Below are 72,089 nucleotides of genomic sequence, written 5' to 3'. Positions count from 1 at the left end.
AAAGAGTTAGATTTTTCAGAATGCCCATCTAGTTTTTGTATATTTAAAATTTCATATTTCATATTTCCAAAAGGTTTGTTAAAGATGTTAGCTATATTCTCACTTGTATTATAATAGACTAAGTCAATATCCTTTAATTGTATCTTTTCCCTTACAAAATATGGTACTATGGTTGTCACTCTTTATGCTTGTTGGACCTCGTTGTTTTTCTCCAACATCTTCAACAATCCTCCTTAACCAAACAACTTCAAAAGTTTCATTATTTAAAGCTTTGTATTTAGATTATGTGGATGAAACATAAATAGTTAGTTGTTTCTTGCAGATGCATGATATGATTCTTGATCTTATATTGAATTCATATCCAGAGGTTCACTTTTGATCATCAAGATTTCTAGCCCAATCTGAATCAAAATAACCTGCAACTCAATATCAAATCCATCAGTGTACATATTACCAAAATTAAGTGTTCCTTTAAGATATTAGAGGAAATTTTTTTCTAATTTTAAGTGGATTTCAATAGGCTTGGCATGAAATGACTACAGATGTTGAGATAATATGCTATATCTCGCTTTGTAATGGTTAGGTAGTTCAAACATCCCATGAGTTAACAATACAAAGTTCCATACCCCTCTTTAGTTCAATGGTCACTATAATGTTTAGCATTATGTTCTGAAGGGGTAGATATTGCCTTCCACTCGGTCATATTGAACCTTTTAAAGATTTCCCTTGTAACTTTGCTTTGTGTGATCAATGTCTTACCAAATTCCCTCCAAACTTCAAAACCTTAATAGTAATGAAATTCAATAATATCCTTAATCTCAAATACCCATGACAACTAATTTTTTATTTCTTTTACCAACTTAGATGCACTTCCTGTCATGATAAGATCATCAACATATACAAATATCATAGAAATATTCCATTCTTCTTCTTTCTTGATGTATAGGTTAAGATCACTTTTGCTTTTCGCAAAACCTTTCTTGTAAAAGAAAGAACCAATTTTCATGTACCAAGAGATTGATTCTTGTTTCAAACTATATATATATTTCTTCGACATGAAAACAAGATTTTCTTATCCCTTCTTTACAAACCCTTCAAGCTAAATCAAATAAACTTGTTATTTTAACTCACCATTCCAAAAAGCGGACTTGACATCAAACTTATTCATTTTCCAAATAATTTTTTTCGCTAATGAAATTGTGATTCTAATTTTGTTCAACTTAGCTATAGATATAAATGTGTCTTCATAATCAATTCCCTCTTTTTTTGAATACCCTTTTGCAACCAATCTAGTTGCATACTTATCAACATTACCATCAACATTAAACTTGGATTTGGATAGCCATTTTCATCCTATGGGATATTTATTTTTAGGAAATCTTGTTAATTACCATGTGCCATCCTTCATTATAGAGTTATATTCTTCATCCATTGCATCTCTCCAATATTTACATTCTTTAACTTCTTCATAACTTGAAGGTTCTACAACATTCATTGCATGAGACATCGATGCATAATCTTTATACCTTGTAGGTGCCTAAATTTGATGTGATAACCATCTCAGAGTTTTCTTTCTTTCATTTTTTTTTCTTGCTCTTGGAGTGTCAAGATTACTTGATACTTCTTTTTCTTGAACCTGTACTTATTTCTATGCTTTTTTTTCTTGTTTAACTCTTGTATCTATTTTGAAATAATCATCAACATCATACCATACCCTAATAGTATTCATTTTATCACCTTCATCTTCATTGTCAAGAGACACCATATCCCTACCTGCAAGAAATATTTTTTAACTAGGATCAAACAACTTGTATGTTTTTTTTTGTCATCATAATAACCAATAAATGTGCACTTAATTAAATGTGCATCAAGTTTTCTTCTTTCATTGTTTGGAATATGAGCAAATGACTTGCATCCAAATACTCTTAAATGGCTAACTTTTTTTTATACCCATAAAATGATTGAAAAGTTGTTTTAAGTTCTAAAGTTTTGGTTGGAATCCTATTTTTCAATAAAAATGAATTAATGTCTTCAACCCAAAAATCATTAGAGACATTCTTATCTTGAAGCATACTACGTGCACATTCCACTACTGTTATGTTTTTCCTCTCACTAACTTCATTTTGTTGAAGTGTATGTCATACTATATAATTGTTATAGAATCCCATTGCTTTTACAATACATATTAAATGACCTTGATTTGTATTCTCCCCTGTGATCAGATATGAGAATTTTGATGCATTTACTAGTTTGTTTGCCACCCTATTTTTAAATTCTTTAAAAACATCACTTTTCTTTTTTATGAAATAGACCCATGTATACCTAGATTTATCATCAACAAAAATAATAAAATGCCATCCTCCACAAGGAGATCTAGTTTCTATAGGTCCACATACATCAATATAAAATAATTCAGGTATTTCCCTTTATCATTTCTCTTTATGTACATGGAATTCGTCTCTATGTTGCTCACTAAGTCCACATGCTTCACATTCAGCATGAATATTCTTCATAAGAGGAAAGCTCAACCATTTTTTTCTTTTGATGTAACATTAAATTATTGTGATTCAAATTCCTACACCTTTGATGCCATATCTCTTCCATTAACATTATTCTAGATGAATGCTTAATGACCTGTCCTAGTCACATCCAGCTTAGACAATGCTCCAACTCCATTACCTGTGGTAGTAACCTTGTAGTGATTTGGATGTCTTTAATAACACACTATGATTTAAGAAATTCCACTTTCAAATATTTATCACAAATATTAGAAACAAAATTTAAATTTCTTTTTATATGAGGAACATATATCACATTATGGATGTGTCTCTCTTGTCCAATGGGAAAATTCACACTTATTACTCCATAACGTTGAATTCTCAATGATTTGTTATCCCCTAGATAAAGATATGCTCCATCAATGTTCTCCTAATATTCATCAAACCAATCCTTATTATAAGACATGTGGAGTGTTGCACGAGAATCGATGAACAAATCATTCACATTATTAATCTCTCTAGGAAATGTAACATAAAAACAAAATCGTCTAAGATTTTTAAATCCATCTTTGGTTGAGGTGTCTTTATCCACAATAATTTCATTATGCTTTTTGTTTCTTTGTTTATTCTCATTATATTTTATTTTATAGTAGGCTTTGGAGTGATGATAATGTTTTCCACAATAATCACAATGGTCATTTCTCTTATCCTGGGTTAAAAATTTAGATTGTGTCATACCTTTATGTTTTTTTGAAACTCACCTCTTGTATTTTTTCCCATGGCATACCTCTAACTATTTCTTTACCCTTGGACACAATGCCAAATCTGAATTATTAGAGCCAAAATTAAATGTCTTCATCCCCCGGTCCTCTTGGGGAAGAATACTTTTTAATTCATCAAGCATAGTGGGCTTTTCTCTAGCTAAAATACTTGAAATAAAAGTTGATAACCTTGCACTAAGCCTTTTAATGTCATGGCGAACAAGTCGGTATTGGACACCTTTTAACCAATATCTCCTAAATTATCACTTAGATATTCGACATGGGAAACACAATTTCTTATATTTTCATTTTCTTCCATTTTTATAGACAAAAGATTAGTCTTCAAAAGACAAGACCATGTTGATATTTTTTGTTTCATATAAACCCTTCAGCACATCCCACTTTTCTTTTGATGTCTCACAATCTCTTACTTGAGAAATTATATTGTACTTTACTAACATACACAACAAAAAATTTGCTTTCATTCCCACAATCTAGAACAGAGACACAATAGTGAGTTTGGGCCCATCCCCACTTACAATTGACGATAAATGATTACCTTCTAATATTGTTAATAGATCAAATTTCCAATTAACATAATTCATAGCAATCAAACTTAATGGATTCATTCAAATAAAAATCAACCAAATAATTTGAAAATTGTCAAAATAATATATGTACTATAAAACAAGCCTAAAATCTTCTTTAAAAAACCTCATTTCCCCAATCACACAAACTCCTTTTCCACATTAAAAAAACACCTCTCACTTTTAAACAATAATCAACACAACTCACACTTTTAAGAAATGAAATTAGGACTTTTACCCAAACACATCACCAAGCTTTCTCCAAGATTCAAAATAGAGTTTTTAACTTTTCCAAAACCCGTGTAACAAGGGTTCAAGGCTTCTGAAAGTCACACACAGATGATTTATGGAGGATTCACGACGACAATTTCTCATGGTGGCCACACATACACAGGTCTCCACTAGCTAGCTTCTTCACATACTACCCGTTGGATTTAACAGAAATTTCTTTCACCCATGGATGGATATTGACGGACCTTGATACAGTTATCCAGGCTAACTTGAGGCAAGAGATATTAACAAATTTTCATCCGTGCGAGACGGTTTTCTATATGGCCTCCACAAACAAAACTTACATCCATCCCTTCTTTGAAAGTGGCCCTCTCCATGCAGACACACACAAGCAACATTCTTCTTCTTTCTTTGATAACAACAGTCTCGACAACAATATTAGCGCTAATCTTTGTTCTAATAACATAAAAGAAAAATGTAGAAATGAGAGCAGAAAATAGAATAAACCAGTATTAGAATAAGTGATCACAGTATTATTTAAATACTTATTAAACATTATTTATATAGAGATTTTTTGATATTCTAAATCTTAAAAACATAAATATAGTATATTAAAAATAGACGATAAAACACACAACAAAAAAACCAACCGATAACACTAAGTAGAAAATCAAACACTCCATTTCTAAATTACTCTGTCATAACATTAATTTAACAACTCATTTCTCAGAATCCTTCTCCATTACTCCAAGATGCACCCAAAGATAAATAAGATCATGAATTTTGTCTCACTCTAATACCCATGTAGAATTCTGAATAAAACGATTCTCATATCATAAAATACGAATCCTGTTTCACTCTAATACCCATGTACTATCGAGTCCTATAAAGGGAGTCCTCTGAGGTTCGCTAACTAAACAGCGGGCAAAACTAGATGCTACACCTTTTCCTCATTAAGCTTGTGTTTTAAAGATTCGGGCTATATCTCTATATACTCAATTATGCTAAATTACATTGTGATTAAGAACTTCTGAGCGTGTTGCTCTTCATAATACCGTCGACTTAATAGTTATAATCTTAAAAAAGACGAAAAAAATAATATTTTATGGTTTTGAAGGGAGTTCTAAAATAGCATTGAGAAATGCATTTTGCTTATATAAAGTTCACATGTTTTTTTTTTTAATATTTTTTTTTAATGTCTTTTTAATGAACATGTGATATTTTGTATAATCATTGTTATTATAAATACTTTCTTGAACATGTGATATTTTGTATAATCATTGTTATTATAAATATTGTTGAATATAGAGTATAAGTAAATATAATGAAAAAATTACATATATAAAGGTTACATGAGAATAATAATATACTCCAAGATCATAACATACTCTGAAGATCATAATGGTATATTACATCTTCATTTTCATCAACACAATACATAAAGGTTTTATGATTAATATTAAGTTATTTATAATAATATTTATAATATGATTATTTGATTCAATCATATCTATAACTATCTCCAAATATTTAATCTGGTTTACACATTAATGATTTCATCGTATCATACTCCTGAATTATTCTTTCAAATTTGAAATCGTTGAATAATTTAATCTTCATACAAAATGTTTCGAAATTAATACAGGAAAATATATGCAAACTCGAATATTCCCCATTTACCAATAGAAAAAACCACAAGTTGTTTTATTATAAGCGTACTTACTGAAATATGTGAACAAAACACTCTCGGAACCCTATCTCTTTCGGCAATGATGTTGGTAAAATATGATTTTGATATCAAACACACTGCATGAAATATGTGAACAAAAGTCTTTCCAAACCGACCTCTTTCGCCAACCAGCTGTAAATTATCCCCTATAATATTTTTCGTGTCTGTCATGCTTCCAAATGCTTTTAGGTCCGAGGACATTCGAGCCTCGTTTTGAAGTGGGGTACATGTTGAAAGGAAGATCAGCGGCCACATTTAAAGCACCCAAGGGTTTTACAGCTCATCACAAGATTCATAATCATGAAGTGCTTGCATAGTGGCTACAAGTTTTGTAGCTCCATATTTTCAAACAAACAACTGCAAGTTGACTCTTATCATCTCAATTCAGTGAAATTTGAGAATCATAAGGGGTACTAATACATCCATAACTTCGGCATATATTGCCCATGGCTTCATAAATTTTAACAGGGGTAGATAATATTAAGCAGGTTTAGCGATAGAAATCATCAAGAAAATATCACTTTCCAGACCTGAAAAAGATTCATATGTTTTAGTAAATGATAGAATAGTAAGCAGGTTTCAAGGTATAAACTATAAACCATCCTCCACCAAATATCACTTTCTAAATCTGAAAATTTCACAAGTTTAGCAGCTATACATGACATTAAGCAGGTTTCAACCATATAAACCATCCAGAAAATATCACTTTCAAAATCTCATAAAGCTGATTTACAATCATAGATCTCATAAACACTATAATTTAATTCATCACAATACAAAGACAATTCATATAAGTAATAGCAACCTGGTTCCTTTTCCTTCTTATGTACTGCTATTCTGCGAGGCCCATACTATAATCCATGGAAATCCATTAACAGTTCCCCTTTCTATATGGTTATGACATTGGGACTGAGGATACTTTTTACCCATGTGTCTGGACAGTTGATACTGTACACTAGATTATTTTATGTATTACCATAGATACCTCCTGTCCTTGCCCCTGCCCTTCTTCAGGAGGTGGACTGGGACGAAGTTGTACATCATGGAAGGTGAACTAGGGTAATGCAAGAGTGAATAAAGATAGAGAGGGATAAAGTTGTACCCGTGGTTGAAGAGGATTGATATCACTATTTTCCAAATTTCTTTCTCTTGGCACTACTGGATTATAACCTAACAGTATATTATCTGAAACCCTGAAATCATGGATTGTACAGCCTATTTTTACATTTACATTTCCAAACCTCTGGGTAGTAATCCTGCGCAGTGCCAGTGCGTGGATGGATGGGAATTTTTACCCTCACACAGGGAATGCATCTTCTGCATTTCCACCTGCAATCAGGTGGTGAAGATCCAATCAACGCCCTTCTGCTTGATGTCTCTGGAATTGCTTGAGTTTTTGTGGGTTTTCTCACGAAATCACTGTCCCCACTGCTGACAAAGGCATACATCATCACGACCATCAATATTAAAAACTGCAGAACCCTACGTCTGATATGAAAGCAACCCCATAATCGCATGATACCCTTAGTCTCTCTCTGATTCTCCTGGCTGCAACCCTGCATTAGATGGAGAGATTAAATGTCTAAAATTAATTTAAAAGGGAAAGCAAAAGCACACACCTGCCACAACTACTAGAGATCTGGCAGACTGGTGTGGTTTGGTGTTGGCCTCAAAAGTCTTTTTCCTGAGTATCTGTCGTTCTTTGGTTTTTCATGGGCTGTCGGTGGCTTGAATCTGAAATTCTGGTGGTGGTGTTCAGCTTTCAGATGCTTTGCTATTCTTATAGAGTGACAACTCCACCAGTGCATTGGCACAAAGGGCCGTGGATGGAGATTGTGTGAACGGGCGGTCCTTGGTGGTAGGTCCTGAAAGTGAAGGAACATCCATTGTGTCAGGCACGGATTCCTTATAGTCGGTAGGTTGCCGAAGATCCCGGTTTGGTCATTTCATTTATCTGCTATAATTCACTTCTATATACTGAAAAATCCAGGGCCATAACAAGTTGGATTACTTATGAGTTGTCTTTCAAATCAATAATGCTTATTTTAATTCTGGATTTATCTATGTTCACATCAGCGGCCAGCTGTCATTATTTTGGTTTTGGATTTAAGTTTCAAATCATAACGTTTAATTTTAATTTAGGATTATGTCCGTTTGGCCGGTCGATTAGGAGAAAATCTGGAATTAGGTAAGTTTGGTGGACTGATTGAGAGGGATGGTGATGGGTTTAAAAAGTTTTAATTAATTATGTTTTTTCTTAATTTTAAATTTTTTTTTTAATATATATGTAATATTTTTTTGTTAACCTTATATTTAAATGATTGGTGATTAAATATACATGATAATCTTTTCTCGCTGCAAAAGTCAACATGGGATGGACTTAAAGTGAAGGTCATTTAATATAAATGCGTTGTTTTCGTTACGCAAAGTTGAGGTGATAATTAAACATGTCTATATAATTTAATGTGTGGGTCATGTCGATGTGGTTTGCTTGTTATTTTTTTAAAATGGGCTTATTATATTTATTAAGTATAAAGTTGGGACTGATTTTTGTTGGCTTTTTATTTAAACTTTTATTTTTTTTTAATGTTTTAGTTAATTTAATAAAGATTTATTGAAATTATAAGTTTGAATTATATCGTTTTTTGTTTTTTGGTTGAGTAGTTTGGTTTTTTTAAGTATTAAATTTATATTTAAAAAGCTATTGATATAATGAAAGATCACAATTTTGTTCAAAATTGTAATGTCAAGTTGTGGATTGTCATTTATAAAGTGAAGTTTATAGGAGAGAGTGTTGGGATGTATTCATTTAAAATCCGCATGGCTAACCATCGTTATTGTCGTCATATATATGTGGATTAAAAAAGGTTATAAGAGAAAATTGGAAAGGAAAAAACAAAACTCAGAGAGAATTAGCAAACTTTGCTAAAACATAAACAACGTAACATTCATTTTAGTTTTGGAATTTGATGTGGGAGAACATAGAATTATGAATTTGAATAAGGTAAATACATGCTTAATTAAGTAGGCTTCAAATTTCTAAATTAATATTAAGAAAAAACATGCAATATAATTTATAACATTAACCATACTTCATAAAAATTTTTAATCAATATACTAAAACACTTAGAAGTGAAATATAAAATAAAGACATATTACTTACCATTCATGAATAATAATTTGTTTTTTTTAAATATTTTAAATTAAAAATTTTGTACTCAATTATTTTGTTATTTATTATTTAATTATAATTCAGTACAATTACTTATTTATTTTTTGAAAATAAAAAATTAATAAATCAAATTTTAAACTTCTATTTTTTATTATATAAATAAATTTTATATAACATATTTATTATATATTTATTTATTTAATTTATTTCACATTAAATTATAATTATAATTTATAAAATAATAAAACTAAAATTCAGTACATTATATTTAATATAATTTTATAAACTCTATTAATTATTATTACTATTATGCATTTTATTTATTTATTTCTTATTTTTTAATTATTTTATTATTATTTAAACAATATATTACTTAGTCCTTTAACAAATTGTTTTAAAATTGTAATATATTCTATAATAATTTTATAAACTTTACCATTTTAAAAAAATATTTAAATAAATAAAAAATTAATTTTATTTAATAATATATTATTATTGTTTTACTTACTTAACTTATAATTATTTTTATTATTATTTAAAAAATATATTACTTTCTCCCCTTTTGCAATCAAATAATATGAAGGACCAAATTCATTTTACTAACCACTATGAATTTCCTATAATATAATATTGATTACTCCCAAGGAAAAGTGCATTATAGAACAACGTAATCAGCCCCTAACGTACATAACATCAAATACTTGTTCACCAACAATTTTAAAAATGGCTAAACAAGATCAATTACTCCTCTACATTATAAACCATCGTTTTGAGGATAAAATTATTTTGGGTACCTTTTATATTGATTTTTGGTACTTTTATTTTTCACTTTACCGTTAGAAATAATATATAATGGAGAAATAATTTCACAATTTTGGAATATACCATAATAATACTTTAATGATAAAAGATAAATGAAGTTGAGTTATTATAAAAAAAAAAAAAAATTAATTTTTGAAAATTGTATTTTTTTTATTTTAGAATTTATTGAGAGTAGAAATATCTATTATATGGATATGTTCATTTATATGTAATTAAATTTTATATTTTTAAATAAAATTTTCTTTTATATTATTGTTGTTATTGTTTCCAAAATTTTAGGAAAGATCATTGTTTTTTACCGTCACTAAATGTCATTGTTCTCTAGAGTTACCATGACTTTACCATGTGATGTACAACATCATATTCATTCTTTTTCTTGCAAATCTTTGGAAGGCTAAGGTACCTCCTTCAGGCTTGTCCATGTTCTCACATTCATGTAGTTATGTAGCCTAATTAATCACAATTTAGTCTCAATTGTCTCACATTTTGATATTACCTCGCTCTTTAGCCCTTAATCATGATTCATCATCTCCAAAAACATAAAATTAGCTTGTGACAACACCCACTACCCTCATAGCTATGAAAGTGGTTCATTCCACAGTTCTATCCTACATGCTTACTATTCATGAGTGTGCTAACATCATGTGTTACCACTGTATAACATGTATGCCTAAATAATAGAGCTTACAACAAATGTATGGAATTCAAACTATCTAACGCTAGCTTTACAACTTAAGAAAAAAAAAACCTCCACTTCATGTTAATCACAAATCCTTAGTCCTTAAGAATAATAGATCCACATGTTCTCATACAAATTGTTAGGAATACATTGTTAGAGAGAAAAATGTGCACAATAAGACATAAATCATAAGCTACAATTTTTCTTTGAAAACCCAAATATGAATTGTATTAGATCTATTACATAGCCAAAATAAACTTTATAATAAAGGATAGCAAACCTATATATAGACTTCATTATAATAACATATCATGTAACAATAATATAACTTATGAATACCATGTACTTAAAAACTATATACTAAACAACTTTAAAACTAATTCTATTAAATCAATATTATTTTATTTTTATTGAAATTTACAAATAAATATCTTATTTTATCAAATTAAATCTTAAAAATATTAAATATGATAAATAATTACTAATATAGTCTTAAAAAATCCTTAATGGTGAAATGAAAATAAGCTTTAAAGCTTATTTAATTGAAGTGAAATTCAAAAAAATATATATAAAATAAATTCTTAAAAGAAAAAATTTACTTACTAACATTTAAATATTTAAAAAAGTATATATATATATATATATATAAAACTCTAATAGTGCATGCCAAATTCTATTTGTTTCCCAATAACTTATATGCATTTCATCTCATGATCATGGGTCGACCAATGTACTTGTGATTACCTTAAAGTCAACCGTTTCCCTACTATCATGTATATGTATGGAGCCGAGATAACTGGGGTTATTAATTGTGAAGGTTAGATAAGTATACGTACCATCAAAGGTCTTGTCAAAGTATTCAAAGTACACAAATACCTCAAAGGGTAGACTATCAAAATATCAATATTCTTAATTTCCTCCTCATGTGCCATGTGGGGGTTCACCTATCAGCGATCTTCTCAAGATATACAAAGTACAAATACCTTCAAGGAAAGACGAATATGCTTTTAATGACGTTCTCATCTTCGCTGTAAAATTTTACCTAGGAGCCTTATTGGGTGCCCTATAACTATTTACCTTACCTAGGAGACTTATTGGGTGTTGTCATTATTCAATATTCGGTAATGGCTCATGTTGGTGCCCTCGTAGATTGGGAAATAACTTAAGTTTGATTTTTTTTTTTATGATACCATATGTTATATTTGATTTACACAAATTTGCATTATTGGGTAATAAGTTACGTAAATTTTCCATAGTCAAAGTAACTTGGTATCATGTGTGATAGTAGGATATGCTTACCTGTCATCTTTGTCTGGTTATTCTTTTTATGACGATAAAATAGCGATATTAATTTTTTAGGTATAAGTTTTAAATTACTTTTCCATGGTTAGAATACGGTTTAAAAGTATTTTCGCATGGTTAAGAATTTACATTGATATTTATATGATCAAGAATTTATATTTCTTAAATATAAAAGGAAAAAGGGTTAATTATGCAAAGCTTAGAAGCATTTTATTATAATATAAATCTTATTACATGAATTATGAATAGATTATCACAAATGAGGTTATTTTTTTATGCCATAATATAACTATATGCTAAAGCTTTGAATTAAATCATGAAAAAAAATCAAAACAATAACTTTATCAATAAAAACTAAACTAACCATGTTTAAATCTGTGAACTCTATTGCAATAAGAATGAATTTAAAACAAGGGAAGCTGCGAGGCAGCAAGTCCCTGCATCAAGTTAAAATAAGCATTTCTTATGCCTTGCATTTGCTGTTTTTAGAGGGGCCGAGGAAACACAGCTCCTGTTTTACCTTGACAACTTATTGCTTGCATCTGCCTGCTGCTCTTGCTTACTTACGGTAGGGATCGAACAACTCAAGTACACAGTCATGCGCCATACTCACAGTCTTTACTAGAACCTCTGCTTAGTCTAGAAGCTCTAGTCATAGAATCACTTCTAGTCATAGAACCTCTAGTCTTTGCAGCTAGTTAGTGCCAGTTGTCATTGCCGATAGCTAAAAGTCATAGCAAGTCGATCACAGCCAGGAGTAGCCTTAAGGGCATAGCCAAGTAGGTCCTATTTGATGTGGCATCAATGATACACTGATTCTTTAGATTCAAGGAGCGCTGTTATTTCTAATCAGGGCAGTCTGCAGTGCCTCTCCTTTGTCAGCTTGATATGCTTGTTTTGTAACCATCGGCATCCCAGCAGAGATGATAAAAGCATAAAAATGAGAGTTTCAGCACCATTGCAGATCCAAATGCATAGCATCAAGTTAAAATAAGCATTTCTTATGATAGACTGTAACATGTGAAGAATACAAGACAAGCACGACATTATGCCTATGAAGCAGACTGAAACTGGAATACTGGTTAGATTCTTTAGATTCAAGGAACGCTGTTATTTGCAATCAGGGCAGTTTGCAGTGCTTCTCCTTTGTCAGCTTGATATGCTAGTTTTGTAATCATCGGCATGCCAGCAGAGACGATAAAAGCATAAAAATGAGAGTTTCAGCACCATGGCAGATCCAAATGCATATTTGAAGCATCTGTCGTAGACCTGTAACAGACAAGGAAGCGGGGAATTAAGACAACGCCTAAAGTAATGCAAAACTTAACATAATAAAATTAAGGGAAGCCAAATTCCTTGTGCTTCGTTGCAGCTTTGTCTATCTAAATGTGATAAAGTGCATCATCCATAGTTACCTGCACTGCACCCTGATCAAGTACTGTTGCAGAATGTCAAATGACAGTACAGTATTGTTATTTTTGTTGGAGATATGTCATTATAGTTGGATTGGATTCATCTTCTTCAAGAAATGTGTAGGCAAAAGTTCTTTATTCCCGGGCTGACTAACTTTCAGAGGATCGCTTCCTCTGGCTACGGTTGGAAGAATATCATAAAACAAAAAAGCATGGAGGTCCAACACTAAAGTTGAAAAAAAAATTCCAAAGATACGCTACCCACAGGGAAAAAATGGCAGGGGAACCAAACAGAAAGAGTTCATCACGCATCTGCCACCTTTTTATGACTTTACTTCATCTCAAGGGACCTGGAAGACAATACACATGGATACTTCACCAAAAGGCAAATCTTTGTTACTATTTTAATGGAAAGTTTGGAAGTTGGTTTAATCAAACCAAAATCTTAGAATGCAGTAAGAAGCACACTAGCTTACAATTAATTAATACCATTGCCATCAAACGAAACTAAGTCAGTAACCATGGAATCTATTGCAAACACTATTACCATCTTTTTAAGCTTCATTATGGCACAAACAGCTCAATAATATAAACATGGAGAACATACCCATGAAGAATTCAGACCAATACATGTTCTCGATAGCATCCTTGAATTGCTGCACTTTCTCACTGTCAAGTTCAATGCTACAAATTTCGCTTTTATTAACATTTGCTGCCAAAGAATCAAATTGTTTAAGACTGGCACAATTGGAGCTCACTTGTGATATAGCTTTAACTTCATATTACTGTATTAAAGAACAACAATTATATATATTCCCCTTGTTGCACTCCACATTAGGTAATAGAACGTGTCAATTGTTCAATAATTATCATTATCTCATTGCATAAACAACATAGCCTTCCCCTTAAAGCCTGGATCAAGTTAAATACAGATTACAAAACTCAAAAGTTGGCGTATGCATCTGCAAGTGATCGGTAAACTGAATCTTTCACTAGAGGAAGAAGTTGCGCCTTGACGCAAGCATTGAGCAGCCTTAAAGATTTGCCTGGGAACTCTGTTTTTAAGTATTTGCCAGCTACAGTTAGGAAGAAGCATGCTGCTAAACTCCTGTACACAGTCGAAAAAGGGGCACTCATTCCTATTCTCAACCTTGATCACAGCATTTGCACTCCCCTTTATGTTCAGTACTGCTGTCTCCTGATGCAACTTGTGTTGAGCTGTTTGTATCAAGAACACAAGAATTAATTGGCCAACGCTTTCATGGCATACCTTTATGTTCAGTACTGCTGTTTCCTGATGCAAGTTGTGTTGAGCTGTTTGTATAAAAAACACAAGAATTAATTGGCCAAAGCTTTCGTGGCCCATCAAAGTTCAGGAAATCCATGACTAAGGAGGCAGAGCAAAAGAACTACAACAATATGTGAGCTGTTTGTATCAAGAAGACAAGAATTAATTGGCCAATGCTTTCATGGCATACCTTTATGTTCAGTACTGTTGTCTCCTGATGCAACTTGTGTTGAGCTGTTTGTATCAAAAACACAAGAATTAATTGGCCAAAGCTTTCGTGGCCCATCAAAGTTCAGGAAATCCATGACTAAGGAGGCAGAGCAAAAGAACTAGAACAATATGTAACATATTTTTGAGCTACAATGCGGACCTCAAGGTGTTGCGTCAACTCATTGCTGAGAAAGTGCCACTCCTGAGATGACATTAAAGTATTGAATATACACAGTTCATTACCTCAAGGTGTTGGTATACTATACAAGTTGCACATTAGTATAGATTCAATGTCATGAGAAGTTTAGGATACATGACTAAAACAGTTACACATAAATTGTATAAACATGAAGATGTCATTGCAGCGTTGATATGACATTAAAGTATTGAATATACACCGTTCATTACCTCAAGGTGTTGGTATACTATACAAGTTGCACATTAGTATAGATTCAATGTCATGAGAAGTTTAGGATACATGACTAAAACAGTTACACATAAATTGCATAAACATGAAAATGTCATTGCAGCAAAAAGACAATAATGAAGGTTCAAGAAGCTTCAATCAGTTAGTTCCTTACCTGGATCGCTTTTGCTCACATATTATTATCAGCACATAAAAATTTATCTATACCCAGGAGCAGGCCCAGTTACGGATCCATTACCTACATAAAATTCAAATCAATTCCAACAATAAATACTCTAAGGGATAATGGAGAACTCGCACTTGCACCAAAAATACTAAATTACCTGAACATGTGAGCACTCTATAAATTTTACGAAATCATCAAGCCTTATAACATCGTCATAAACATAACTCCAAACCTATTGCAAATATTGTAATTTCGATAGGAATATCCACAAGAAGATGCAAATATTGTGGAAACATGTTCTTCAAATCAAAAGACAAAGAATTAAATAAAAGCTGGCCTCACAAAAAATGATGACACTTTAGCCCTAGGATATGGAAATGTGAGAATGAAAAAACTGACATTTTCAAACCTAAAAAGCAGATTTGAACCCTGAGACATGAACTTTAGAAAATGCTTGTTGAACCTCGGCTCCGATAATAATGCTTTAGTGAAGATGATGCCCAGTAAATTGAATTCAGTCTTTCCATTCAAATGAAAAGACATTTGGACACTTATAAACAAATACATCCCGCTGTTGTAGTTGAATCCCAGAGGCTTGCTCATATGCAATGCAAGAACATTACTATGATATTTGGAAGCCTAAAAAGACAATAATGAAGGTTCAAGAAGCTTCAATCAGTTAGTTTTCGAACTTAATTAACATGAATTTATGGAATTTGATGCTAAACTTATAGTGACAGTGTCATGTCACATCACGAAATACAGATTCTAGAAAGCAGTCACCGACCTTCACAAGGTTAAATTTGTTGTTTATTTTCATGAAAAAATCTGAACAATCGCTTGCTGATGTACAAAAGTACGGATATGGCTATGTACAGCCAAGCCTGCATGATATTTGCTGAGTTATCCTTTAATAAATATAATTTGTTGGTAAATCGTTATTTTGATTGAGAAAGTGAAGAGAATCTGTGAACCTATGTACCGTTTTCTTGTACCATTGGTATTTGAGATACATTAAGATGGATTGAATGATAAGCAGAGTGCAAACCTTGAATAAACAAATGGCGAGCATACCAGAAAGCATTGAAGCCGACTAGCTTACGCAAAGGCCACGGAAGTTTGATTACGTTTCTCCTGAAACTGAGTGGCCAGCATGAAGGAGAAGGCCATCAGGGGCACGATAATAAATTCAGTTAAGCCCAATGTGTTGATTAGGGACAGTCTCAGAACTCTACTGTGAGCATCATTATAAAAACTAAAGATAATAAACCAGAAATTCGTAGTGAGGCAAGCGTAAGGCATGCTGACATTATATATTATGACAGGAAATCATTTTCATGACTTAAGCACCGATTGAAAAGAATTTGAGGTCTTGGTGTGGACGACAGAATATAGAGAGCACATCCACTCACATGTCGGGACTCTGCGTTTGAGGTGTATGTGCTCTCCATGATCCTGTCATCAAATTAAGCCTTTAGCTTGGTAAGTATTCCATATCTGAAGTTCCTTACCTGGATCGCTTTTGCTCACATATTATTATCAACACATAAAAATTTATCTATACCCAAGAGCAGGCCCAGTTACGGATCTATAACCTACATAGGAACAAGTTGGGGTAGCTAGAGCATTAGCAACAAGAGTTTGACCGGTTTAAGCACCACCAGTAGTACTTTTTGACCGAGCAGCAGTAGAGCTTCCAGTTCCTGATCGAGACCTAGTTCCTGTTCGCATTTGGGCGGATCCAGTGGAGGCAAAGGCAAAGATAGCAGCATCTAATCTAAACAAATTAGAGAGCCGGTTGAAGCATGCGTTGAATCCGCTGGAAAGGATTCTGCTAGGCCAGGGCAGAGACAACATAAGTAGACGCAGGGGTGACAGAAGCTATTGCAATTTCTCTAAAGCCACAAGCAGGCACACAACTGTTTGCCAGATTGAAGCGAGCAGAACAACCGCATTTACCAAGTGACGGAGAAGGTGAAACAAACGGAGGCTAGCAAAGGGAGATCAGGTTTAAAACACGGAAGACCACCGCCAGAACTAAGGCAGGCCAGCCGAAAGGGGAAACAAGAAAGGGAGGCCAGCGAAACATGACACCTCCCCATGCATGGACACCTGTAGTGCCTGCATGCACACCTGCCAATATGCTTAGACCTGCTTGGTATATACCAAGGTGTCCATGGATGCTGAGATAACATTTAATGCTGTCCAGTAATGCTAACATTAGTTTAGGTTGCAGGGACTGACAATTTGAAAATATCAAACAAACAAAAATATAACCTAATGTTTTCGCTTCGGTTTTTTGGAAAGAGGCCAAATAAGATGAAAAATCAGCGTCCCTCTCAAAACTTTGTTTAACTTTGTTTGAGCGGGAATAAAACTTTGGTTATTGCTGATGACCGGGGAATAAAAGCAAGTCAACTAATGCTATATCCTTCGGGACTGATTACTATAGTCCATGCCTGGAGGGCAGGGACTAAAAAGATGAGCTCACAATCTTTAAATTTATGAACTTTGTGAACTTTATTGCAATAAGAATGAATTCAATTTTAAAAAAACGCTTATTTATTTATTTATGATTGTTGGACCCATTTCATAAAACAATTAAAAGATCAATTTCCAACACCTTACCTATATCGTGATTGAGATTATCCCCTAAAGTTAAATTTGTAGTCAAACTCGTATCTACGGAAATAAGACATGAAGTTAAAAACCTCCATGTAAGTTTCCTCATCTTAACCTTTAAACTAAAATTCCTAATTAAATAGTCAAGGAGAAGATAAACCTAAAATGATATAAATAAGTAATACAATTATATTAAAATTAAATTATTTTTCATTTTAATACATTTAAATCTATTACACAATACTCCCTTTCTCTTTACGTTTTTCAAATATTTTCACAATGTTTGAGTTGTTTGAACTTTCAAGGTCCTTATAAGGTATTTACAAATGGCGTTTGTAGTTGCTTTTAAATAGTTTTAAAACATAATACTGTTCCGTAATGACCCAGACAATTGATATTACAATTATGTATATAGATAGATATAGGTTGTTGAATTTTTATATATATATAAAGGTTGTTGAATTTAAAAGGAAAATATTTAAATTATTATTTTATAAATGTAATTTAGTGATTAATGAAATTTAGTAATTATATAGAAGATAATAGAAAATAAAATTGAATAGAACAAAAGATAAGAAAAATATACATTAATTAAAATAAGAAATAAAATAGGAGAGAAATTGAGCAATTGAAAATGAAAGGTCATGATTTTTGTTTTCTCATTACTCCAACTTTATTGCACATAGTGTTGGCATTAATAATAATAAGTGTCACTGGTGTCCAATACGATATCCAAAGCAACAATAGTGAGAGTTATCCAAGAAAGAAATTGTATCATTAGTAGATCAAAGGAAGCAGTATGGCAGTGAGATCTCTTGCACGCCCTCATTAGGTAAAGTCAAAAGAAGTATGAAGCTTATTGAGTTTTTCAAAAGGTTATGATGTCATGATTAATCTATGGATAACATGATTGGATAGTCCTCATCGAGACCTTTCCAACAATATATCACACTCTAAAAGACTCCTCGTGGATGAGAAGTTACGATCATTTGAAGAACAACATTAGTTAAGGATCTAAACTGAGCAAAAACCCAAAGTCACCAACTTCGTTGGAGGTTCAACTTGTTGAGGGAAGATCCACCAATGGCAAGTCAATAGATAGTTTTGGGTATGTAAACTCATGCATTGTTTAATGGGGTTAAACATCATGCATCTTTCAGTAAACTACCTATCATCACAAACAAAGTTGGATGACATTTAAACAATCGTGTTGAACCAATAAAGATATGACATGTGAATTAATCAGATTACATAAGAGACAGTCCTATGATGACACATGGAATAATCTGATTAGTTAGAAGTTGTGACTTAAGAGTCCATCATGTCATGATATGTGACATAGTTTGATTTATCATAGGTGATGATGTAAGAGTTAGTCTCATCAAGACATGTGGCATAGTCAAATTGGTTAGAAGTGATGATGTTAGTAGGTGCCATGGTGACTCTAGGGTCTTCCATGCTACAGTTACATATGGAAATTTCTAATTAGTAAAATTTCCTAAAATGGGTGACACATGGAAACCCTCATGGGCTACCATGTGGCATGATGACATCATGCTGACATCACCATAGGGATGACCATGGACCCCGAAGATAGAGTCACATGGCATGGTCACTTTATTAAAGAAAAGAGATTTGGCGTGAGTTTGAAAGTCACATGGTTATGGTCACATTTCTGCTCGGTCAATCCCCTAATTATATGGGGTATATTATGCTACAAAAGAAGCTTATGTTAAACAATGATTGGTCTAAGCTCATCCCTTAATGCTTTGGATCACATAAAGCACACACACACACACATGTATCCATGTCGAGACTCCAACAAATACACAATTCATTAAATGATAGATCTATGGTGGACCCAAGGTTGAGGTCTTTAGTGGAGGCATGGTTGATTTGTTATGTGACTAGTGGATGGTTTGAGTGTTCGACAATTTGTTCCTCATGCATATATATAGTATTCGGTCATTAATTCCTATAAAGGGTTGTAACCTATTTTTTTTGTTTTACGTGATGATATTTTGAATATGTAGTAATATCTCTCCCATAGGTTACAACCCAATTACCAGGTTACTTGGTTATATGTTATGGTTTGCGCAATGAAGGTTGGGGGTTCCAATCTGGTTAGACATGATTAATTTATTTTGAATAGGGGTTATTAGTGTGCCACATTTAACCATTATGTTGAATAGTTAGTCATTTTGTATAGCCTGTAAAATGTAACTTTTTAGAATGCACATTGATTAAGACATTTTGTAGAATGATTACTTTTTGTATAGCTTTTATATAGTTCTATATGGGTTTGGAGATTTATGGGCTCATTTTAAGGCCAAATTGGACTCGAAAAGAAGCATGATGATCTAGGTTCAATGGTGTAGAACCCTAACGTCATGAAAATTATTGATGATGTATTTTTGATGTTCATAATCAATGTTGTGTGTTTTAAGAGCTTATTAGTTAGTTGTGGTTGATGTTGGATATATGGTGAGAACAAGTTTTGAGATGGATTTTATGTGACCAGATTGACGAACAGGTTGGAGCAGAGGATGGACATGGTATGATAGGTTGATGATGGCATTATAACAATAACAATATACTAATTTTTGAGATTTATATTAAATGAAAAGTAGGTGGATCTATTTTGAAATATTACGAAATTTAGTTGACAAGAAGTTGAAGAAGGAGGTGGGTGTCTCTATTGAGTTTGGTGCCTCAATCAGGTTAAATCCTATAGCAAGTTGAAGTTGGCTCATCTTTGAGGTTGGTACCTCAATCAAGTTGTAGCCTATATTGAATAGCTACTTGCACATTTTTGAGATTGGTTTCTGAATTAGGTTATACCCACGACAAGTAGTTTCTTGCATATCTTGGGGTGGGTGCCTCCAAGAAGGTTAATGCCTACAAATATATGTAATGAATTGAAGAAGAAGAAGTTAAATTTGTAGTTTTATCTTTTGTGGGTTCTCGCATAAAATTTTGTGTCCTCTTATGTTAATTTGATGATCACATATTGATGAATGGTTGTTTTATTGTTATGATAATAGTTTTTATGATACACTACTGCATGATTAACTATTTATGAAAAGTGTTAAAATGATAATTTTTTTTGTTACACTAATTCACCCCCCTCTCTCCAAGTTTGATATTTGGTCCAACAAGTGGAATCATAGTAGGTTAACTTTCAAAACAATTAAATACTACAAGGTCCATTTTAGGAAAATGGCCACAGTCATAGCATTAGGAAATCCTCTTATGTTTGATGGACTTAAATATGCTTTTTAGAAGATAATAATGGAGCCATCTCATTTTTTTTATAGCTAATATTTGGGAAATTGTGGAAACCGAGTATAAAAGTCTTGATACTCCTCTAAAAGCTACAATTAGTAAGGCACTTTATACATTCAATGCACAAGATAAGAATGTTATTTTAAGTGGTTTATCGAATTCAAAATTTGTCAAAGTAATGTACTTGAAGTTAGCTCATGATGTATGGAACAACCTTAAAAATTATTATGAAGGGTACATGAAGGTGAAAGAATACAATATACAACCTTTGATGACCCAATTCGAAAGTTTGAAGATGGAAGATGACAAGCATATTGCTTTTTATTTTATTCTAGTAATTAATATTGTCAACTCTATTACAGGTCTCAGTGAGCAAGTCAAGGATGGTGAAGTTGTTTGAAAATTATTGAGACCACCTCCATCATTATTCAATGCCAAGGTATTAGCCCTTAAAGAACTGACAGATGTAGATAAAATTAATATGCAAATACTTCCCAACACACTCTAAACATATGGGATAAGGATAAAGGAGGATAAATCAAGAATCAAAGAAGAAATGTTCCAAGTATCCAAAGAAGTTAAAAGGCATGAAAATCAAGTAGACTCCAATATTTATGAAGAAGTATCCAAGTTTGTGCGAAAGTTGAAAAGAGGAACCAGAAAGTTTAAAGGTGACATTCCTTTCAAATGTTTTTAAGGTGGAATAATAGATCATTATGCTTCAAAATGTCCTTATAAAAAAATGAGTGATAGTGATGATGAATCAAAATTCAAGTCTAAGAATAAAAATAAGAATCAAGATGAAAAGAAGAAGAATTTCTACTCAAAAGAAAAATGTGGCTACGAAAGAAATAAAAGTGTGACACATGAAGAAAGAGATGAGATATTATTCTTCACATAAAGAGACAAACCATAAATAGATTATGAAGCGGAACATAGAAGTGAATTAAAGGAAATAAAACCCCTTAGAATGAGGGATGCTTAACTAATGCAACAACATCAAGACAAAGATATGAATGTGGAGAGCATTCTTTTCTCGCAAGGCTGAGCTAGAGGATGTTAGAATGATAAAGATGTTTTCTCAAAACAAATGAATTAGAATGACAACTTTGTTATAGGATAGAATAAGAGGATGTTATTTTGAAAGAACAATTGGAGAAACTAAAACACAAAATAAAGATTCTCCATAGGCACAAGGCTTCTCCATAGAATAACTTCAGAATATTATATCATTATATTCATCTAGGTATCGACATAAGTTATTTGGCTATTTTTTCATGCACAAAATTTTACCATAAAGCATGCGATTGTAGATTCTATGATATTATAATAGCCCCAGGTTGATTTTACATGTAAATAAATTAAACCAAGGTTATGGGACATGTATTCCAAGATGAAGGGAGGGGAAAATACATTCTTTTGGGATAATTTGTGGTTTATTATTGGCTACGCAAGTTGGCATTGGTATTGGCAAAATTTAAAAGGCAATAAATGGAAATTAATTAAAGAATGAAAGGAAAAATAAGAGAAAAGGAATATGACAAGACAATAATATGCATTGTTATAGCTCCAAATCTCACTCTTGATATTTTTGATGCTGCATTTATGGCCTAGGGTAACCTCTCCTTCTAGACTTGGTCCAAATACTTAAAAAACAGTGTTTTACTCAATGTACATGACATTGCCCTGAGCTAAATGCATGTGTATGTGGGTCTGTATATACCCAACCCACGTATATTTCTTAAAACACTTAAAAAAATTAAATCTCCTTAATTTCAGGTGGAGATCATGGGTTTTACCTGTTGATTACCTATTACTTCCCATGGACCAACTGTTCCCAATGAATTCCCAACTAAAAAACTACTTTGGGAGAAGTATAAAAAGGCTTCAATGGGAAGGCCTAAAGGAGGAGAGAATAGAGAGAAAATTACTCTGTTGAGATTATCCCTGATTAGGTCCGAAGATCCTTGTGGTTCCAGCACTTCCCCCACTACAGGAAACCCTTGTTTCCTTGAGTTATGATGTCATTTCACTAGTTGAGATATCCTTGTGTTAGTCATGGAAGGAGCCTTTTGAAGACTTGGGATTGGACGGATATGGAGGATGGTTCTGCTTGGAGCCAACAAGAGGAAGATGGTTCTTCTTTATGCATATAGTGTTATTGTTAAGGTTTACACATGAATAATTGTTTCAATTATATAACTAACAATCTTTCAATATGTTATGAAGTTGATTTCTATATGATACTTGGTCCATATATTGCTATGCTTTTTTGAATTGGTTGTTTTGCAGGTTCAAGGATCGAGAGGAACTCCAACAGGGTTTGAACCCTGGCTGGATCTACCTGAATAAAGGACCCCCAGGTGCACCTCTCTTCGCATAGTTTGCTTATTTAAGTATCATGGCTATGTGGAATGATTGTTTTGTACTATAGATAACCCCTGCTCTGCTAGGATGTTGACCCAAAACCCTAGGGGATTTAATCCCTCAACAAAATTGGCGACTACACTAGGGACAACAATATTCTTGTTCCTAGTTTAGGTTATTTTAAGCCAATTAGGGCTCAGCAACTGGTGTTCTTGCTGTAACTGGTTTATCTTTTCCTATGGGAACTCAAACTTTAAGTCTGAGCAATTTCTTCAGACCTATTTTCTTTTTTTTCTTGCGAACTATTATATACACTGTTTTGTCAGGTTACAATGGCCTATGCACGCAAGTTTCCCCATATGAACCCGTGTATATGCAGGTTTCTTTGGGCTGAATCGTGTATACACTCAACTGTGTATTGACACAGTCGCGTATACCCTAATTTTCCAAAAAAAAATTAAGTCTTTCTGTCTTAGAGGATTTGTTTGCTAGTTTAAGTGTTTCCTTAGCAGTCAAGTTTTGGTATCAGTCTTTGGTTTTGTAGCAAGTTTACGGTTTCGAATTCTCTCCTGTTGTGGAAAGTTTTGGTCTTGTTTCATTTTGTTGCAAGTGTCACCATTTGTGTTTGAGCACACAAGATTTATTTATGGGAATATTGGCTATTCTGGTCTTCCAGAGCAGAAAGATTGGTTTCAATCTTTGTGACAAACTTTATCTTTGTGATCTTCTTGCTTCATTTCAAAACTGCATCTTGTGGCCATTACCTTTTCTCACTTTTTGAAAGTTGTTGATTAACAATTTTGAAAGTTGTTTTTCTTGGTATTTTGATCATTGTCTCTAAGCTCTTTTTGTTGTGTTTTGGTCATTAAGAACATCTTGAAACACCTATTTTGTTGAATTTTCGCCCATTTTGATTTGATAACTTGCAAAGTGTTTTTGTTTCCTATTATTCAGTCTCAGAGTTTTCAATAATATTTGGAGCACTTTTGAAAAGTTGTTTCTTTCTTTTGTGAAAAAGAAAACTCCTTTAAAAACTTGGTTTTTGCTTTCTTTTACTTGTTTTGATTTGGTTTCTTTTTTGTGAGTGAAAGCGCATTTTGTTTGTCTTGAGATTTGCTTTTAGTGTTTGGATGAAAATGAGCATTAGGAACTTATATTCTATTTAAACATCTTAAGTGGCTAATTAGAAGCGATAAACAATTTACTTTAATTCTTTGCTTTAGAGTAGTCTTAAGTTTTTTGCATCAACATATACTCATTGCATTAGAATAGTTTGTGCATATTTTAGGTCATCAATAGTTTTTGTTAGTTGTTGTAAGTGTGAAGCTTGTTGAAAGAAAAGAAGAGAGAAATTTATTGTTTTCTTAGAAGTTCCTTAGAATCTAGTAGAAATTTCTTTCATTGAAGAATGAAACAAGTGCATTTTCATATAGTTTGGTTTATATTAATTTCCTTTGCATCGATAAACACCACAAGCTTCACTTCCATTTATCCCTTGACTTAAGAACAACCCATTTAAAAACAAGCACTAACTACAATATACTAGAACTTTTTTATATTGTCAATTTAGACACACCAACAAGTTTTAGGATATTTAGGGCCTTGGATTAGGCGAGTCGAGAGAAAACTCTCCAACACCACTTTAAACTATCAAACATAGAAGTCTGAATAGCGAGTGAAAATCCAATAGCATTAGGGAGACCAGGAAAGCTCTGGATCTGGGAGTTAAGCACGAGGGTTTTTGAAGATAAGGAAGAGAGATACCCCCTCTCCTACTTGTCAGATCTTACCTCAAGATTGTTCCACCTGGCTTTTCACATGAGTTGGTAACCTTAGTTGCTTCTCCTATGGATCTACACAGGTGGCTGCGGAGGGGAACCTCGTGGCACCTAAAGTCGACATTGTATCACTCTCAGCAGTACTTCTGGAGGGCACCCTTGCGAAGCTTGGGGGCTTGCACTGGCACAGGCTGTTGTTTGGAGGTCAGTGTAACTTCCTCTGATACCTTCGCTGGTAGGCCTGGGCCGTCATTATCCCAGACTATCTTCGGAAGGCCCCTACTTCACTTTCTTGTATTTTGGTGTCCAGTCCTCATCACCCGGAGCAGAAATACTTGAAAGTTGTTTGACTGGCTGATATCTTTTAGGGACATTTTTTAGTGTGTGCTCTATGCTCTCAGTTGGCCTAGCTTTCATTTTTTCTTGAGTCTTTAATTAGATCTTATAAAAAATTTAAAGTGGCTGACCAGTTCCTTAGACTGTCTCGAAGACTTTGTGGTTTCTCACCACCAAGCTCAAAGCTTTCTCCTAGAAGGTGAAGAGGTAACACTGCTAGTTGTTTTCACCCCGTGGTAGCCGACGCATCGAAGATTGATCCTCCACTATGGGACATTAGTGTTCAGAATAGGCATAGTGCTTCTGCAGAACTAGAAAGGAACACCCCAGTTCTTTCTCGAGTTCTCTTTCAATCGGAAGATAACATAGAGGTAGAAGAACTCTCAAAGTTGTTAGCGGTTCTGAATTATCCCCTACCTTATGATCATCCAGACGTATTGTTATACATTGGGACTCCGACACATAGACTGTCAAGTCCAAGTTATTACACGCACATCTCTTCAATGACCACTACTAGGAGCATGGCATCTACCACGAGTGCTACAACCATGCAGACTCCAACATCAGTACAAGGGGGAGGTACTATCTCCATCCCCTTTGCAGCTTTATTTTGGTCAATTACTAGCACATCTTTAGTTGGGTCTACCTCCATTCCATCTACGAGTGGAAATTCCTAAGCCTATGCATCTAGTTATGGAGTTTTCTCGTTTAGCACCCATTCAAAGGGTATTCTGTTAGTTCTGTTCAGTGCCTCCACATCCATGATGAGTGGATTGGCCTCACTTCAGGGTTTTCCTTTTGGAAGTGGCAATATACCACATTCTAACCTGACAATAGGATCTATGCCTTTTTCTTCTACAGGTCAAGGCAGTAATCCCTTTCAAGGTTGGACCAACCCTGCGGTTAGTGGCATAGGAACTAGGAATTTGTTTTTTGACCAAAAGGGAATATGCCATTCACCACAACTCGTTCATTTTGAGGTATTCCTCCCTTAGCTACTTCTTGGAATCCTTGTCAAGGGTTATCGACTCCTAATAATGCTTTAAGAGGGAACTACACTAGTTTTGGAGGTGTTGCGGTTGGAGTTGGTCAAACTCTGAGTTTTGCTGGATCACAAGGGTCACCTTTTGGTTCAGCGAGTTCTGTTGGATACTTCGAGCAGCCTGCTGCCTCGCAAAATCCAGGCCAATCTTTTCAGAACTTTGGGGACTCCACCCAATCTAGGTGGAATCCCTAAGGTCTTCCGAGGCTTCCCTTTCTGGCAACGTTGAATTTGCTAGATCTCACGAAATTGACAAATGATCCAATTAGATACAATTTGGCCTGGCCCTCAGTCCCAACCAAACTCCCATCAAACATTCCAAAGTTCAAGGGAAAGGGCAGTGAAGACCCGAGCGACCATGTAACCACATTCCATTTGTGGTGCTCACCGAACTCCCTCATCAATGACTTTATTAGGTTGAGAATTTTTCAACGCACCTTGACTAGCAATGCAACCAAGTGGTATATAGAGTTGCTAGGGGAAAACTTTACATCTTTCGCTGATTTGGCTAACAATTTTCTAAACCACTCCAGTTGCCCATCTGTTATGATGTAGGAACTGAACTTCTGGCCAATTTTCGTTAGGATACTGCAACTCATATCTCTGATCATATTCAGGAATGGAGACAAAGAAATAGGCTCATTAGAGCTGAAATTACTCCCGAATACCGTCTGGAATGGTTCTTGAAATAATTACAACCTGAGATCTTTAAGGATGTCTCTCTATCCGGAGTGTATTCTGAAGAGTAAGCCATTTTTTGGGCCCAACAGTTAGAATTGATTTACTCTCAGTCTGGGATTCTTCATAAAATATTGCCTGATGCTCCTAGGACTAAGGTTGATATAGCCAAATTGAAACCAGGTCCCCATGCGGATGGTATTTTTAGATCCATAGACACTAATGTGGTGAACCTATTGAGCCAATTGTAGCAGTTATCTTCAAAAAATGCTCCTACCAATCAGGTCACATTGTCTAGCACTCCACCTTCTCAACCTTCTTTCATAAACGTCATTTAGGATTCTAACCCCAAACGAAATCAAAATCCCGATATGAAGAACAAGGGATGAGGTAAAAAGAAGAATCAAAATGGGAAGGGTAATGCAAACAATCTTGCCAATGGCGTTGGTGAAGGTGGAAAGCAATCCAAAAAGAAAGTTAAGTTTCCCTGCAAGTTATGCAATGGAGACATTTGACTCATCTCTACCCCAAAATTCAAGATGCTCAGTGCTTGTTAGTGCAACAAGGGCCTTCTAGCTCTCAAGCTGTATTAACCAACCCTTTTCCCCAAGGGCAGTAGTTGCTTGCTGGTGCAAATTCAAATCTCGGTACCTATGCAGGGGGAACTAGGAAGGGGATAAATCATCAAATGTTTTCATGATGGGTTCTGATGTTAATGTGACCACTCAGTCACATGATTATGGTGAAACTGAAACATCCAAGGACAAATATGCTCTAGGAACTACCAACCTACTTCATATTGAGCGACCCTTTGTCAAGACTATACCTCGGATACCGAAAGGTTCCACTAAATGCACGACTACCAACCGTAATGCTAGGGCTGGCTAGAATTACTCCATTGTTGAGGATCTGGCTTAGAGCCCATTCACTATGTCCACTTTAGAGGTTCTCTAGTCATGTGTAGCTCAACGAAGTGCTTTTCTTTCGACAATAGGGACGGTTGATCCAAATAATGCATTAGTGCTCACTTTTGACATGCTCAATGTCAAAAAGTGACTCCCTCGTCACATGGCATTTCAAATTAAGTCTACTTATCGAAAAACTAATATCTTTCAAATAGTTGTAGATAAGGGGGCTTCCACATATGTGATGTCTATATCATGTTGGAAGGCCATTGGATCTCCTTTGGCTATTCCTTCACCTACCCTCCTAGGAGCATTTGATGGGCATTCTCATAGGCCGCATGGGATTATCATGGCCTTTCCTATATGTGTTGGACAAAAGGTCATTAATATCGAAGTACAAGTCATTAATGCTAACCTAGATTACAATCTCCTCTTAGGAAGGAACTGGATCTATGAAATGGATGTCATTGTTTTGACTCGGTTTCGTGTCATTTGCTTTCCTCATGAGGGGAAAATTTTTAACGTTGATCAATTGGATTATTCTCCAGTTGATCCTTGAGCAACTTCAGATTCTATTGTTCCCTTAGTGGATAACCCCCTTCTGCCTATTGAGAATCTAGGAGTTGGGATGTATTCTTCATTGATGGTTACATTTGATTTTCCCTCCCCTATAGCTAGAATCAATGTCATTTCATCATCCAAGGAATCTTCACGGGAAGGGTTCTTCTGAACACATTATTTTTCAGACCCTTGGAATTTCCTTCACCTATGACCACATTAGATGAAGGACAAGTTGGTGGAATGGCATTTCCTATGTCTACAACAGATCTTAGACAACAATTTATCTTCAACTCTGCAGACAACCATTCTACTCCTTTCTCTGAGGAGGAGTTAGATGGTGATGTGGCTCCAGCTTGGACCCTTGATTCTACATCCGCTATGGACTGCTTAGATACAGTTTTACTATCTAAGGAGGCAATCATAGAAGTAATGATGGGTATAGATCGACCTTAGGAAGACTTACACCATCGTTCATATTTTCTTCCTCCATTGCAGGAAGTCGAATCTAGGTTCTCCAAGCTATTTACTAGTCATGTTTGTATGGTATCAAATCCTTTGGCTCCAGCACACATTTGTGCCGAAGGTAATATGTCAGTGATTTCAAAAACGATACCTATAAACATCTCTAGGAACCCTAATGTGATCGAGAATCTCTTCGTCGGTGCCGAATGCTCCCCTAAAGAAATTCAAATTTACACCAATCTGCTTAAAGAGTTTCAAGATGTATTCGCTTGGTATTATGAAGAAATGCCTAGTATTGATCCATCCATAGTTCAACATGAGATCAAGAAGTATGAAAAATCCAAGCCAATTCATCAAAATATTTGGCTGGTCAATCATAGGAAAGCAACAACTATTAAAGCTGAAATAGAGAAGCTACTCAAGGCGGGTTTTATATACCCTATTCCTCTTACGGATTGGGTTTCTAATCCAGTTGCTGTTGATATAAAGAAGGAAAAATCCGAGTATGCATTGATTTTAGGGACCTAAACAAATCTTGTCCCAAAGATAATTACCCCATGCCATTTATTGATCAGATAATTGATGAATGTGTGGGTAATGAGATTTTCTACTTCATGGACAAATTTTCCGGTTATAATCAGATCTCTATCCATCCTGAAGATCAGCATAAGACAACTTTCATATGTCCCTGGGGCACCTTTGCATATAGAAAGATGCCTTTCGGTCTTAAAAATGCTGGAGCTACCTTCCAGTGGACCATGTGATATGCTTTCCATGACATCAAGCATATCATCAAAGCATACTTGGACGATTTAACTTCTCGTTCTCGAAATAGAATCGATCATCCTAGTCACCTTCGATTGGTTTTTGAACAATGTCGTTTTTACAATATCTGGTTGAATCCCAATAAGTGTGTTTTCACAGTTACATCTGGTCAATTATTAGGGTTCATTGTGTCAACTGAAGGGATTCGAGTTGATCCCTTCAAGGTAGAGGAAATAATTCAGTTGCCTCCCCTATCCTCTATTCGACAACTTCAAAGTCTTCAGGGGAAGGCTAATTTCTTAAGAAGGTTTATACCGAATTATCCCAAGATCACTAAAGGGTTTATGCTTTTGTTGCAGAAAGGAGATCCATTTGTATGGGACAACTTTGCACAGCGGTCATTTGATGCCTTGAAAAAGGCATTAGTCTTTGCCCTGCTTTTGAGTCCATGAGATTATGGTAGGGATTTCTTTGTATATCTTACGGCTGTAGAATCAACCATTGGTATGGTTCTCATTTAGGAAGATGATGCTCTAATAGAGCATGTGGTTTATTACTTGAGCCGAGGCCTGCTAGCTCCTGAGCTTCGCTATTCTTCAGTTGAGAAGTTGGCCTTGGCAGTTGTCCATGTTGTCTAGCAGCTCCGCCATTATATCTTGCTATGAAAAACTTTTGTCTTAGTGGTAGTCAATCCATTCCAATTTTTCCTCAGTAGGTGAGTGATTGGGGGCAAATGTAATCGACGGATTGTTATTTTACAAGAATTCAATCTCGATTTCTTGTCTGCCAAGTCGAAGAAATCTTTGGTTTTTGCGGAGTTAATTTCTGAGCTACCTCTTCGAGAGGATACTATTTATGAGGAAAGTTTTCCTGACGAACATTTATTCCTCATCTCTTCACAAGACGCCTAGTATGGAGATATCATTGTCTATCTCCAGACTTCGAAGTTTCGCCTCTACTTTCTCTAAGGATGAACGTAAAAAATTATGTCACCTGGATAAGAACTATGTGATCATTGGTGATACATTATATCGCCGAGGGGTTGATTCGATCCTTAGGCGTTGTTTAATGTTAGAGGAAGCAGAGTCTATGCTTAATGATTTCCACAGTGGAGCTTGTGGCGGTCATCTTTCAGGGCTTGCTACAGCCCAACGCATCCTCTGTGCTAGCTACTTTTGGCCTTCACTCTTCAAATATTGTGTTGAAGCAGTCAAACATTGCCACCCCTATCAAGTTTATACTCACAAGATGTGTGCACATCTAGCTCCTCTTTTTCCTGTTGTCACTGTCAGTCCTTTTACTAAGTGGGGTATTGATTTTACAACTTCTAATCTGCCTTCAGCAGCAAATCACAAGTACATTATCGTGGTCGTAGACTACTTCATGAAGTGGGCCGAAGCCGTGCCCACTTATAAAAATGATAGTGAAACAACAGTATTGTTCCTTTTCAATCAAATTATCTCAACGTTTAGTATCCCAAGAGAGATTGTCACTAACCATGGCATCCATTTCTAGAACCAACTAATGTTTGAATTGCCTCTTAAATTGGGTTTCCAACAGGAGTGTTTGTCTCCGTATTATCCTCAGGCCAATGGACAGGTCGAGGTTGTGAACAAAACCCTTAAGAAGATCCTGCAAAGGACGATTGATAAAAACCAGTCCAATTGGCATCCTATGTTGTATCCAGCTCTTTGGGCATATTGAACCTCGGTAAAGACTACCACAAGTTTTACACATTTTCAGTTAGTTTACGGGCTAGAATCTATCTTTCCTATTGAATTTGAAATTCCATCTCTTAAGCTAGTTGTTGAGCTCCTTCCAGAGACCTCTAGTCTCGAAGAGTGACTCCTTCATTTGGAACATCTCAATGAGCATCGTCAAGATGTCGCCACAATCAATGAGGCTCATAAGAAAAGGGTTAAAACTCAGTACGATAAAGCTGTCCGCCCTTGAGTCTTTTCTTAAGGTGACCTTGTCTTGGTCTATGACCAAGATAAGGACGCCTTGGGGGCAGGCAAGTTCAAGCCTATGTGGTACGGTCCCTTTATAATTAAACGAGTTTTAGAAAAATGAACATATGAGCTAATTGATTTTGAAGGGAACAAGTTGGTAGGGCCTCGAGATGGGCTCTACCTTAAGAAGTACTTTTCTTAAGTAGCAACTAGGAAATGGCTTCTTTGTATATTTTGTACCTTTTGTACATATCTCATCAGGAGTTTTTGATATCAACACTTTTTGATCTGCTGTGGTAGGTGTTGATGGATGACTTGGTCTATTTGGGATTCGACGATGGTGCTAGTCAGCACACTCAGAACCTCTCTTCTGCAGCATGGGTGATTTACTATCCAACTGGTCAGTTGATGGTGTCAAGGGGAGTATGCATTAGTCCTGCATCAAATAATATGGCTAAGCATACTGCCATTATTAATCTACTATTTGAAGCTATTTCTTATGGAATTGATTCATTAGTAGTGTATCTTGATTCACAGCTAATAGTGTCTCCATTAAATAACATTTATCGGTTTAGGGATCCATCTTTATATCACTAATATTTAAGAGTGAGGTTGTTGTAGAGATCATTTGTTTATATTAATTATTTGCACATTCTGAGATCTCATAATTGGTTAGTAGATTCTATTGCTAATCAAGCTTTAGATTGGCACATCATTCATTCATTAACATAAAATCAAACATCAAAAAGTCGAAATTGTATATATATATATATATATATATATATATAGATATAGCATAAAACATCCCGAGTGTACATAAGTGTGTCCAAAATAATATATGAAAATTGGGACTCAAATGCCCATAATCATGTCCAGACTATTTATGACCTAGCTCAAGATGAGCGGCCATGTATGTGACTACAGCTTTAGCTACACGCCTAAGAGTCCAAACCCAGTCTTGTGGCATTCCAACCACGTGACGTTGCATGTCTGTAGGGAGATCCTCTACTGCTTCCATCGGTACTCAGTGAGTTAAGCTCACCAAGTTCGACTGAACTGTGTATAGGAGCCACTCTGTATCAGTAGCTGCCTCTGCGGAACCTCAGTTGATACATCCATGTCGTGGGAAACCATCTGGTTGTACTGGTCCAATATCTAGAGTATGATCATTACATTAGTCATTTGTATCCCATCAAAAATATTTTTCAAGTTTATTTTCATATTTGAAAAATCAGAAAAATCATAAAATCAAAAACATTTATTACCTATCTCGCCCCATGCCACGACTAGTGGTAATGTAAGATCAAGATCTCCCCAGTCAAAGCCGGCATAGGGGTAATCATCGAGCGCGATGATTTGCTGCTCCCACTAGGAGAAGAAATCATCGTCAAAAGTTGTACATGGTACGTCCCTACCTCCCAGTCGTTTCATTAAATCAGCCCACCTGTACATCTGTGGATCTCACGGGCTACTGATTGGAACTGGTACTCTAGGATGTAGCGTTGGGACCCTCTCGAAAAAGAAGGAGCACAGAATGGTCCCATACCCAATGTTTTTGGTCTGGCCCTTTTTGATAGATGATAGCTGGCTCTTCAAGTTGGTGAGAAGAGGAGTACACCAATCAAATACTATGGCGAGACAGTCTACCAGCAAGCTCATGTTGAGTCGTGAACCTTGGTGTAAGGAAACTGATCTATTCACTCTAGCTATAGTGAACAGGATGATCCTCAATGACAAACTCTCTACTTGTTTGACCGGAATTTGGCTTCCAATCTTTTCTGGATGACCCGGGCAATATATATGCACATAGTCCTCGATAGAGAGGCTACCTCATGATCAGCCCATAGAATGTACTACCTCTCCCCTCCAGGAAGGGCTTGTGATGAAATAGATATCCTCAATCTCTATCCTTAGTGGCATTTGATCAAACATGAATGAGGCATTCTTGATGCTCCATTAGTGAATAAGCATTTTGAGAAAGCAAGTATTTGTCTTCATATTTGGCATTTTGAAATTTTTTAGCAAACCACATCCTCTTAAGGGATCCAATGCCTGTGGATCATTCATAACCTCATCATCAACTGTGTCATGCTCCCTTTCCCTTCGAGTAATTTTCAAAAAGTTATGAATTAATGCAAGTTAAGGTTGGGAGTTACCTGGTGATTTTGGGAAGATTTGAATGGTCGGATTCGGCAAAAGGAAAGCTTGTTTCTTTTTCTCCACTCCTTGTGCTCTCAACTCAAATAGTAACAATTGTGAGTCAAAAAATCCTTAATTTTATTTTTTCTCTCTCATGTATCTTTTAAGTTGGGAGCTTGGAATTTCGAGAATGGATTGTTTTTCAGGACATTTTGGACTCCTTTTCAACAGTTTCACGTCAGTTCCATGACTACTGACCTTCATGGTAGGTATCATTTTCTCACTCACATATAGGTTAGGGAAGCCATTCTTTCGTTGCATTTTGCATAACTAGCCTCCATTTACTGATATACTTGCCATAGGGTCGATCCCATAATGTCATCATTAGTAAACCAACTTCGCTCGCCAATTTTTTAAACTTTGAGACGATGATAGAGCCATACTTTTCATGGGCATCGTAGTTAGCACCTCACTGACATTTGTTGCCCATGCTACTTCAATTTGAGTAGGCTTGAGAGTCCTCGGTAGTCCCGCCATGACTTATGCGATGAAGACTCATTCCTCTTTGCTTCTTCACTTCGTTATGGCCTTATACCCTAGAGGCTCCTTCATGTTGAGTTGTACCACTACTTTGCATATTGATTATTTGCACCTTTTGGCCTTTAGCCCGCTTCACTAGAATTATCTTTAAGCCAAATTTTGACCATGACGTCTGCAAAATCAAACTTGCATCCCCTTGACTTCGACAACTTGACACACAATAACCCGTGGAAGGAACATACCTTTGAGTGTCTTTGACCACTTTTCGCCTTCCTGCATTGAGCATAGGATTGTTCTATAGCATTCTTTTATTATTTTTCCATCTTAAAGAAAAAGACAAAAAAATTATATATTCCAAAAAAAGAGGAGGAATGGGAAAATATTTCCATATATTGTTGGAAACTAGAGTCATTCGTGCTGCCCTTAAACAAAGCACTCAAAAGAAAGTCTCTCCTCCATTTGGGCGGGATTTATTTTGACTTAGGTACATCTTAACCTTGTTATTGATTCAGTTCTCCTCCGATTGGTTATCTCTTCCAATCATATGGATAGTTCATTCATGCCCCCTACATGACGAACTTATACAGTCATCATATGCTGCCACATAGTCATCATTAATTCATGCTTTTGTTCAAGGGAAGTTAGCCCGAGTCAGCCTATCTGAAGTGTCTCTTGACTCATTTTTCAGTCAGCCACCCCTAGTTGTTAGTGCCTTGGCTATCATCACATCAGTTATATTGGTCCCTCACTCATGCTGGTTTGAGAAAGTCTCCATTGACTTCTTGCTGGTGGGTTTTGTCCTTATCAATGACTTCATCTTACTCTATGGACAGGCCTAGAGCCACACCCTAGCCCTATTTTCATTATTGATAGGTCACCTTGTGCTCAGCATCGATCAGTATCATAGGTCTTTGACTAAGTGGTTTCCATTGTGTTCGACATCAACTTACATTATCACACATTGGGATTCGTGCAATACCTTGGCTTCCATTTGACCCTATTGGTAGATACCTCACCTCTGTATCAACTTTCATTATTGGTTGGTTCAAATGGTTTCTGTCGTGCGCTAGCCACATCTTGTGTATGCCTGAAACGTGCTTTGGTCAGGTTACTACATCTTTTTTCATCTGATTCCTTCCACATTATTGGCCTACGGGTCACACTCACGCTAGATTGATGAAGGATGCCTTAATGCCTTCCTTCTAGCAGATCTTTCCCCATCAACTACTTCTCATTGCTATGGGGCAAAGATCTAGAGTTCATTTGGCAGTACCTTGGGGTTTGTAGTCATTAGTGGCAGATCCTTCACTATCAACAGTGGGAAAGCATCATTATCTCCTGATCAATAGATTCTTCCAAGTGTTTAACTTCAGATCATTTATTCACACTTGTTAGATTGCATTGTGGCACCTTGACTCTCATTATCAATCATTATCAGTGAGTAGCCTCGCGTTTGTTAATGGTATACCTGAATGACCAGTAATCAAACGATTTCTCACATGGTTGACTTCAGCTCATTCATTCCCATTGTGTAGAAATGTACCATGGTGGTCGGTGAAGACCTCCGGTTGCATCAACATTCATTGGTTCACTTGACAATTTCTCCTGTTGCTGCTAGTTGATACCATTCCACTTTATATGTTTCAGTCATTCATGGCGACATTTTATATGCTGGTAGCTGAGTTTGCAGTGTAGTACCATCTTATTCCATCATGTTCATTTGGTACTATTGAGATCGGTCTTTGATATCAATGATCAGCTTCATCCTTCGGCATCATTGACATTCTTATATGTGATATTTAGACATGTACTTGTTCGATCATGATCAAATGATCCATTATGTATTTCTAGTCTTCTATACTTGTATACTTAGTGGATCCACTTGTACTTGATATGCAGACATGCTTTACTTTCTCTGAGCATGGGTATGCCCACCTTAGACAATGTTTTTTTTATCTCCTTTTGTGACTTGGTAGGATTAAATCTAGTGAAGTCCTTCTTAGTTTTTGATAGGTTTCCTTTCCATGTAGTTAATACATTTTGGCCATCATGTACCCCTTTGTTTCCGGGAAAACTAGTGTCTTTTCGATCGACTGGCCCTCTAGGATTGGAAACTATCCTAAAAAAAAACAATCAAATCAATTTGGGATTTCTTCTATGTATGATAGATAAGAGAGAGGCAAAGGAACCAACCTGGATCTTCCGCCTGACTCCTTGCTTGATATCTCTCCCCCTTAACAGAGATTGCAACTCCTCTCCTAATTATCTCACTTAGAGAATACCTGTAGAAACACAGCAACAAAACACTGTCAAAGCATCTTGATCTATTTTATCATAAGCATTGCAGAATCAGAAATACAATGAACATACAATGGCATTCACAAATAATAACATTCATAATTGCACAGTTGTATGGAAGAAAAATCAAAGAACTTTATTTAAATAGAAGGGAGAATTACAACCCAGTTGTCTAATCCAGCATCATCCTCTTAGCATCAAAGCCCTCTTCACCTCATGAAAAGTAATATCACACCAACAATACAATGCTCTCTCTCAACCTCAAATTATCAGCACTTCCTTGCAAATTACAAAATTCCAGCCTCTAGATCTCTCAAATGAGGGATCCATTTATAGATGTGTGCAAGGGTGTGAGTCATCTCTAGGGTTTTGATTAGTGTCATTCCACTTGTTTTTTTTCGTTCCACTTGGTGATTTCTTGTGTTATGAAACCAGCTCACAAAAAGAAAGAAAAGATAGTTGAACGCCTTTGAATTCAACCTCTGTGAGGGGGCAACCTCCTTTACATTACACAAATGAACAATTCTTGGATGATTCAAATGACAAAACCTCTTTTCTATATATAAGAGTCTAAGGAGCCACAATATAACCCATCCAACCTAACAATAATAATATAAAGCCACAGAAATAACAATAGAGGGATTCTATGGGGCACAGTAATAACAATATGGGGATAATAGGGGCACAAAAATATCAATAAGGGATACAACTACAATAGTAATGGGGTAACCACTAGTATTATAGGGACCTAACATACCCACCTCCTTCAAAAAAGTTTTGTCCTCAATGCTTGAGTAGTTTTGGATGCTTCTGTATAAAATTCTCATCCTCCCATGTGGAATATTCAACCGATAAGTTCTTCCACTTGATGAGATACTCCAAAATTTACCGATTTCATAGCTGTCGAGTTCTTGTTTCTGTGACTGCTTCCAGTTCCAATATAATTTTTCCTTCCTCGTCAAGTTCTGGCAATATTGTTTCAACTAGGAGCTTGTTGCCTATAACCTTCTTTAAACATGAATCATGGAAAACTAGGTGCACTTGAGAAGCTGCAGGAAGCTCCAATTTGTATGCCATAGTACCAATCTCTTACAACACCTTGTATGGACCATAATACTTTGGTGATAATTTAATATCCTTCTTAGCTTGCTTGAAGGACATTTGTTTATATGGTTGTAGCCGTAGGAATACCCAATCACCTACATCAAAACTTCTTTCACAGCGATGTTGATCTGCATGTTGTTTCATTCTATTTTGTGCCGACACGAGCTTATCCTTTAAGAGTTGGAGGACTTGTTGTTGATGTTTGATGTGATGTTCCACTGCTTGAACCTTAGAATTTTCTCTTAAATATGATGTGATGGATGGTGGCTGATATCCATAAAATGCCATAAGTGGGGTCATTTTTGATGTTGTATGGAACAAAGTGTTATACCACCATTAGCCAAAGGTAACCATTTAACACATTGTGCCTGTTTATCAGATACAAAGCAACAAAGGTATCCTTTCAAACATTTGTTTACTATCTCAGTTTGCCCATCAGATTGAGGATGAGAAGATGAGCTATGAGCTAACTGAGTACCAAGACAAGAAAATAATTCTGTCCAAAAATTTGCAGTGAAAATGGGATCTCTATCACTTACAATAATCTATGGACTTCCATGTAGCTTTTGTATTATTTCCATAAATGCAGTAGAAACTGTACTGGATTTAAATGGACGTGATAATGCACAAAAGTGTGCATACTTGGTAAGTCTGTCAACCCCCACCATGATGACACTCTTTCCCTCAGACTTGGGTAAACCTGTGATAAAATCCATTAAAACCTCCTCCCAACATTGGCTTTGAATGGATAAAGGTTGTACTAGACCCAGTGTCTTAATTGTTTCAACTTTATTTTGTTGGCAAACCAAAAATTCCACCACAAACTTTTGAATATCCGATTTAAGGCCATCCCAAAAAAATTCCTTCTTAACCCTGTGGTGAGTTTTTAAAAATCTTGAGTGCCCTCGTAAGGGAGAAGTGTGCAATTCCATAAGAATCTTTTGTTTGAGTTGGGAATTTTTACAGAGGTATAAGTGATCTTTGTACCATAATGAATCATTTTGCTAGCTAAATGTATCAGATGTATTGGAATATTGTTGTAACTTTCAAATAAATGCCCACACTTCTTCATCATGCTTCGCTTCCTCCCTTGCTTCGTTTATCCAATCTAGTTGGACAATAGAAATGGCACACAACAATGCTTTCACATCCTCATCCTTTCTTGAGAGTGCATCTACCACCACATTTTTCTTCCCTTTTTTGTAGATGATTTCAAAGTCATAACCCAACATCTTTGTGACGTACTTTTGTTTCTCTTTAGAGGATAATCTTTGTTCTAAAAGGTATTTAAGGCTATCATGATCCGTTTTTACCTTGAAGTTTCTCCCCATTAGGTAGGGTTGCCATTTCTTAAGTGCACGTAGTATTGCCAACATTTCCTTCTCATAAATAACTTTGTGTGAAAACTTTCCCTTTCTTAGATGACTTTCAAAAGCAATGGGTCTTTCATCTTGCATTAAAATAGCACCAATTCCACTTCCTGAAGCATCAAATTCCATAATAAAGGTTTTTGTGAAGTTCAGTGTAGCTAAGACTGGTGCTTGGCACATTGATTCTTTAAGATGTTCGAAGGCCTTTGTTGCTTCTAGAGTCCATGAAAATGCATCTTTCTTCAATAATGTTGTTAGAGGTGCTGCTATTCTCCAATAATTCTTAACAAACTTGCGATAATAACCTGTCAATCCAAGAAATCCTCGCAGATGCTTTATGGATGTGGGAATTTTCCATTCCTTAACGTCTTTAATTTTTCTAGGGTCTACCTTAACTCCTTCATGAGCTACAATATGACCCAAATATTCCACCTCTTATACTCCAAAGAAACATTTGGATCTTTTTGGATATAATTGTTTCTCCTCCAATAGTTGTAGCACCCTGTCAACGTGTTCAACATGATCCTTCCAAGACTTGTTGTAGATTAGTATATCATCAAAAAATACTAACACAAATTTTCTAAGGAAGGGTTTGAAAATGGAATCCATCAAACCTTGAAATGTAGAAAGTGCATTGGTAGGGCCAAAATGCATGACCAAAAATTCATAATGATCCTCATGAGTTCTAAATTCTATTTTCAGAATGTCTTCAGTCTTCATTCTGATTTGATGATATCCTCAACGAAGATCTAGCTTGGTGAAGTAAATTGATCCATGCAATTCATCTAGTAATTCATCAATGACAGGAATGGGAAACTTATCTTTAATAGTGAGCTTGTTGAGCCCTCTATAATCCGGGCACATGCACCATGATCCATCCTTCTTGTGCACCAATACTACTGGAGCAGAGAAAGAACTTTGACTAGGTTGAATTATTCCAGCCTCTATCATTTTTGCAACCATACTTTCAATTTCACTCTTTTGGGCATAGGGATATTTGTACGACCTGATGTCTGGAGGAACACTTCTTGGAATCATATGAATAGCATGATCATGATCACGAATAGGTGGGAGACCTTTGGGAGTCTCAAATAATTTGGAATGATTGTCCAAGACTTTTTGGAGATTTGGAGAAATAGATGATTTTGATGTGGAAACATCTAGTGAACATAATTGTGCAATTACACCTCTTTGTTCGTTTTTTAGAAGCTTTGTCATATCGTTAGAGCTGATTATCTTTCCTGGTTTCCTTGCAATACCCCTTAATTCAACTTCCTTTCCTTCCGCAAAAAATTTCATGAAAAGTTCTTGAAAATTAAAAGCTATTGTACCCAAGGATTGTTGCCATTAGACTCCTGGTACAACATCAGCACCTCCCATTGGAATGGAAAGCATTGGGCTAGTGAATACATATTCTCCCATGGATAAATTGATATTATGGCACTTTCCAGAGAAATTTATCATTCCTCCATTTGCAACCACCACTTGACACTCTGGTGCTGGATATAGGAAGCAATTTAATTATTTTTCTACCTTACAATGAATAAAATAGTGTGTACTACCTGAATCAATCAACATTATTACCTTTTTCTTCTTGATTTGTCCTTCAATATTGATGGTTTGAGGAGTGGTAATTCCAACTTATGCATTACAATATATGGTCGGATTCATTTCTTCTTTATCTAGGCTTTGTTCCTGGAGTATATCCTCTTATTTTGACCTTTCTTGTTCCTTTTCTTCTTCTTCTTCACAATCTATGTAGAATAATTTCTTCTCAGCACACTTATGACCTTTAGTGTATTTGCTATCACAATTGTAACAAAGTTCTTTTGATCTTTTTTCTTCCAATTGTTGTGGTGTCAACCTTATAGGTTGTGGAAGACTAGGGGCAACAACACTTCCATATTTATAGTTGTGAGTGGTATGCTTCCAAGTTGCCATAATTTTGCTTTCCATTTTTCTTGCTAACCTGAATGCCTTCTCTAATGAATCAGGTTCCCAAAGGCAAACATCATGTTGGATATTATCCTTTAAAGTCCCCATGAACACATCAATCCTATACTCCTCTGGAATATTTTTTACCCTTATGTTCAATTTTTGGAACTCTTCAATGTGCTCCATTATTGAACCCTTTTGTTTGAGACTTATTAGTTGGCTAAAAAAAGTGTTGCTTTTTGTATCCTCATAATGTGCTATCAATTCTTCCATAAAAATTGCCCAAGTGATAATTTGTTTACAAGAGCAAAGCCATTGATACCATACAAATTTATTTGGTTCCAAGTATAAAGTTGAAATACATACCTTTTGTGTGTTTTTCACATTATTGAGATTGAAAAATTTCTCCATCTATAATATCCATGTTGCGGGATCCTTGCCATGAAACTTCCTCATATCGATTTTTGGAATATGGTGGGTCTTCGATCCAACATTAGAGTCTATGAAATCATGACTAAATTTCTTTTGTTCTCATCATGAGTTTCCTTTACTACACTTTCACCATTAGTAAGCATTTCTTGTAGAAACTTTGTCAAATCTGTCTTCAAATCTTTCATTGTTGTCTTCAAATCTTCCATGCCTGTCTTCAAATCGTCCATCTTAGCTTCCACATCATTCATCTTAGTTTCTACGCCTTTCTTTAACCAATCCATCTTAGCTTCAACGCCTTTCTTTAAACCTTCCATCTTAGCTTCTACATCTTTCTTTAAGCTGTCCATCTTAGATTTTGTTGCTTTTTGTGCAAGTGACACTTGTTGCACTTGGTCTTGCAATTTTGATATATCATGTTGCATTTCTTCCTCTTCTTCATGAGTCATAGTAGAGCTTTCAGGTTGCTTACTAGGTGGTTGCATTTTCTTTCCTCGGGGCATCAATTACCGATAATAATGCTTTACTATGCCCTTTGAATTACTTCAAACTAATTTTTCAAACCAAGCATATTAAAAAAAATTCAAAAAAATTACACACCTTTTCTCACTTCGTGGGAGCTTGATATTGAATTTGATGTATCTCTATAATTTCGAATCATTCAGTTCTAAATTTGTGACATGCGGTAGCCCTCTTTGTCCTCTTTCCAATGCCACCAATCTGATCCAAATTGGATTCAACAGGGAAGAGTTATGCCAAATCTCCCACAGTGACTTGATTATAGACTAGTTTAGTAGAACAAACTTGTATGACATGCCACGAGTCACTGTTTCGACCTTTGGCTCTAAAAAATATATACAAGAAACAAGGGTCCATCCTCTTTCTGTACCGTCTAATGAAATTTCAATCCGATGCTTAGAGAGAAAGTTATGATGATTTTTCCCAGGTCACCTGTTTGGAATGTAATTCAAGAGTCTGCAAAAAGACCAACTTCCTCAAATCATATCTTTGCAAATATAGTGCGAAAAGCTCTGAAATTTGGACCCGAGGTTCAGCGTGATTTCATCTCAAATGAGTTTTTTTTAGATTCTAAAATGTTGCAGAAAAAAACGTTATGGTGAAAATGCCACAATGACCTATATGGAGCAGCGAAACCCTAGAATCCAAACCTCTGATACCAAATGTTATGAAACCAGCTCACAGAAAGAAAGAAAAGATAGTTGAACGCCTTAGAATTCAGCCTCGTCGAGGGGAAACCTCCTTTACATTACACAAATGAACAATTCTTGGATGATTCAAATGACAAAACCTTCTTTCTATATATAGGAGTCTAAGGAGTCACAATATAACCAAGCCGACCTAACAATAATATTATAAAGCCACAAAAATAACAATAGAGGGATTCTATGGGGTATAGTAATAACAATATGGGGACAATAGGGGCACAACAATATTAATAAGGGATACAACTAAAATAGTAATGGGGTAATCACTAGTATTATAGGTACCTAACATCTTGGATCTCTTACTCATCCGTGGGCGAATTCAGGGAGGCAAGTGTCATAGAAGAAGTTTCTAGAAGATTCCATGAGCATCCACTTAGCAAACTGTCTCAGAAATTTGTCCATCCTCGCTCATTGCACCCTACATAAGGCCTCATCAATATGCATCGCACCTGCCTTGTGTAGGAGTCAGTATGCATGGCACCTTGACAGTGGAGCAGTCAGTATGGTCCTGTTTTGGCCAGTTTTGGATGGTTTTTCAGGTGGAACTTTTGGGGAATGATGTAATCAGATGACCATGATCCTTTAGGGTATGAAAAAAAACTTTTAGGGGTTAAATTTTCCCTAGTTTATCGACATATAAGATTGGGGTTGCAGTGCCCAAATATGTCTATAACAGTTGCCCCCTAAACCATGAAGTCGTAAATCTTTGATGTCGGTGAAATGCTTTATCATGAGGATCTAAGGTTTTCAAAACTGGAAGGTGGCCTATATAAGACACAATACAATACATCATCATAATATAATTTGAATGATCTAGTTGAGGCAAACATTCCATGCTCAACTTTATAAATTCATTTCATGTACATAGAAAAGATAGTTATCTGGATATGTAGACTGGTGATTCTTCAAATGTAGATTCATCATCCCTGGCTCGCATGACCATCTGTGTAGCTTCTGTGTACATTTGATGTCTTTATAACCCTAAATATATCGTAGCCCGGATGGATGAAACTAGATCCGGGGTCTTCAAAACTCGTTCAATCTTCACCCGACGTACAAGTCAATCCATGTGAAGAAATGTTATGAAGTCGAACATGGAAAGACATCGCCTAATTACTAGCCAATAATTTGAGATGTTAACAGACCCGATAGGAATCTCCGATAATGATGATGACCCTCAAGGATCTACAGTGCAATTCACGTGGTGTGAATATATGGTCCGATGTCAAACACCGCAAAAAATCTTTCAATCTAAGGCCATTGATATGAACCTGTCGCCGAAAGTGAGAAACTTGCCATTGAGGCATGCAAGCTTCAAAGTACTGAAAGGGGTGTTTCTAAGTCAACTTCTTGGATAATGAGCTGATGTCAACAAGAAGTGACCCGTCGTAGGAGGGTCTTAATGTATCCCACATCTACGACACAAAATAAAGCAAATGATCTTATGGAGGTGAAAACGATCTGACAACACAAGGTTCAGGAATGGCGATCATGAAAAATGGAGGGTAAAGGTATCGTAGTGAATGAGGCATTAACTGGAGGGTGATTTCTCAAATGAATGACTTCTCTTGAACATATCGGCGACACTGAGATGGATTGGTAGCATTAACCTCAACAGATGGATGGTGTGGAAGACCAATGGTGAAATGACTGGTGAATGGAATAATCCAACCCGACTCAATCATGGTGATGGAGTGAAAGTGTCATGTTCAAGAGTGACCTACTACCATAAAATTCTTCAAGTTTTCTTCCTTTTTTCCCGAGTCATTGCTGACCAGTACCTCTTTATTTTTGTCAATCTTGAGGAGGATAACATATGCTTGTTCTATAATTTTCCTTTCGGGTTAACTTGTCGCTATGTTTTAGTGAGCCTAGTGACAGTGAAACTTGTTCTTGTCTACGTGGACAAGTTTGTCGGTATTGTTTTAACAAGTTTAATGACAAAGAAAACTCCGTCCTTTTCATGTTTAGAGAGTTTCAAAAGGGACTAAAAGGAAACTCTAGCAGTTATTTTTTGTAGCATAATCCCTTAAGTCCGAAAAAGGATAAAATAATACAAAAGGGATGACTTTTCGATCACTTTAGTGAGCCGAAAAGACAAGTGCTCGAACTTTTTTGTGAGATAATCCCTCAAGTCTGAAAAAAATAAAATATATAGGAGGGATGGCACTTCCAATCACTTTAGCAAGCTGGAAAGGCCAATAGCTCGACAATCTTTTCATATTTAATGAGTCTGAAAAGAGTTTAAAGGACACTCATTTTTTGAGGAATGAGTGGTGTTTAGGGTAGCAACTGGTTCTGGGTAAGCTTGGAACTTCTCAAAACATGGTGATGTGAAGAAGTTGGCTAATAGGACCACTCGTCGCAATTGTTCCTCAAAAGGGTAAACAATCAAGTGGAAGCATATGAGCAGCCGAAACGATGGAGGTGATGGTAGGAACAAAACCAAGGCTCAAAAGGCTGATAACATGGCAATCGCAAAGGTTATTTACTGAATGCGGGTTCATTTTTTAACGAGCTTGAACCATGGGGGAACTATGCTTGGTGGTAGGTTTATTTTTTAACAAGCCTGAACCATGCGATAACATATGCTCAATGGCAGGTTTATTTTTTAACAAGCTTGAACCATGTGATAACGTATGCTCATATTTTTAGTTTTCCTTTTATGAAAGCTAGAAATGACAAAACTAAAAATCTAGAAAAACTAGAAAGCTAAGGAACTACTAAGGTTGGGTAGGATGGTTTTGTCCGCGTAACAGACAAAACACTTCCTTTGCTTCATACACAGTGCAAACAAAGGTGAATGGTGTGTTGGACCAATCACCTAACCTAAGAAGTTAAAAAGCTAAAAACTAAACGCTAAAAAGCTAAAAAGCTAAAAGTCTAGAAAATGAAATTGAAAAAGGCGTTGTGTGCCCCCAGCATGATGAAAAGGAGATTCCCTAGTAACCATATGGGAATCATTGTGGTTAAGGAGGATGGGTTTTGTCAGCGGTTAGACAAAACACTTCCTTGGCTTTGTCCGCCAAATAGACAAAGGTGAATGTTGTGTCAGACCAATCACTTAACTTACAGGGAAACTCATATGGTAGGATGGTTTTGTCCACAAAGTAGACAAAACACTTCCTTGGCTTCGTCCGCAATGTAGACAAAATTGAATGTCTTTTCAGACCAATCACATAACCTACAGGGAAACCTATCTTTTCAGCTGGGTTCGTCTGCCAAAGCAGACAAGGGTGCATGCCCCCTGAGCTTCCTTATATTCACTAGACTACCCGTGGTAATTAGGTGGATGGAATGAAGGTTGGAGAGACACTCTCGACACAAAAGGACTATTTAGGGATGATTATCAACTTGGATCTATGCTTGCACCCAGTAAAGAAACCTGGTCAACAGTTACAATTTTGCCTTCATGCGGGAAACACATCACTCGAAAGAGTGTTGAAACAATAGCTTCCATGTTGTAAACATAGTCATGTCCAAGGACTAGATTGTAATCTAACAGTCTTGGGACTATCATCACGTTTGGGTGAACGGTTTTCCTACCCAAAGTTATTAGTAACTTAGGAAGGATCCCTAACGGTCGACTGGTTCCTTTGTTAAATCCTAATAGATTTCGTGTGATAGGCACAAGCGATGGCAAACCAAGCGCTTTCCAAGAAATTGAGGAAAGGATACTCATGGATGCCCCTTCATCTATGATAGTGCCAAACACGATCATTTTGTAAACTTGTACTATGATCCAGAATGGTACATTAGAAGGAAGGCGGGATCTTGCTAGCCGATTTCAATCAAAGGAAGTGACTAGATTGCTTGGAGGGGGTACCAAATAAATGGTTGAATTAACCCCTTGAGTAACGGGAATTGGGGGATTCTCTTCCTGTTGTGAAGGAACAGGTGGATTGCACCCAAGTTCATCAGACTCTGAAGTGATAAAAATAATATGAACGGTATCGTTCTCACTCTCTTTGGGAAGGATATGATCTTCTGAAGGTAAAACTACGTCGACTACCATCTTGACCTATTGACTTTGGTCTAGTATGGACTCAGAAGATTCACTTTCAATGATAGGTGTTTCGACCGACAGTTGATTTATGTTAGTTATATTTTCAGCTAGTAAAGGACTTGGGGAGAGTTTCCTGTACCCAGTCGGAAGTCAATGCGGTGAATCAGGACGAATATGCAAAAATCTTTTGGCTTCATCCAAAAAAGGACAACAGGGAAGGGTACGGTCCCCTTCATATAACCTACATGGCATTTTGACCTTTCCTTTCTGTCCATAAACTTCACTATTACCATTTGATGATTTGCTGTCAACATGATCACCAGAGGTTGATGATATTTGTTGGTGTTAATGGGGTGACCATTCTCTCAAGATCTAAGGAATGCACAGGCATTCTCGATGAAAATGGTCTCCTCTACAAATTATGCATGGCGATATGGGTTTGGAAAGTTTAGTGAGTGGATTTTCACTAGATGTTGCATGGTTGCCCCCTTACTGAATTGGCTTCTTCTTCTTCTTCTCCTTCCCTTTCTTGTTTTTCTCAGCCACCTGGTTACTAGCATCGCTATTTTCACCAAGCGAAGAGGAAGAAGGGGAGGGAGAAACAAATGAAGAAGAAGGTGAAGGGTCAACTTCAGTATTGACTGGATGCTGATTATATTGCTAAGGAATTGTGGTATTTTGAATGACAAAGGTTGAGAAAAGCTAGACTTTTAGGCCAATTGTGATTCCCGGAAGGGACAATGTGGCCATATACGGAGCACCAATATTTCCCTAAGAAGAAAATGGACTAGGATTGTCCTCAAAAGGGATTCCTTGATTGGTGGACTCCATTATCCCGACCTAAGATCAACGAAGGAACAACGATGTTATTCCAAATCTCATTCTTGATATTTGTGATGTTGCATTTATGGCCTAGGGCAACCTCTCCTTCTAGACCTGGTCCAAATACTTAAAAAACAATGTTTTATTCCCTGTACGTGACATTTCCTTGAGCTAAACATGTGTGTACATGGGTTTGTGTATACCCAACCCGCATATATGTCTTAAAACACTTTAAAAAAATTAAATCTCCTTAATTTTGGGTAGAGATCATAGGTTTTACCTTTTTATTACCTATTAGTGCCTATGGCCCAACTGTTCCCAACGAATTCCCAACTAAAAAACTACTTTGGAGAAGCATAAAAAGGCTTCAATGGGAAGGCCTAAAGGAGGAGAGAATAGAGAGAAAATTATTCTGCTGAGATTATCCTTGATCAGGTCTGAAGATCCTTGTGCTTCCAACACTTACCCGCTACAGGAAACCCTTATTTCCTTGAGTTATGATATCATTTCACTAGTTGAGATATCCTTGTGTGAGTCATGGAAGGAGCCTTTTGAAGACTTGAGATTGGATAGATCTGGAGGACGGTTCCACTTGGAGCCAGCGAGAGGAAGATTCAGGTGATATCATTCTTTTCTTTGCTTTAGTTATCTGCAATAAAGAAACATTTGTCTTGTTCCCAAAATCAATCTTCTTATTCATGTAATGTTATTGTTATGGTTTACACATGAATAATTGTTTCAATTGTATAACTAACCGTCTTTCAATATGTTATGAAGTTGATTTCTATATGATACTTGGTCCATATATTGCTATGCTTCTTTGAATTGGTTGTTTTGTAGGTTCAATGATCGAGAGGAACTCCAAGAGGGTTTAAATCTTGTCTGGATCTACCTGAATGAAGGACCCCCAAGTGCACCTCCCTTCACATAGTTTGCTTATTTAAGTATCATGGCTGTGTGGAATGCTTGTTTTGTACTGTAGATAACCCCCGCTATGCTAGGGTGTTGACCCAAAACCCTAGGGGATTTAATCCCTCAACATGCATGCAAGGGAAAATAAACAAAATTGAAGGAAAAAGAAAAGGAAAAAGAAAAAAAAGAGGGATAGAAGATTATATGCCTCTCTTAGTCACTCGTAGTTAATGTTGATCACTTTTTGGTTACTCTAGATCATTCTAGCATTCACTTGGACATTGAGGCATTATCACTTGAACTTGAAGAGAAGGAGAACATGGAGAACCAGGAAAGAAAGTAAAATAATTTGTAGGTAGTGAAAAATAAGGTTGGAAGAGAAACTACAAGAGGAGAACACTGCAGGTAACAGGCTACATGTGTAATTTCCTTGTTGAGATTTGAATGCATGGTACTTGCATTTGGTTATTTGGTTACTTTATTTTCATTAACATGGTATTTTCCTGGATTGACAACAGTTTCAACCTTTCCTTTCCATTTCCTGGATAGTCATGATGCAGTAGATTCCATGTTTTGGTTAATCTTTGGATAGTTAATATATTTTAGATCTTGGTGAGGTGGTCCCATGAAAATTCCCCCAAGGGTCAAGGGTGGAGAATGGCATTCTGCTAGAACTCTTGATGAATGGGTGGAGATAGGAAAATTCCTCTATGTATGGTTAAGAAATTACAAGGCTTTTGAAAATTGTTTGTTTTTGGTGATTTCTAGACCGGTTTAGGTGAAATCACCGTGGTTGAGGGTTGAGGCGATTTAGCCTCTAGAAGCCCTAGATGGTTTTGTTTTGCTTTAACCCATGTAATCCCACATTCTTGTTTGTTATATCACATGAGGGTGATTAGCTAAAAGAGATATTTGGTTCAGCCCAATCTATGGTCTAGTGGTACATGGACGTCCTTGACTTGGTTGGCTTCATGCATATGTTATTATGTTTTATTTCTTATTGAGGTCAGTAACCACATGTATTGGTTATTTTGTTGATTATATGACTTGTTCGTAATGGTTCCATTCTGGTTTAAATATGGTTATGGGCATGGTCAAATGATTTTCTCTTGTTATGGATCTTGTTCATGATTTGATAATTTAGTGAGTGGTTATATGAATTTATTAGAGAGGGCAGCGAGCCTTCTTAGTTATTCTCCAATGGAACTAATGAGACAATGATCATATATGCATTCATGACCTATATCTATCATGTTTACCATATATTTTTCTAAATGTTTATCATGTGTTTGGTATGTTTGGGGAAGATTGATGGAAATCATGGTAATATTGAAAGTGGGGGTGAATAAGTATTGTAGCAATATTACCAAATTAAAACTTTATTTTACTTGGTTTCATCATTAAACACTTCATAAATAAATTAAATAGCCATAACATGGATTAATGCCAACAATCACAATGGAACACACAAGAACAAGTAACTTTCAGAACCGGTCTTCAATTCATTCATAGGGCAAGATACAACTTGCTACTACAATTTCTCTGGATACAACCATCAGGAATCTACAACTTCCTAATTTATCATGTATAATTGAATGGAGCTACAATCCCAACTATTCTCGAGCACCTACTAGAAGCAGAACCAACCCTTGGTCAATAATCTACAACTTTCTTTAGACACTCATTGTTCCATCTTTCATTCATTTTCACACTATGATCAATGAATGCCTTATCTTCTTTCAAAACAAGCGAATCACTCAAATGCCAACACCTTCACCAACATTTGATCACTGAGAAACAAACACCTTCAACAATTTCTGATTCTTGATAAAGACATTATATCAACACCTAGTTGGACCCAAAAAATCTATCTCAAAACACATGTATTCATTCTGCTTGATCAATGTTTCTTATAAAGAATTTGGCTTATCTTTATTTTCTTTTATTTTTGCATGCTTCTTCGCCTTTTCCTTTGTCTTTTTTCATCTCATTCTTCTGCACTTTCTCTCCAAGCTATCTGACCTGAACAACCATTCTTTGCAAGTTAAACTAAGTTTTTTTGCATATGTTTTGCATTCTCATGTTTTACAGAATGTTTTACAGAATTTAGTAGTGTGCCTGCTATTTTTATCTGTTGTTCATTTTTTTCTTATCTTCCAGGAACTATAGTCAAAATGGAATTTCCTCCTTTTTTTTCCTTTAATCTCCTTTCGCTTGGCTCTTTACTTGTTTTTCTGCAATAAGACCAAGTCTCTGCGACCAGCAACTTAGTCCCTAAGAACTAATCCCTTTCAATTCTTGTCGTAAGCCCTTTTTATTTTGTTAACGACTTTACGTCATTGGTAACGCCTCTAAGCGAGGTGAGCACCCATCAACCCAAAGGATGGAGCTCACAATCTCCTAGATTTTTTATTAATTTACAATTTTTTTCAAAAGTTACGGGATTCTAGGATCTGGGGATGATCCATGATTCTATTGTTGCTATGTCCTTGGCCATTTTTCTATGCAAAACAACCAAGTGATAGACTCAAGAAGTTAGCCCAACACCTTCTGAGAGCCTCAATGACTCTATATCCTATGCCCTGGGTTCATTTATATGCTAAGTGTCCTAAGGGTATTGTCCAAGCGTGAAGCGTGGAGTTCCCAAACCCAACTCCTTTTATTATCCATCAATCCCCTATTCTCCAATGGCTGCATGAGACCCTATGTGAGTGTGTACTTCATATATCCCTTCCTCCTAACACATTCACTTATGTGCACAATAATAACACAATGAGGTCTATCCTCTAGGTTGATGTGTTTGTGGGGACTACCTCATGTTTCTCTTATTAGTTGCCACTGTATGACTTTGGCTTGATGCCTGCTACGTAGTGCTTTTCACTAAGCTCATTTAACATTCCTGTTGTGGTAAATTTTGTGGGATGATTTTCCATGTGGGTCCTCTCACTGCCATTTTAATTAGATGTTGTTTCTATGAGTGCTAACCTATCAACTTCCAATGTGTCTTGTCTTCCGCTACTCAGAGCTACCTCTTGTGCGACATTTTAAATATTTCAATCTCATCCTGCTGGTATGACACACCATGATGTCACTCTTGCCATGTTTCAACCTATGAGTGGTGACACATATTACCCAAAAAGGGGCCACTTGGGTGTCCAAAAATGTTGAATCCACCACCCACATGTCCATGTTGATGTAATCATCCTCTACTGTCTAATCCAATGACAAGCTACTACCTATCCTCTTAGAGGAGGGGGAAAATATCCTCTGAGGCCCTATTTTGTGACCATTTTCCTTTATAATTTGTTTTTCTCAAGAACCACTGAGTTCAAGCCATATCCTCGACACCATTCCTGAGGAGATTATGGTTGTTGGAGGATTTTCTCTGAGGCAGATCTTCAATATTGATCTGCATGATCAACTGCGTGGGAAACCACTCCCACGACCACCAAGACCGTTGTTTATGTTGTTTCAAGAAATCTTCAACGTAGCCTGGCATTTTCCTCTAGATGCTTAGCCATGTGCGCTCTACACAAACCTTTGGGCTACCACTGCTAGGTGGACTCCACACGCTCAATGTATCCCAGAGCTTTACATATGCACCATATATGAAGCCTATGAGGTACCCCCTCTGGGTTACCACCACTATGATGGCATCATCCCATTGCTAATTGTTGCCAATCAAAATTCTTTCACTAAGAATGTGTCTGCCATTTTTACCTGGAGATTCGAATAGAGGCTTCGTGAGATTTTTTGCTACACTTTGGCAATGTGCCAAGGCTCCTCCTCACTCCTATCTCTGCTAGTTTGGACTTGGGGTCACCAAATTTTACTATCAATATCTTTTGTTCTAAGAGGCCCTTTCAGGACTTCCATACATCATTAGAAATCTCTTCTAAAGCTTTAACCATTTGGGTGGCTTACACTTGTGTCTCAGATGATCTGTTGCACCATAAATAGATCCAAAGCCTTTGTAGCATTATGTTTCCATGTTTCTCCTTAAGTCTAATCCCTGATATATTCTTTGATGCCTGTGCCTGTGGCTCACACCTACTCACATCAATGACAACATATTTCTGACATTATCCGCCTTTGGCATTGATGGCAATGCCAAAATCAAATAAAATGCCTTTCATGCTTCTAGGAACACCATTAGAAAAACATGAGTGTTACTCCCCTAAGATAAAATTCTACTACTATGTATTGTTGTTTTGTTTGATCAAAACAATTATCCTTTGAACTTATATATCCCCCCCTTTAGTTTTCTCCTTCAATAGATCTCTCCCTTCATTTTTTTTTTTTAATTTCACTAGATTACTCCCACTTTGACATCAATGGAAAAGACACCAACATGCTCCCCTTGTCACCATGCTTCTCTGGTCATTTTAATCCTTGTGGAACTAGCAACATCATCAATATATGCTGAAAAATATACGAGTTTCCTAACTTCCTCTTCAAGGAGGAGCTATTGAAGAGAGGAAAAAGGAATGACTCCCAATCTTTGCCTCAAGTACTCAAATTATTCTCTAGGAAGTGGCTTGGTGAATATATCAGCAACATGTTCTTTGGTAGAAACATACTCCAGCTTCAAAATCTAGGTTGCTATTTGCTCTCTCAAGAAATAATACTTCATGGGGATATTCTTTGTCTTAGAGACAAAGACTAGATTCTTTTACATGCTTGTTGCACTTATGTTATCACAAATAATGGGGATCGACTCATCATAAAATATGTGTACATATTTCAAATTTTGCTTCATCCACAAAAGTTTAGTACAAAAACAAGTTGTTGTAATATATTCCTCTTTAGCTATAGATAAGGAAATGGAAGCTTGATTCTTGCTTAACCATGAGACTAGGAATTCTCTAAGAGATAAAGCACCACCACTTGTCCTTTTTCTATCATCCACATCATGTGCCCAATCAACATCAGTATAAATAGTAAATGAAAATAATTACCTCTTAGGTACCATAGTCCATTGTTTCTCCATGATATTTGAGAAATATTTTTGCTACTAATAGATGGCTTTATCTAGGAGATGCTTGAAATCTACCAACTTTAGAAACGACTTGCATGATGTATGATATTGAAGCTTTTAGATAGAAAAGGTTGCTAATAAGCGATCTATATAAGGTCTAGTCCACTTCTAGAGATTCATCCATCTTACTAAGCTTGCAACCTATCACCATTGGAGTGCTCACTAAAGAGCATTCCTCCATGCCAAATTTCTTCAACTCATGCTTGAGATGCCTACTTCGATAAATAAATATTCCTTTGGGGGTTTGTGCAATTTTAAATCTAAGGAAATATGATAGCTATCCAAGCATGGACATCTCAAATTATGCCTTATATCAGCTGCAAATTCATTTTTTAGCAAATTTGAATTATTAGGAAAGATGATATCATCAACATATAGAGGTACCACAATAAGTTTTCCATTCTTTTCTTTGGCATATAAGTTGTTTTCAGTTGCACCTCTTTTGAATCCACACTTATGCAGGTAGTTTTCTAGATTAGAGTACCTGGCTCTAGGGTCTTGCTTGATACCACACAAATCCTTCTTTAGTCTGCAAACATAATCTAATTCCTCTCTCAAGTAAAATAATTCTGGTTGTTGTATGTAAACTTCCTGTTGTAGCTATACATTAAGAAAAGAAGATTTGACTTCCATTTGATAGAATTTGAATTTGTTAAAGAAAGAAAATGTGAAAAACATTCTTATTGTTTTTAATATAGTAACAAGAGAAAAAGTTTCATCAAAATCCAATCCTTATATTTGAGCATAGCCTTTGCATACCAACATGGCCTTATTTCTTACCACTTCTCCACGATCATTAAATTTATTCCAAAAAACCCACTTTGTTCCAATGCTATTCTTCTTAGTGGGTCTTGGAACAAGCTCCCAAGTCTGATTTTTCTCTATTTGGTCCAATTATTCATTCATGGCCTTTAGCCAATGTTGATCTTGACTGGCTTGAAAAATATCCTTTGGTTCCTCCAAGGACAATAGGAAAACATGTGCTTACGTAGAGGCATTGAGAAACTTCCTTCTTATCTACAGTCCAAAATTTAATTCAACAACTATTTCATCAGTGGGGTGTTGTTTTGGTATATACATTAGGTGATCTCTAATTTTAGGCCTAGAAGGATCTTCCTCGCTTTCTTCTACAATTACCTCATTATTTTCTTCACTAATGATTAGTAGTTCATCAACACTAGATTTTTAAAGATGTTTCACTTCTCGACCATCATGTTCATTCACCTTTACATCAATGTAGTGAATGATCCTCATGGAAAATATATTGTAGCATCTGTAACCCTTGTTCTTATTTGAATATCCTAGAAAAATGTCTTCATCTAATCTGGCATCGAATTTACGAATTTTTTGATAATTTCTGTTAATATAACATATGTTGCCAAAAATTTTGAAGTGTTTAACTGTCGCATGTCTACCACACCATAACACATAGGGATTTTTGTCACTATTTGGTCTGAAATAAAATGTTTTCAGAATAACTACTGCTATATGAATTTCATCTTCCCAAAACCTCTGCGAAACATTATTTTTTGTCATCGTCGCTCTCGCTACCCATTGCACTGAACTATTTTCTCTTTCTGCTACACCATTTTGCTGGGGAGTCTCTGTTATTGTAAATTATCCCTTGAGGCCATTCCTTTTGTAGAATTCATCAAATTCCTTTGAAGTGAACTCACCTCGATTTTTATACCTTATTATTTTGATTTTGCATTTAGTTTCATTCTTAGCCATTTCTTTGAAGTCTTTGAATTTGACAAAATCTTCAAATTTCTCTCTAGGGAAGGTAACTCATATCATCCTGTTGAAATAATCTATTATTAGCATAAAATGTAGCTTACTTGTGGTTGACTCTATTCTAGACGGTCCACACAAATCCATGTGTACTAGTTGTAATGACTTTGTTGAATATTTTTCCTTTCCCTTAAAGGAACTTGATCTTTCTTTCCCGACTAGTAGGATTTACATATAATACTCTTTGGCTTTGAAATCCTTGGGAAATCGTTAACATCCTTTATCTTGCTCAACTTGACAATCTGGTCAAAGTAGCCTTCTATTCCATAATCAACTCTCATCAACATTTTTTAAGAAATACTTTTCTATCTTTTCTTTGAGCACATAAACATTATTATATGTTCTTAAAAATTGAACAGCTATTTCTCCTACACGTATGGACTTGATTTCACAATTTTTAACTTCGAATATCACATGATAGACTTGACCACACATTTGAGACACAGTCAACAGACTATGTTTCAGCCCATCAACATATAAAACATTTTTGGCTTTACATTTTCCATTTGATAGACTAACCATTCCTTTTGAAATTATCTTTCCTGGATAATTGTTTCCAAAAGCCACATTACCTTTTTCAACTGGTTTCCAAGTTATAAAATTTCTTCTATCTCTTGTCATGTGTCTGGAACATCGATTGTCCACATACCAATGGCTCCCACCGTTGTGAGCATACAAACAAAATAATTGGCTCTTTCCTCTTCTCCTTTAGCTTGCAATTGATTACTATATGCCAAAAAATTCGATATTTAATACATTGCACCAAATAGTTTAGAGGAGAAAAAGAGATTATACCTTGGTCTATTTTTTCACCGTTGAATTCCTCTATTAGATCTAAATTGTCTATATGAGAGTTTGACTCATCAATTTGTTGCTCTGTGGCCATAACTGGTACATGTGAAACAATACCCTAGGAAGATATTGTTGTTGCTGGAATGCTTCCTTGGGCGCTAAAACGATTTTTTGGGAAATTTGATTTACTTTTCTAACGTTATTATTTTTCTTTCTATGGATTTATCTTTTATTGAGTAATGTCTCTTTTTGTTGCATAAACCTCTCTTTTTCTTGAACAAAGGTAATTATATTTTTACTCTTTAATACAACTGAAGCACTGGACTCAACTTCAAAGCCTAGACCAGTTCAATTTGAGGATGGTCTATGTGCTTCCAATATATCATTCAAATATGATTCGTGTTTCGAAATTTCTAATTGAAATTGAGTTTTTTTAGCCTTATCCAACTCCTTTTCTAGCAATACAATTTCTCCTTCCAGCTTCTCTCATGTTTGTGCCTTTTCATTCTATTGTTGGTTCAAGGACTCTTGTTTCTTCTTACCTTATTCTATGTGCAAGAGAAATGGCTTTGTTAGAACTCTCTAAATGTATCTAGGGTAAGGAGAGAAATATCAGAGGTAATGATACACCTCTTTTAGGCTAAGGTCTAGCCCCCCTAGCCTTAGAGAGAGCTCTCTCTCTAGGTTTCTTCTATCAATCAAATAGATGACTGATAGCATCTATATTTTAGGTTTGTTTTAATGATCAGAGGATGATCTATATTTAGATTTATTTAAAGTTGGTGGAGAGGGAAAGAACTACTTTGGATCAAAGTTATAGATCCAAATGAATAAGAGATATAATTTAATTTGTAATAGGGGAAAGATAGGTAGACTTAGTGGTGATTATTCAAATATCATTGTAGTGGAAGGATGAGTGGGGTAGGAGAAAAGGTGAAAAATTAGGCATCAAGCCATAGATGAATTTATATTTTCCATAGAATAAAAGTAACGCATATGATCAGCTTAAATTAAATAGAGAAAATCCATAAATTATGAAATAAAACTTCATTCATGTTGAGAATGAAGAAATTATCCAATATAGCCCCACGGGGGTAGGCGAGTTGGTAATCAAAATGCGGTGAAGCTCGTTTGAAAGGCGGGCTCTGTACTAAAGCTCACGAATTCAATTCCCCCGGACTAACTTGGCACTATGGAGAGGGCCAGGCATAGCTCCCAGTGGTTATAGTGGTAGCGGTCAGAATCGACCCCGTGTAATGCGAATTGCGAGGCTTGTCTAGTTGCCAATTCCACTGTATTTAAAAAAGAAGAAGAAGAAGAAATTATACAATATGAAATTATATTTTAGTAACACATATGAAAATAAAATACATATGATCACAAAGCGAAAACAAACCAATAAGCATGACACAAGTATCCCTTTCCAAATAGCATTCACTTTTCTCTATTCATTTGGAAAAATAATACATGCATACGAAATAGCCTTAGCCTCTCACACTTTAGACCCAACAAAACCATTTTTTCATGGCGTGTCCTCCTTAAATATAATAAGGAATTCAAAATCACCACTAGGTGATCAGTTTCACTGCATCGAAACTAAAAATACTAGATACATTATATTTGTAAAAAAAGAAGAAACCTACCATATAGAAGTTATCATAATTTGGAAACGTCATTGTTTAAAGCTTGTAAAACTTTATAAATATCATGTCTAGACTTATAAATTAAAACTAACTTATCTATGTTTACTTGATCACAAAAGACACTTCTAGAATTTCCCAAAATAGAAGTTTTTAAAAATAGGCCTAATTGATAAACGTGCACACCAGTGTCACAGCAGTGTGAAATAGGCCTTCATGCTTGATATGGTTGCAGATCATTTGGACAAAATTGGGCTAATGGGTGCCCTTGAAATGGTGTTGTGCTAGTGTACGATCTCTAATATATTCTCTTTAGCCTTTACAAACCTCCCAAGTGATTCCTAACTACTTTCACGACACTTGTGCAACATATGTGAAATTTTGAACATGTATTGACAGTTATTGCTCCAAATTGATTGTAGTTATCACTCAATCATCTCATCCAATGCTATAGCACCTAAAAAAATTCCAATCAATCCAAATCTCCACATTTTCATTAAAATATGAAATTATGTTACTACATAACAAGCCCTTAGTCATACAAATTTAGTCTTCAGCGAAAAGAAAGAGGGAATATAACTTCAAAAATTTCAAGAATGGAAACATGAGCATAACCTCCTTATGCCACCTCATTTTTGGAAGCCTTAGCCAAGATGGAAATGATACCTTATTCTCTTCTTGTTGGATTATGTTTTTGCTTCCTTGGATTGCTTTGTAACTATGACCTGCTTACTAAATGACTGCTCGACTTGCTTCTATGACTGCTTGATTTTCTGGAGTTGTTTTATAGTCCTGACTACATTTTTGTCTCATCATCCTTAACTTTCTTCTTATGATAAAATTCTTTGTATAATAGCTCTTCATCTACCTATGTACAGGCATAGTGCACTTCAAAACCACCTTGGATTTGTCAAGCGCATAAAGAGCTTCTAAGAATTCATCATAAAGTTCCTCTTTATATATGTCATTCCTTTCTAGTGACTCATGAATCTGATGTTGGCATTGCTCAATTTACTCATATAGTTTCTGATACTCTTTCCATTCATCAAACTATGGCTTTTTAATTGCTAGAAGGGCCTCTTTCATCCTCTCTTTCCCTTTGGCTACAAAACTTGTCATAGGCTTCCTTAGTCGCACATTGGGTTCTCTTATCTCCTCTACATCAATCACATGTTTTCGTTTATCTTGGGCTAGGTCTAGGAGGCTTCCCAGACAACTCGCTTTCCTTATGTTGGGTTGCTTCTTCTACTATGTGCTTGAGCTCTCGGTTCTCCTTCTACAAATAAGAAACCATAAGATGATATTTATCAAGGCTATTCTGCAACTTTGCAATTTGAAGGTCTTTGTCTTCCATTTGAACATCTTTCTCACCCCATGCACTCTATTTAGGCATATCCTATGGTAGATCAATGGTATTTTCAGAAGTTTTCTCCTTAATGAACATTTTGGTAGAAAATTTGGTTCTTCGTCTATTGAAAAATTGTGCTTCTTGATAGGGTACTTGTATCTTACCTTTCCCTTCTTTTTCTTCTCCCCTATCCCACATTCGTTTCTTAATGGTCTCTTCATATTTAGGCATGTTGGCTTCCCCTTTATCTTTAGGTACCTCTTCATCTACTTCCATAGGAGAAGTGTTTACATGAGCTAGAAAACCTAAGGCTAATAAGAAACTATCCCAAGACCTTTCCTTCCTCTCTAACTCATTCAAAACTAATATTTTGATTACTGCAAAGTGGAACAAGTTGGGAAAGTGTTTCTCTCCCTTGGATTGCACTCTTTCTTCCATATTTCCTAAGATTTTGAAAAAATAATAAGGTACGTTTAGGCTCCTTTTTCCACTGATGTGCATGAGCATTCTAATGTGATACTGGTACACTTTGTTGAAGTGGCCTTCACAGGTAAAATACCTTTGTATTAGTTTCAACAACTAGATATTGTGGTTCAACAACTAGTTTCTTGGGAATGTACGGGCATAATTTACTTTGTACTGAGGTTTTACAAAGTTTTTATAATGTGAGGCATCCATATCCATTCCTTTGAACTAGCTTTCTCCATATAAGGAGATATTTATGTCCAGGTAAATGGTTTGTTCTGAAACTCTAAATTCTAATCTCCAACCTTGACATTCTCACCTTTAAAACTGATGGAAAACAAACGGGCAGGCTAAAAGTCATGGACATGTGTTTTAATTTTCTCATAGAATGCTATGAAACTTGTCTATTCGAATGATAAATGGATTGCAGGGTCAACATTTACCACCTCTAAAATTTTGGGCTAAAAAGGAACTATCTCTCCTCCCTTTTCTTTCCTTTTTCTCCCCAGGCTTTCCATTTGATTATATAGATTACAACACATCCTTTCAACTCAAATTGCATGGACATACAAAGTCTGTGGAAAATGGGTTAAATGACAACGCAATGAAATGGATGACAACGCAATGAAAGGGATGACAACACGATGAACTGGGGTGACAATGTTATGAATAGAGATGATTGAGCATGTTTTCACAAAGTTTTAATGACTTTGGGTTTTGGAAAATATCGCATGCTCTGACAACCCTTATACATGAGAAATCAGAAATGTGGGCATATACAAAAAAAATTAGGCCAAATTAATAGAAATTGTAAAAGATTTGCTCTTCTAGACACATATCAATGCATACAAACCTACATACAAACCCTCAACATTTCAAAATATCTCTAACACAGACCAACAACACATAAGCTTTTGTACAACAATTACGTAGGTAACACACAAAGTCATTTACTAATCAATGTCTAATCATTTTTCTAAGAAAATCTATGGCTGGAGATCATATTTCCTACCTCAGACAACATGATATCTTAAGTGAAACACATGGAATACCGACATCTACCTCTATAAAGAGTGTGAATCAGCTACGCAACAGTTTTGTAGCAAATCTATGGCTTAGAGATTGGCAACAATTGTGCAGTGACCTTCTTCCACCTAAAAAATACTTCCCTTTGACCTTCCTATCGCCTTCCTTCGACCCTCTATTGTGCTTTCAGCCTCTTGTTATGCAACCTATCAAAACCTCCTAGAGTGCGGGCTATAGATGGAGAGAGAAAGAGGGAAGATTCAAAACATTTGAAATTTTGTGCCTCTCTATGTTGTGTTTTGTCATGACGTTGAACTTTGAGGAAAGGGGATTATGTTAACATGAATTATGAATTATGAATTATGATGATGAATTATGGATGTAGGGGTTGTAATGGCATGATGATGAGATATGAATTGAGGGGTGACATGATGATAAAATGTGAATGAAGGGAGTATGTGATGGTAAATGGTGCATGGAAGGAGTACATAAAGGGGGGCTATGAATTGTGAATGGTGACGTGGGGCTATGATTGACACCACTAACTGACCCCTAGAACTTTAAATATTTGAACCTCACTATCATGGTTTTGACTTGTGATAAATGAGACCCCATGAAATGACCCCTTGACCTACAATGACCCATCTTCACTACCTGAGTACAGATTTGGAAATAGGAACCTATGACCCTCTCAGGGACTTTAGACTCTCTCAATTTTAATTTTTTATTTAAAGACCCCTTTATCACATGAAAATCTTGTAGTGACCTTAGAGAATGATGCTTTAGACTATGATGTCAATTATTCATAGGCTAAACTAATATACAAATCCCCAAAATGAATAGAAAGAGGTAAATACACTTTGATCCCTAGACCTTAGGACCCTAACATTAGCTCCAATGGGGATGGAAACCTCCTAGTGAGGTGCCAAGAACACTACAGACTAGTATCCTAACCATTGGGAAATGGAGTCAAAAATAAAAAGACTCAAATGACTATGACTGACTTGATTGTTACCTTACATATGGCAGTAGATCACCAGAACCTTAGGGCCTTCTCCTCGGGCTTCAAGTTCCAATAGTGACCACCCACAATTTGTAAGATTGAAAATAGAACGATATGTACAAATGGGTGATGGATTGACTGAATTTCAAGTGAGATAGTATTTTAGCAGGATGCCATTAACAAACCCTCCTCCAAGTTGTTCATATGTCACGTCCTTTAACAAGTACACATCGTTTCCATCGAAAGAAGCAATTTTGAAGGTCCCCTTCCAGACATTCTCAGATTTCCCATGTTTTCCTTTCTCCTCATTTCTAACATTCCATCTAACACTAAGCCTCAAAACTAAAAATCACATGCTTTAGTTCTCTTGACATAAATATTCTTAATCTGGTATTGTATTGCTTGAATATTCTTGAAAACTTCTCCCCTAATCTACTGCAATTTTATCCTTTGATTGATCCTCGTTTTCACATCATTGGGTTCTACTTCAGCCTCCTATAGCAAATTTATCACCAGGAATCCTTATGAAGAAGAAAACATAGCATATATTCCATAAAATAGCTAGAAATGAGACATGCCTATTTACTTTTTAGTGCTTACCTGGTCATGCCACAGTGCATTCACCATCTTCTTATGCCAATTCCTTTTATTTTCTTGCAACAATGTTTTGATGATATTGACTAAACTTTTGTTAGATGACTTGGCGATACCATTAGCTTGGGGGTAATAGGCCATTGATTGTTTGAGGGTGATGTTATATTTGTTACAAAAATCGAGCATCTTCCTTGATTTGAAGCCAACAAGGTTCTACATGATCACCTTCTCAGGGCAACCAAACCTAGACAATATATTGTTTTCCAAAAACTGAATGATAGTTGCATCTCTAGCTAGTGTATTTGGGGATTCTTCAACCCACTTAGTAAATTAGTTGTTGACTTTCAAAATCCACTTATGTTGTCCAGATGAGGTTGGGTGTATTTCACCCAGGAAATAATCTCCCCACTGTTGAAAGGGTGACTCAACCACAATAAGTTTTAGGGGCAACAAGAGAAGCTTCCTCATTCCTTCAAATAATCTAACATTCATGATAGCTAGAAACTCTTTTACTCCACATTCCCCTTTATGAAACTCCCTATGGATTTATGTGCTTCATATTCAAGTAAATAATTCAACAACATATCACCGGGCTCTTCCCAATACAAGGATTGATTTAAAACATAAAACTAGACTTCTTTTAACTTTAGGAATCTGGGTTTTGTTTTAGTCAAACCTAGGGGTGCTTGTAAGTGTTGCAAAACATATATAATGTCTACATACTAAGGAGAAGAGTAAATTATTTCTGACACTTGTTGAATTGACCGTGAATCATCCACTACTGACAAAGCAGCCAAAAAATGAATATCATGTGCATGCAGATTTGATTATGCCATCATCTTTCCCAGTTGTTTCCCATTAATCATCTTCATGTGTCTAATTTTCACATCATATTCAAATATCACAACAATCCAGTTACCCCTATTACCTTTCAGATCATTTTGGGTGAGGATGTCCTTCATAGCAGAGCTTGGAACATAAGAAATGATATGTGAACGTAGAATGTACACCCTTAAATCCTTAAGAGAATTTACCAAGGAAAAGTCTTGCTTCTCCACAATGTTTTATTTAAGGGAAGCATATCTGAGACTCCTACTGAAGAATTTTATTGGCTACTCTACACCTTGCTAATTCTTTTGCATTAAGACAACTACTAAGCTATACTCCACAAAAAATGAAAAATAATAAAATATTGAATATAATTCAGACTAATAAGTACAGGAGCACGAGACAAGGCAAATTTCACCTCGTTAAATTACTTTTAAACTTCCTTGGTCCACTTAATATCGTTGTATTTCCTTAGCATGGTTATAGTTTCCCTTATGATCTCTGCTAAGTTGGAGATGAACCTCCTTAAGAAGTTTATTCATCCAAGAAAATACTAAATTTCCTTTTTGTTTCTTGGGATATCCACCTTCTGCATTTATTCTATTCTGCTAGGATATATTCTAATGTTATCTTTGGAAATTATATGTCCTAACAACTTGCCTTCTTCCAGCCCAAGCAAAGACTTCTTAGGATTCATAGAAACACCATACTTTCTACACTTTTCAAACACACTCTTTAGGTGTTGCAAATGGTCCTTGTCAAAATTTTGAATGCACAGTGATGTCACCAAGATATATGACCAGAAATATATCCTTCTCATTAGCAAAGGTTGCATCCATAGCTCATTTAAACATGGCTCCTGAATTCATCAAATTAAAGGGAATTTTCACATACATGAAGGTACCTCATGTTGTAGTAAATGTAGCTTTGTCTTGATCATCTGGATGAACAAGAATTTGGTTGTATCCCGAGAACCATGTAACAGTGACATCCTTCTCACACCTACTACCTTTTGAAGAATGTGATCCATCTTGGGAAATGGATAGTTTTCCTTGAGAGACACCTTGTTTAAATTTCTAAAATCCATACACAACTAGATTTATCTCATATTCTTCCTCACTAGAACTAAATTAGACAACAATTCATAAAATATAAGAAACATAATAATTCCAACATCAAATAATTTTCTTACCTCTTTTTGGAATCAAGGCTAGAAAAATAGGGTTTATCATCCATAGCTTTTGTTTGAATGAATTTTGATCTTCTATGATTGGGATACCATGTTGAATAACTCCTTTATTAGATAGCTTTAAATCATCATACCCCCATGCAAAAAACATCAGAGAATTATGTCAATAGATCAATGCATTTTTGCTTCATTTCTGGGCTTAAACACTTGGACAACTTGACCATTTTGGGTTTGTCCTCTATGCCTATGTTACACTCCTGTACCTCTATTTTTGTAGGCATTAATTTTTGCATTTGAGCCACATCATTTTGGTCAAGAAGCTCTTCAAGTGGTACCAACCCTCTTGGAATGACATTGTATTTCAGCGGCAGTACCTTCAAATCTTCCCCATGCTTTTCCAAGTGTTCTGTAATTTGATTTATAATCCTTTAATTTTCAGCTTCTTCCCATCCATTGTGATTATCAACCTGAATCTTGGAAAATTAACCCTTCATCAAAAGAAAATTTACTAGCTGCCTATCATTTTTAGAAACCTATGAGTACTTCACGTTATCTAGAACAAAAGGCCTATGCTTGACTTCATTTTCATACTTTTTATTTGGGTGAATTAGAATTTCAAAATCACATGTAGTTGTAGCTAAGGACAACATTTTGTCTCCCACGGATAACAAATAAATTATACTTAGGAAAATATTATAGCAAATCTAGGACAACGTTATTGTAAGCCCGCATCTGAGGTGTTTTCTCTAGTACTCACCTTTGATCTACTTGATAATCAACTCAAAATATCCATAGATTCATATTCATTTAGCCCCTGCCATTTTCAAGACCTGTAAGCCAAGAAGGAGTGCCTCATATTGAGCTACATTGTTGGTGCAGTCAAAAGCCAACTTGTAGGAACACAACTTGGATTTCCAATTATTGGATTGATTATCGACATGCATGCACCAACACTTTCCTTGCTTGTTACCCTTATTCTTCATCTACCTTGGTCTACAACTCTTTTTATTCCCCATCATGTATCTCATTGTCTTGTTTCTTGTTTTCCTCTTCCTGTATTTCTGCAATGACAACTCGACTTTTCTTCAGGGAATTCTGAGTTGAACAAAGTAAAAGAATCCAAATCAGAATGTACTGCATAAATAGGTTGATTGGTAGGATTTTTTTTACTGGTAATCATGTATGACATCAATGGTTCATGATAAAGCCTCCTAGTTTGGCCACCAAAAGCTAAAACGATGATGTATGACATGTCAGTTTCCACAATCCCATACAATTTTTTTGTCCATCATCTTGATAAGAGAATTCCAAACTTAGGAGGTATGTCTGCCACTACAATGTCCATCACCATGATTTTGGATGGAATTTGAGTTACATAAATTGTTATGTCCTTTATCAATCCCAAACACTTCACTTTGCTAGAGTCAAAAGAGTAGAAGTCTTTATATGGTCTAGTTACAACAAGACCAAGCCTTTCCATGATTAACTTCATATGAAGTTGTGGGAATCCCATGAATCTGGCATGGCATTTTGAAAAATTACATCATGTACATTTAGGCTTACATATAAAGGATACACTTAACCATCTTGACCCTTGTGTTTAATCTTTGGCCCAAATAAGATGGAAGGATGATCATCAGTAACATTAACAGTATCAAAAGTCTTCTCAATCTTTAAATCTTTTATAATATGAGCCTTATACTATTAATTCTTAAGTAACTCACTTAAAGGAATGTAAATTTTAATTTTAGCAAGTTCAGTTTCAAAAGTAAAAAAAAAATTCATCTTATCTGTCTCGTTAGGAGATGGATCCTTCTTGTCTTCTTCGTCTTGGGAACAACCATATTTCCTTTTATTGTTTCTACTTAGTGTATCATTTTTCTAACACTTTCCTACTATTTTTTTCTTTGTGGTGCTGCTTCCAGCATTTTTACTCCTCAAATTGTACTACCTTTGGACTTGCATAATGGAATTTTGGTAACCCTTTATATACTCCTCATATTCAGCCATCATGGTATCATCTTATCATTGAGAAAATAACATCTTCTATTCCTCTGTCAAGGGGTCTTCAAACTTCTCTTGGCCTTCCTTAGTTAAAAATACAATTTACTTCCCATCACCGAAGAAGTGGATTTGGTCTTTAGGTGCTTCTTCCTCTTCCTCATCTTGATCTTGTGTATAGTTCTACTCGAATGGGGGTCTCACTAGTTGTTGTTGCTATTGTTCCAGACCTATTTTATCCCTTTGTTTAATCTAGATCTATTGCCACCTCCTAGAGCTTGGATTTTGAATATGTGTACCTCTTTGGGGTTCTTTAGTGACAACTCTATCTAACAATGTCATCTTCTCCATCATTTTCTACATGGTATTTACTAAGTTATTCAATTTTGCATCAGATGTGGTAGAAGGCTCTTCTTTAATGCTTACTTTCCTCTTTGATTTCATCTTAGATTTCTTCACCAAAATATTTTGCTCCACACTGACTGCATGCATCTCTTCAAGTGTTGTGGGATTCCTTTCTCTAAGTTGCTATTCCATCTCGAGATCAAAACCATTGGGGTAATGAAGCAAGGCTAATCTAGGAGGAGGATTTATATATGCTAGAATGGGGTTATAGACTTTGTTGAACCTTTTTGAAAAGTATTAGACTATCTCACCAGGTTGTCTTTTCAAAATTTCATACTCCACAAGGATTTGCAAAGGGTTATTTTTCTCACCCCATCATCCAATGAAGGCATCCTCAAGTTGTTGAAAAGTGGAAAAAGTTCCAACTCTCACAACTTTGAACCGCGTTTTCACATCCCCAAAGAAACTCTATGATAATACCCTCATATTCACATCCTCAAAAAACTCTTCAAGATCAATAAAATCATTGACCTTGTCTACATGTTGTGTTGTGGTAAGTTCACCAATGCCATCATACTGAGGGAGTCTTTGATCGAAATTTTGAGGTAAACAATTTAATTATGTAGGAAATTTCAAAGGGGCATACTTGGAAGCCATGGTTGGTGTTTGAGTGGATGATGAACTTGTTGTGGTGGTAGTTGTTGTAGATGAAAGAGGTGGTAGAAAAACAGTTTGTTGAAGAGTAGTTATGATATGGGGTGTATAAAATATAGATGTTATGGGAGTAGAGCTCTGAGGTGGAGTCAAATAAATTGTGAATGTAGGGACAACAAATTAAGTAAAGACTGCATATGAAAGAGGGACTATTTGCTAGAAAGGGACTGTCTCTTTAATAGTTTGTTGCACTTTATTGACTAAGCCCTTAAGATTTTTAAATTTCTATAATATATTCCTTCCAAATTCAGTCTTTGGAGGTGGGATATAATGACTAAATATTGATTCATCTACGAGAGTTTTGGAAATAAAATATTCTGACTTAGTTCTAAATAGAGGGTGTTCATATGATAAGGGGAATTTAATGTCTTCAACTCTACTCAAAATTTTAGGCAGGAAGTATTACCTTTCAAGGGGACTATTACTCCCTTGAGCTTCTTCAAGTTTTCTCTTTCCTCTAAGCAATTTTTTAGGGTTGTCTACAATTTCTAGAGGATTTGGGTCAAGATTTTGTCTGGTATATCTCCTTGAAGCCATATTCCCTCCAGGCTACTATAAATCTCAACACTATTTTTCAAGGTGATTGTTCATCCTAATGATGTCTAGCAACCTGTCACCTAGACGGCTAGGATATATTTCTCAAATGAAAAGTTTTCCCAAGGAATATTTGACTCTTGTTCCCTGGAAACAACGCTATTATGTTAGCATTCCATAAATTTCTCTTTGTTGAGGAGAGAAATCTTAGAAGTAACCAAAAACCTATTTTAGGCTAAGGTCCAACCCCCGAGCCTTAGAGAGGGCTCTCTCACTAGTTTTATTCTATCAATCAACTACATGGCTAATAGGATCTAGATTTTAGGTTGGTTATGATGATTGGAGGATGATTTTTATTTTTATTTATTTAAGGTTGGGGCAGAGGGTACGAACTACATTGGATCAGAGTTACAAATCCAAATGAATAAGGGATATAATGTAATTTACAACAAGGTAAAGCTAGGCAAACTTACTAGCGATTAATCAAATATCATTGTAGTGGAAGGATGAGTGGGGTAGGAGAAAATATGACAAACTGACCATCAATCCACACATGAATTCAGTTTTTCCATAAGAAGAAAATTAACACATATGATTAGCTGAAATTAAATAAAGAAAATATATGAATTCTAAAATAAAACTTCCTTCAATCTAGGCATCAAGAACTTATACAATATGAAACTATATTTTAGAAAAAAAATCTAAAAATAAAATACATATGATTCACAAAGGGAAAACAAACCAATAAGTATGACACAAGTATCCTTGTCCAAATAGAATTCACCTTCTTCTATTCATTTGGAAAAATAATACATGCATACAAACTATCCTTAGCCTCTCATACTTTAGACCCAAAAAAACCATTTTTTTTATGTCTTTTCCTCAAATACAATAAGGAAATTGAAATTACCACTAGGTGATCAAATTCGCCACATATCAAATTCGCCACATGGAAACTAAAAAGACTAATAAAATGTATTTGTATAAAAGAATAAACCTAGCATATAGAAGCTATCATAATTTGGAAACATAATTGATTTAAGGCTTATAAAAGAATAAAATCATCATGTCCAGACTTATCAATTAAACTAACTTATCTATGCTTATCTAACCACAAAAGACACTTCTTGAATGTCACAAAATAGAAGTTTGTAAAAATAGCCCTAACTCATAAACTTCTGCAGTAGTGTGAAATAAGACTTCAAGCTTGACATGTTCGCATATTATTGTGGAGAAAACTGAGCTAATGGGTGCACTTGAAATGGTGTTGTACTGGCGTAGAAGTCTTGAGATATTCCCTTTAACCTTTGAAGACCTCCTAACTAACTCCTCACCACTTGCGCATCATATGTGAAATTTTGAACCTGTATTGATGGCTGTTGCTCCAAATTTATTGTAGTGATCATCCAATCATCTCATCCAACCTTATAGCACCTAAAACACTTCCAATCAACCAAAGTATCCAAATTTTCATCAAAATATGACATTATGTTACTACATAACAAGGCTTTAATCATATAGATTTAGCCTGCGGCAAAACAAAAGAGAGCATATAACTTCAAAACTTTCAAAAATGGAAACATGAACAAAACCTACTTATGCCACCTTAGTTTTGGGTAGCCTCAACCAAGATGGAAAGGTTACCTTCTTCTCTTGTTGCTAGATGATGGTTTGGCTTCCTTGGATTGCTTTGTAACTCTAGCTTTCTGGCTAAATGATTGCTTGACTTGCTTGGATAACTGCTTGGTTTTCTGGAGTTGTTTACAAGTAATAGCTATCTTTTGTCTCATCAACCTTAAGCTTCTTCTCATTAACAAATTCCTTGTATAGTAGCTCTTCACCTCTCTATGTATATGTAGAGTCCACTTGAAAACCACCTTGGCTTTTTGAATTGCATTAAGAGCTTCCGAGACTTCAGCATCAAGTTTCTCTTTGTACCTTTCATTCCTTTCTAAGTCCTCATCAACCAGATGTTTCTTGTCCTCAATTTTCTCAACCAATTTCAGATGCTCTTTAAATTCATGAAACTCTAGATTTTCTATCACTGGAAGGGTCTCTTTCATATTCTCTTTCCCTCTAGATGTTGACCTTTTCATAGGCTTCCATAGTGGCACACTAGGTTTTCTTATCTCCTATACATCAATTACATGTTTTCATTTATCTTGGGTTGTAGATCTAGGAGGCCTCTTGGAAAACTCACTTTCATTATGTTGGGCTACTTCTTCTACCTTGTGTTTGATCTCTCAATTCTCCTACTATGACTAGGAAACAATGGGATGAGCTTTATCAAGCATGTCCTACAACTCTACAATTTTAAGATGTTTGTCTTCCATTTGAACATATTACTCACTTGTTGCACCCTATTCTGGTATATCGTTTGGTAGATCAATACTGTTTTGAGAAGTTGGATCCTTAATCAACTTTTGGGTAGAAAAATGTAGTTCTTAGTCTGTGGAAAAATTGTGCTTCTTCATATACTACTTGTATCTTACATTTCAATTTACTTATTACTCTCCTATCCCTCATTGATTTCTTAAATATCTCTTAAACTTTAGGCATGTTGACTACCTCTTTAGCTTCAGGTACCTCTTCATCTGCTTCCATAGGAGAAGTATATGCATGAGCCAACAAACATGAGGCTGAAAGGAAACCATCCCAAGACTTCTTCTTCTTATCTAACTCATTTAAAACTAACAGTTTGGTTAGTGCAAAGTGGAACAAGATGGGAAAATGTTTCTCTCCATTGGATTGAACTCTTTCTGCCATCTTACCTAAGCTTTTTAACAATTAAAAAGGTAAGTTTAGGATCCTTTTTCTAGTGAGGTGCATGAAAATCCTAATGTGATACTAGTAAAATTTCATGAAGCGGCCTTCACAAGTAAAATACCTTTGTATCAGTTTCAACAGTTTGATGTGGTGGTTCAACCTTTAGTTTCTTAGGAATGTAGGGCCATATTTTCCTTTGTACTGAGCTTTTCCAAAGTCTTTATAATGTGAGGCATCCAAATCCATGCCTTTGTCAAACCAACATTCATCATGTAAGGGGATATTTTTGGCTTGGGAAATGGTTTCTTCAGAAACTGTAAATACTAAATCTCCAACCTTGACCTTGTCACCTTTAAAACTAAAGGAAAAAAAACTAGGAAGCTAAAAGTGGTGAACGTGTGTTTGAATTTTCTCATAGAAGGATATCCATTCTATCTATTAGAATGCTTCTTGGATTGTATGGTTAACATTTACCATCTGTAAACTTCTAGGCTAAAAAAAACTACCTCTCCTCTCTTCGATTTCCTTTCGTTCCCTCGGCTTTCCATATGATTATATAGTCTGCAGCACACCATTTCAACTATGATCTCATGCACACAACAAGTCTATGGACAAGGGGTTAAATAATAGCACAATGAAAGGGATGATAGTGCGATGAAGTGGGGTGAGAACGTGATGAATAGAGCTAGCTGACAGTGCTTTCACAAAGTTTCAACGAATTTAGGTTTTTGGAAATATCTCATGCTTTGAAAACCCTTTTACATGCCAAATTATAAATGGGGTGTATACAAAGGAAATTAGGCAAAATTAATAGGAAATTTGACTGATAAGCTATGTGAGACACATACAGATGCATACAAACCTACATACAGACCCTCGATATTTCAAAATATCTCAAACACAGACCAACAACAGGTAACATTTTGAATAGAAATTATGCAACAAGCACACATAATGATTTACTAATCAATGTCTGATTCATTTTCTAAGAGAATTTATCGTCGAAGAGAATATTTCCCACCTCAAGCAACATCAAAGCTTGATTGAAACAAGTGGAAGACTGGCATTGACCTACACAAATATTTTGAATCAGTTATGTAAGGGTTGAGTAGTCATTTTGTGGCCTGGAGTTTGCATAACGACCTTCTTCGACTCGAACAACACTTCCCTTCGACCTTCATCCAACCTTCCTTTGAC

This window comes from Pinus tabuliformis, chromosome 3_2 (genome assembly GCF_031772625.1).
Source record: "Pinus tabuliformis cultivar Carrire ecotype Pingquan chromosome 3_2, CPIR1, whole genome shotgun sequence".
Lineage (NCBI taxonomy): Eukaryota > Viridiplantae > Streptophyta > Pinopsida > Pinales > Pinaceae > Pinus > Pinus tabuliformis.
This window is presented reverse-complemented; position numbering follows the sequence as displayed.